Consider the following 72,089-nt stretch of genomic DNA (forward strand, 5'->3'; position numbering starts at 1 on the left):
AGTCACTCAGACATGCTCACAAAATCAAGGCATCCTCTGAAGATACATAGATGCATAATTTATACAGTCTTTTCACACATCACAGCTACAAAAGATTCTTTCCTAACTCATGTACAAATACATACATTATCAACCAGAATAGAAGTTTGCAGGAAATACATCACTTGCTTCTGAATTATCAAGAAAAAAATCCATTTTTATGTATAATGGACCTTCACATGGAGAGGGATCTATGCATCATTACTGTGCAGTCACACTTGTTAATGTCTCATGCACTTATTCTCATAGGCACAAGTCTAGAGGGTCACCACTTAACTGTCACCAGTGTCAACTGCTTCATCATAACAAGTTTCTAGTCTGCAGAATCACCTCTCATCCACGTCTGCTTCACTGTTTCACAAATATTTCACTGGTATGTTTCGAATGCTCACAGAAACAGATGAAGTCTCTTAGGAAGCACAAAATACAACACACTTTTTATGCTCATATAAATGCACTGCCCATGTCACAGATCATGTGTTCACAGCTTGAAAACCTTGTCCACAAAAATCTCACTAAGTTATTTACCAAAGACAGCAACCGCCACATATAGTACCACAGCTGTTTCCCCTGGGATGTTTCTCTTATCAGTTCTTTTATAATGAGATGTGAAATTAATCTTCCACACTCCACACTTTTAAAACACTTACAACATCCACAGACTGTGAATGGTGCATTAGAACACAACACACATTAGTGTTATTTCTGTGAACAAGGAGATACTGTTAATGCATACAATGACACGATGCAAAATATTCCCCAAACATCTTGACCTGCATAAAAGTGCAGATCATACAGAGCATAAACTATCATTGCATCTACATTTTATAACAAACTAATGAAAAAAGTAACACGCCATTCACACTTCCCATTCATTTCATAAATATACATGCACACCTCAATACAAAATATTTCCACTGAGAGCAACCTAACAACACATGCACAGACACATTCACCCGCACTGACAACACACGACCAATGCACTCTAGAACGAGCACACCACATGGCTGACTTTAGTGCCGACACAGCCTCTCGTGAGAAATAAACTAAATGGCCAACAAATTCCTTGATCACATATTAAAAAAATGATGGCAAAACAGTACTTGAGCTACAGTATTACAGATCTATGCAATGGGCTTAATGGTAAAAACTGGCTTTCATTGATGCATTCTCATAACCCTTACAGGATGTGAGAGTTAGCTATATTTTTTTTACTACTGCCAGACAATTCTATTAAACTTAGTACTGAATTCCTGTCCTCTTGGGGTTAAAAGCAGTCTTAAAATAAACTCTCATGGTACTTAAGAAATCCAAACCAATTTTTTCTTGCTTCACCAATATTTTTCTCAGGGGTAGCTTTCCATCCTCTACAGGTTACAAGCTCCTGTTTTCCAGCAATGGAATCCAAACAATGTCAATGGGAGAAAGCCAAGTTTAACATTAAACCCACTGAATGACTACCTGTAACCTCTATATATTTTTGGTTCTAATCACATCAGAAAAACTTGCCATATAACATGATCTGAAAGCAGGAGCACTGAGAACAACTGCCACAAGAGTTTTTGATCCATACTAACCAAATTTATGTTTCAATTTGGAAAAACTGTGAAAGCTCACTACAACCCCAGATCAAGTCAACGTCAAGGAGGTGAACTAATGCACCCAAATTATTTTAACAAAAGTAAGCAATTATATGTAAATTAAATACAAAATAACATTGTGTGGAATATTGTTCTGTATAACAATTACCCAAAACAAAGCTACTAATGTAATCTCTACATTTTAACTAGCCATTCAGGCTTATAGAATACAAAACCAACCATCTGCCTGTAAAATCTCTTCCTATTTACATACAATATTGCCATTGTGACATGGCAAGCCATCTTAATACTTGGAATTGTTTATGCTTTTGCTATTACAAATCCTCTATACATAATAAAAATACTCAAATGTACAATGATATAAAATAATAGCTATTGATAGACAGCTTGACTTGAATACAAATGTTACAGTGATAGGCAGGCTTATAATTACTCTACAAAAATTCATTTAAAGAAACCAAAACAATTATTCTAAGGTGGATGACAAACCACATAAAGGAATCGTAATACCTCGGGGCTGAACATAAATATTAAGTATATATCCTCGCATTTGACTTTGATGTACTCAGTTGTGTACCACTGAACCTGGACAAAACACTGGGCATTTCTGTACTGTCGTGGGCTTGGAGGATCCCTTAGCACCCCTTCTTGACAGCTTACTTTTAATACAGCATATCAATTCTCTCATGTATGATACTTACATAATTTATGTCACAATCAGACAGACATAAATGACATACAAGAAATTAGAGCAACTAGTTAGCATATACCTGACAGGTAGCTTCTGTTAAACGTGTTCAAGCCTTGTGTTGTGGGTAATGAAAAGCAACTGATTTGTAGGATCAAAGAGCATCAGTCACTGCAAATCTGACCTGCTCCATTCAACACTTCAAACATAGGTCAATGTGTGGAAGATTTGCAGTGTTGTGTAAGAAGTGGAAGTGGAAACTTGGTGTGATACAGAAAATTTATTACAAAGGGAGAGGTGCCAGAAAACCTCCTCAGTTCACGAGAACACAGCCCATTAACTGGAAAAAATCTTTCTACTAAACAGGATTGGCTACCATCATCCCAGTCAGCTGCAGCACAAGCATTTCACCTCACAGCATAAACCGTATATTTCAGTCACAGTAACATCCTCACTACTTCCTGACGAATTATCTGACAAAAAAAGCAATGTATTATATTGTTTCTCGTTACAATTTACATGGTAATTACTTCCAATTAAAGAAAAATTTTTTTCACTTTGATCAATTCCAAGGAGGTAATTCATACACCCAAGGAAAGACTTGCATTACAAAACATACACAGTTTTTGTGCTAAAAATGAAAATTAACTGCAATTCAAATTACCAATATAATGAATGCAAAGTTCCACTTAACCCCATTGCTACCATGAGGTTATTTTCATTTCAAAGCCAGCTACCACCAGACAAATACACCCAACTTAGGAAGAACCACTAATAATGAAGAGGTTTATTAGGAGTATATCTAACCTTTCCATCTGGAAAGACTTCCCAAAGATGGATAAATTCATCTGGAGACAGCCTAAATAAAGCATAGTTACATTTTGCAGTCAATAACATGCTCTGATTATGATGCTAGCCTGTAAAAACTTGCACCTAATAAAAAATAATATTACTCTTGGATATTCCAGCTCTCAATATCAGATGAATATATCTTTCTTCTTCTCAATACTAAATCAAATAAAAAGACAACATCAGGCTACAGGTTTCATATTCCCATATTACTAAAAATAACTATAACAACAAATACATTACTAGGAAGGACCAGCAATAAACATGAAAGAAAAAAATATATATAGCCTACATACCTCTTTTGATTGTGGATTTCAAGATATTACCTTCTAATGAAGACTGGATTTAAAAAAAAAAAAAAAAAAAAAAAAAAAAAAAAAAAAAAAAAAAAAAAAAAAATCAATTACTTCTATATTTTATCAACACAGCACTGCAAATTCATTTCAGTTCATGAAACCTTGCTAGCTGTTTGGACAAAAATTTACACAAAACTATTCATTTGGCAAAACAGTTGGGTTAGGGTGCAATAATTCAATTACTGACAAATTTAGCACAAGTATATAATATACTTCAGCTCATTGTAACAAACAAGACCAGACAATTGTCATTCAGAGGTAAAGGATTCTGAAAGTGTTAAGAAACTTATAAATTTTGATAATGTTGCTACTGGCTTACAGTAAACATCAGCATAGAAACAGTTGATAAAATGCAATGCAATACAAAGTTTTCATCATCCATAGTAAATGAGAGATTCTCATAAACCCAAATAAAACGATAATCAGTAAAGGTGGATGTAATGTGGTCAATTGCAAAGCACTGCCAGAGGCCAATGTGGTTCCAAAGTACATCCCCTTTGCCAGAAAATCATTACCCCACTAAACTACCAAATTAACACAAATTTTGTAACCAATTTGCAAGTCTTTCATTAATGTAGTTTCAAGTGATTTTATGACAAATATATAGCTATATATTTTTAAGGATGCTAAAGATATTTATATATGATATCCTCCTAGGAAATACCAATACACTTCATTGGTATAATTTTATATTACTAAACTATTATTATACTATTCACCAATATATTGACCAAATTCATGTAAAATCTGTCATTAGACTGACCTCAAGCAAAAAAGATTAATACAATATGGTTGAAGAAATGCTTTGTAATTTTGCAATGGTTGCATAAGCTAAACTGCATGGTAAATGGAATTTGAATTTTCCTGTCAAGAAGTTGAAATCATCTGATAAACAAGAAACATCTGCCTAAACAGTTCCTATATATAACGAAGATGTCAGGAGGGAAGCTAGTTATCACGATTCCTCATGGGACAAAATCTTACCATCTGCAAGATGACAAGTGTGGTCACCTCACAACTACTCTACCCATGAGGATCATGACCTTGGAATATTTAACTAATTCTTACTGATTTGAAACTTCAGCACTGACAAGAATGACAGAAAATAAAGAGCATGTAATGAGACAATTATTTTCTTGATATGGGTCACAATTCTGTATACTGTACATACATATCAGTTTCATTTATAATGCATACAATGTAGTTCACTGAAAATAAGGGTACTGCTGTATTTATTCTTTCTAGTATAAGGGATCTGCATTATCACTGCAAAAATGGTAATATTCGTAACACTTAAGCCATGTATGATACATGTCATATTTTGATGTGCAGGGCCTTCTAATACAGAGCTTGGATATTCATTTCATATGCACACTTGGGGTTTACAGGTTTCTAATGCTGTGAAGCTTTACTTCAGGATTATATAGTTCCTGTTAGAAGTTGAATCCTCCTTGAGGGGGAGCTCCCGCATCAGGGTTAAACTGGAACTGATGGCCAGATTCATCAACAGATGGGGCAACCTTGGAGTCCTCTTCCTCACCACCAAAGTAGTGCTCAATAATCTCAAATGCTTTTTGATAGATCTCAAGATTTTCATGGCTCTGAAGAAATTCAATCTTGTCTAAGCCTGCAAGAAAAAAAACACACATATTGTTGCTGTTATTGCTGCAACCCCAGGTTCATTTGGACTTGAACCAGTGCACCACAGGAAGCTGGCCACTTTGAACTGGGTGCTCCCTATGATCTTATGCTAAGGCTATGTTATAAGGCTGTGAGCTGTGATTGTGAGTGAACCAGATGGTGTTCTTTGTTGTGGGGGACTGCAATACAGTGTGGACTAAGTGACTGGTCTGAGAGTTTGTGTTCATACTGACACAGGAAAGGGTGATGGATACATCGTAGTCTGGCAAGGCGCCTTCGTGTCTCTTTGGTAAAGGTAGTTTCTGAGGAAAGGATGTCTGGTGCGGGTTCATGAAGGAGGTTTGGGATAGCTGGTGTATCATTATCATCATCATCATCATCATCTGGACCTCCTTAGACTGAAGGAGGAGGGATGTTACAGAGGCACTCTGTGTAGCTTTGCTAAGCTCTTCTCTCTCTCTCTCTTTGTAGTGTGGGATGGAGGATTAGTGCCCTTCCCTGTAAAACAATTAACTCTAAGCCCTTGGCCACCCCGTTTGGGATACATGGCGGCTGGCAATGAATGAATGAATGAATAATCTTTGTATAGTCCTCAACTAGGATTATCTTTGCTTCTTGATACAAGTGATCTGTTTTTGTGGTCTTAGTACATCCTGTTCCTATGCTTATGGCTTAGTTCAGTTTTGATTTCATGCTTGTGGAGGTTAAGGTGGTGGTCCAGCATGGACTTGGGTAATACACTTATAATTCCCCCCCCCCACACACACACACAAATTCATTCTGCTGTCTGATGGTTGTGTCTGTGAGTATTTTCAAAGATTCAAGTTTCCATGACATTTGTGCATTAATGTCATCTGTATGCTGAGTGACGGTCAAGCCTATATCCAAGGAAAGTCTATGAATTTTGATATTCCAATGGGAGTGATTGGTGTGTTTGAGATCTGTGTCTGTCTAGGGTGAAGAGGGTAATGGTTGATTTGGCTGGCAAAGCAGCTATTCTGTTGTCATTGCCAGTGTTCTAGTATGCATAGGTATTACTGGCCCAGGCCTCCTGTTTGCTGAGTTTTGAAGTGCTTCAAAGTTAATGCTACTGTATCAGAACAGGACAATACTGTTTTCTCAATAAAAAAGTATTAATGCTTGGCAAGCCATCATTTTTCAAATAAACAGATAAACAACACATAATTTTGTCGAAGCTGAATAGTTTTAATCTGTATCTATCATCCAATCCATCACTGTATCATCAGAAGCACACGGGCCCGAGGCTTGGCTACTCTGTGCAATCATTAAGACAAGTGACCAGCTGCTTCCTCCAAAGCAGCAATACATGAGCAAGAAACCCCAACCACCCCTTGGATGTGAAAACCTTATGGGTCACATCTGGTTTTAAGTGCCATATTTCACTAGATCACTAGGCACCTAAGAAACCGAAAGAGGGCAACAGGACTAATGCACTACTGTACATCTGTACACAGCATGAAAGTCCATCCTTCATGCATGCATCTGATAAATGTCCTACTAGGGGAAACAACTTTCAAGTGCAAATGGAGATTATCCTGTATATCAAAATTTTGCATACTTGGGGGTTTTATCCATCATCCACTCCTACATTGCCCCATGAGGAGCGTGGGAGCCCAGGGTGGGACAAGCTGGTCCAGACATTTAAGATGCAGCCTCATTCATCCCTGAGAGGCATAACGTGAGCAATAACCCCAACCACCCCTTGGATATAAACCTTCATCGGCTCAATCCCGTTGAAGCGCCACAATTACCCACTTAACCACCAGGTGCCATAATTTGGTTATATGGTTACCACCCACAGTAGTAAATGGTTTCCTGGTGTATAGGAAACCATTTGGCTTGTCACTCACTGTAAAGTCAATCATAGGCAGAAGGAACAGGGAAGAATGAAGGAATGAAAGATAATAGAGGAAGTGTAAAGTCACCCATAGGCAGAAGAATAAGGAAAGAATGAAGTAAAGAAAGACAGAAGCGGAAGGAAGGAAAGGCGGGAAGAGAGGAAAGGGCAGACACCCAAGAGCAGCACTACATCAAGTGAGTGGATGGTTAGTGTCTACAATGGGATGTTTTACATGATATCATTAAAGTACTCCAAACCACCTCCAAAAGAGATGATAATGCTGCCTACAGAAGAAACAGTAAATGAAGGAGTACCATTAGTTTTAACTGCCTTCTTCAGAGGAGAAGACCAAACCCCACATTACTTTAACACTACAAATCTAAACACTGAATAGCCAGCTACAGTAGAAGTCCGATTTTTCGGCATCCATGGGACCAGGCAAGTGCCGAAATATCAAAATTGCCGAATTATCGAAAACCCTACCCACTCAGTACCTTATATGTTTCGGTGAACACTATCATCATTACTCATATCATTACAAATGTGTTTGGAGAGAGTACTGTATACTGTTTGATACTGTACAATACTGTAATGAATACAGTACTATACAGTGGAAGCTCGATTATCCAGGCTCGGATTATCCAGCTTTCAGTATATCCGGGCCGTGACCCAATGGTTCAGTGGTATAGTAATTCATAGAATTATCCGTACGATAGCTCCGGTTTAAACAGGAAGCATCCAGTTTCTAGGGAGAGAGGCATGGATAAACCAAAGAGAGTCTTGCTCACCCTGCCCCCACCCACACCTCCTGCTCACAACTCGATCACAAGAGTGGTAGGATGGAGTTTGGTGAGGCAACTGTTACTCCTGACGTAGCCTAACCTTGCTTAACTACTTAATAATTTAACCTAACCTCACCTAACCTGGGCTCCAGTTGGGAAATTGGGAAACTAAATCCACTTTTGTGTACGATGAGTTTCATCCATTATGCCCGAAGCAATCGTAGGTACGGCTTAAAGAACGTGATAAAAGAGAAAATCTTTCAGCAAGAGAAGGTAATTTACTACCCTCAAAATAGAAAAACACAGAAAACAAACTGGAGGAATATGAAGTGAATTGGTGAGGTCTTTAGGCTGTATGCTTAGACGAAAAGTAATGGGTTTCCTAGTTTTAGGGAACGAAATGAAACAAGAATGTCTGCTAATCAGAAAAAAAAAAAAATACTCATCTCATGTGTTCTCGTAAGTTAGCATTGAGTTCTGCATTTTTCATTAGGTATCGCGCCTCCCAACACATTTCGGACCAACAGAGCATTGTTATTTCTTCCTCTTACATTTACTGTTCACTCTTTTGTTCGTTCTTAAGTGTACTGTATGTGTGAAAGAGAGAATTAATACAAACAATAATGCATTCCATTAACCCCATCATAGCTGTCAGCCTCGAACAATGCTTTACTGTACCGGTGTCAGGGATGTTGGGTTAGGAAGAGCTATAAAAAACTGCGAACAATTATGGGAAGGGAACGAAGGTCACTGGTATGTTTTCACGACCCTCCTCTACCATCTCAAACAGTCAGGCGGCCTGCCACTTCATCTCAGATGTTTTCGCCGATATGTTTAAATGCTAATGTAACATGCACCCTAATTATGAGCAAGTTTCTTCCAATATGCCGGAAACAAACGTAGGTAAGGCTTAAGGAACGTTATGATAATAAGAAAACAAACTAGAAAAATACAAAAACAAACTAGAGAATATGAATTGAATTGGTAAGGTTATTACGCTGTATGCTTGGACGAAAATTTAAGAGTTTCACAATTATAGGGGACGAAATGGAACAATTATGTTTACTAATAAGAAAAAATACTTTCATCTCAAGTGTTCTTGTAAGGTGGCATTCAGTTCCACATTCATTGTTCGATGTCGCTTCCCAACACATTTCGGACCGACAGAGCATAGTTATTTCTGCTCCTTACAGTTAAGTGTACATTTATTGCACATTCTTTTGTTCGTTCGTGTATGTGTGAAAGAGAGTATTGATACAAACAATAATGTATTCCATTAACCCCTTATGGCTGTTAGCCTTGAACAATGCTTTACTGTACCGGTGTCAGTAACGTTAAGTTAGGGAGAGCCATAAAAACTGCGAACAATTATGGGAAGGGAACCAAGGTCATTGGTATGTTTATACGACCCTACTCTACAATCCCAAACAGCTCGGCGGTCCTTTCATCCCAGATGTTTTCGCTGATATGTTTAAATGCTAAAGTAACATGCACCCTAACTTTATGTTTAAATTCTAATGTAACATGCCCCCTAATTTTCTTTCACGAATCATAACAAATCACAAGATGGGTTTAGGGAGGAGGGGAAAAAGCCAGGTGTACCAGACGAGTCTTTTCACATCTGTAAGAAAATGAAACTGACTTTATAACTTTGAAAAAATGGTTTCAAGGTCTGCCACGGGAGTACACAAATTTCTGAACTCACGAACATTGAGTATTTGAGGGGGGTAAACATACGCTTTGCTGTAAGCAGTAAAAGCACCTTACCAAATCAGTTCATCCTGATAGTCTGTTATATTTTTCTGATTATTTCTGGGTTGGTAAATAAACATTTCTTGTTAAATCTTTCCCCGCTGTTTTTATCTGTTCTGGTGTGACGACTCTGATTCGTTAACGTAATGGCAGAAGACACTGTTCTAATCTAAGTGTTTAAACCTGGCCTAACCTAACTTAACTGCACCTAATAATGTAACCTAACCTAATCTTCAGTTGGGAAGTTGGGAAACGAAGTCCACATTTGAGTATGATGAGTTTCGTCCATTGTGCTGGGAACAATCGTAGGTACAGCTTTAGAACGTGACGATACTAACAGGGAGGAAACCTTTCAATAAGAAAACGTGATTTACCGAACTGAATATAGTCTGAAAAATACTGAAACAGGCTGGAGGAATATACATTGAACTGGAAAGGTCTTTCTGGTACTTAAATGTACATTTACCGGTAAAAAAATCAGTCTAACAGTACAGTATTTGTGTTTCCGCCGGATTAATCGTGCTTTCGGATTAATCAGGCACCCCTTAACACCATATAGCCCGGATAATCGGGCTATCTCTGTACATGAATATGAAAAATAAAGAAATTAGTGAACATACTGTATATAAATGTAATGGTACAGTAGGCCTACAAGTTCACATGCACTTACCTAAACTTATAGTAGGTTCCTTATTTACATATGTACAATAGAAGGGGTTGATTGGAGTCTGCTACTGCTGGAAGAAGTCCCCAGCACACTCGAATAGTAATTTCAGAGGTATTTCGGTACGAAGTTCACAAAGCACACAGAAGAATCAAGAGAAGTCGGCAGCAGCACGGCAACAACTCGGAAGAATGGCGAAACAGATTCTCTTTCCCATGCTAGACTCACTACATGTTTGTCCTCTCTTTATGCTATAGGAGAAAGAGCTAGCCTCTGAGCTTCATGGCAGTGGTAGACTCGTTCCATCACTTTCACTATCTCACTCACTAAGGCGGGTAAAGGCGGGTAGCTAGCTGGCGAGCTTCATGGAGAATTTCAAGACTGACGAAAAAAATCGGAGAATCTGCCGAACGATCAGAGATTTTCGTAAATGGGACTATTTCTCAAAACTGCCGAAATGTCAGATTTGCCGGGGAATTGGATGCCGAAATATTGGACTTTTACTGTACTACAAAAACTAAACCCTAAATATCTATCTATCTATCTATATACCTAGGCTGCTTCCCCCAAGGAAAGGGAGGTAGCCGAGACAGGACGACTCACTCTCCATTTACTCATCCATTCAAACACATTCATTCGCATCTTAGCTCCAAAGGGGAGAACAGACAGATCCTCACCGCATCACACCGCACAAGGGTCAACTGTGCAATGCAATCAGTGACATCCGCAGCAGGGCCCGACAGCAGAACTGGTTTACCCCTGCCACATCATAACAGACCCATCCCCTTACCCGCACCTGACCTGACTAGCTGATCAGACCAAATGCGGGAGAATATCCCCTCAGGGCTGCGTCATCACTTATTCATTCACAATTTCTCTCCATTTATTTCTGTCACGCACAGCCACTCTTCCTTGCTCAACAGACATCCCTCTCGCATCCAGCGCTCTCTTCACACTGTCCATCCATCCTATTCGTGGTCTTCCTCTCAGCCTTACACCTCTCACATCAGATCTAGTTATCTTTTTCACCAATCACTCATTATCCATTCTCTCCATATGCCCAAACCATCGCAACACCCTCTGCTCAACTCTACCAGCCATCTCCCGAACAACTCCAGTTCTCCTTCGCACTTCATCATTTCGCACTCGATCCATATGTGTCACTCCACACATACTCCTCAGACATCTCATCTCGATACATTCAAACTTTTCCTCTCTGCTACACCCATATTTCATGTTTCAGCCCCATATAATGCAGTCGGTACCACAACACCCTCATACAGCCTTCTCTTTACATCCATTCTAAGCGAACGACATTTAAACACTTTTTTCATTCCTCCCAGCACCTTTCCTACTTCATTTATTCTAAACTTCACTTCTGCATCTATTCTTCCATCCACAGCAACATGTGACCCTAGATACTTAAAACAATCTACCTCCTCAAGCAACTCACCATTCAAAACTATATTCATCCCCCTACCATCTATCAACCTCGTACACTTCATCACTTTACTCTTATTCTCATTTACTTTCAATTTCCTCCTTTCACACACCCTTCCAAACTCCTCTACCAACTGTCTCAATCTCTCCTCTGAATCAGTCACCAGTACAGTATCATCTGCAAACAGCAGCTGCTTCAGATTCCACTCTCCTCCATCAACATTTACCAGACTCAGACCACCTAAAACTCTTGCATTCACCTCCCTTACAACACCATCCATGTAAATGTTAAACAACCAAGGCGACATCACACATCCCTGTCGCAGCCCCACTCTCACGGGAAACCAATCACTCACAGCATTTCCCACTCTTACACATGCTCTACTATTTACATAAAAACTTTTCACCCCTTTTAGTAACCTACCATCAAGTCCATACAATCTTAAAACAGTCCACAAAGCCTCCCTATCAATTCTATCATACGTTTTCTCTAAATCCATAAATGCCCAAAACACATCCTTGCCTTTCGCTAAATACTTTTCACACAATTGTCTCACAGCAAACACCTGATCAATGCATCCCCTCCCTCTCCTAAAGCCACACTGCTCATCACTAATCACTCCCTCTGTACCCTCTCTAACTCTCATAATTAACACTCTACCATACACTTTACCTACAACACTCAACAGACTTATACCCCTAAAGCTAGTACATTCATACTTATCACCCTTGCCTTTATACAACGGGACCACACAAGCACTTGCCCAGTCAATTGGCACCATACCTTTCTCAAAGCACACATTCAACAATCTTACTAACCAGTCAACAATAGTCACTCCACCACCCTTCAGGCATTCCACAGCACACCCATCCATACCTGCAGCTTTCCCTGTTTTCATCTCCTTTACTGCCGTCTCCACTTCCTCCTTCGTGATCAAAGAATCATTCAACTCTCCCAACACATTTATTCCTTGCACCCTTCTATCCGCCACAATCTCAGCCACCCTTTCCTCCTCAACATTTAACAATCTTTCAAAATACTCTGCCCATCTCTTCCTTACTGCATCCATCTCAATTAACATCCTTCCATCCTCTGCTTTTACTCGTTCTTCCTTCCCAGACTCTCCCTTTCGCACCCTTTTCACCTCCTTCCAAAACATTTTCTTATTCTGTTGAAAATTCTCTGTTAGCCGCCTACCCCACCTCTCATCTGCTGCCACTTTAGCATCACGCACAGCCCTTCTCGCTCTATTCCTCTTTTCCTTATACCTTTCATATGACATCTCATCCTTCCTCTGCAGCCACACTTCATATGCACGTCTCTTCTCAGCCACAGCCATACTTACTTCCTCGCACCACCATTCACTTCCTTTTCTTACACCACCACCCACACGTCTCACACCACACACCTCTTCTGCACGCCCCACCACAGCACTCTTAAACAACTGCCATTCCTCCTCCACGCTGCCATTTTCCCGATCTTTCACCGAATTCCACTCATCTTTCAATTTCTCCTGATACTCTATCTTTTTCTCTCTTTTATCCAACTCACTCACTTTCAAAACCTCCCTGCCACACCTAACCCTCCTAGCTACTGCAAAAACTAAACCCTAAATAGCTACTGCAAAATCTAAACTCTGAATAATATCAAATGTAAACTTTACCTTCCCTTAACTATCTACTATCATTAACTTCTGATGATGTAACTCCACAGTCAGATCCCTAAATAGTATGAGTCAAGACATTAGAACTTGTATTCTAAGTGGAAGTGGAAGTTTGGAACATTTCTTCCTTTGCAATACATTTTGCACATTATACTGCAGTATCATCATGTATGTTACAGATGTAAAATATGTCTCTGTTAAGAGTCAAACAGCATGGAAGAGAATAATTGTAGTACGCAATATAATTCAGTATCCTGCAGTATGTACTGATACAAAATGTCAACAAAAATAGCATACAAGATGAAACTGTAGCATTCAATTTAAATAACTAAGATAAACATGCTACAAACTTCCTATACCACATATGATATTACACAAAGAACCTAGAGATGATAAAAGTGTTGTATTCAACTAAGAATGGCATGCTACCAAGCCTGCTATGCTACTAAAGATATGGCACTATACTCTTTTTCATTCTAACTTGGCCCAGATCTCATCCTTTTACAACATATTTCACATAACTACTTGGTAAAAAAAAAAGTTGATGCTATGGTTCTACATCCTCTCCATAGCAATTTTTTGTGACTAGCATCACACTCGTGTTAATCTATAGGTACAACTTAGTATTCATGATGAAGAGATGGTTATTTTAGGCCAATCAGAGTAAAACGGAATACAGGAACAAGAAGATAATGATGACAGTTAATAAAATAAGCCTCACCATAGCACTCCTCCACCAAAACAGCATAAGGGTTGACTCCAAAGGTTGTTTTGGCCTCCTGTTCACCCAACTGCAGAATATTTTGGATGCCATTCAGAGCCACCTGGACAATCTTGGCATCCATCACCGTCAACAAGTCACACAGTGGAGAAATGCAACCCTGTGGAACGTAGGCAATCAAAATGCATCCTAACTTTGTGACGTACTGGTATTAATTCTAAGTATGTACCTCAACTAAAATTACCCTCAGTGTAATTGAAAGATCTCAAAACATACATTATACAATTCTCCATACCAAATCTTTCATACCGATACTACTGAGAACAGGAGGAAGCTCATGTTCCTACAGTGACATGAAATCCAAGTGGTCTTACATGTTCGACAAGGTATCTGATTTGTGCAGGAGTGCCTCCTGAAGTGGCATTGGTTATGGCCCAGGCTGCCTCTTTCCTCGTCTTGAACTCGGCCTTTCCTAGGATGTCTATCAGGACGGGGAATATGTTGGCTTCGATGACTGCTTGAATCTGATGGGGCAAATATTCAAGGACATAAGACTTTATTATTTCTTTAAAGCAAGTTTCTAACACATTAACTACTTCAATCCAGTGTCATATTTCAAATATCTTGTCATCACCTGATGACTGTGATCAAACTCAGACCAGACCTCTAATACTCGAGTAAAGGAGGAGTTGCAGGGTATACAGATATCTTATTTCTCCAGTTCAAAACATCACCCCAAAGCTGAATTAAATTACATTGAGGTTGCAACGTGACACTACACAACAAGAAGTGCCCAGAGAGTGAAACACCTGCATCCTACAACTGGTCTGAGGCTGAATCTTTTTTAACGTCCAGTGACCTTCTCCTTCAACCAACTGTTCTCAAACTCAAATTGCGTACTGTGCTTCAACCTTGCCTGACTCAACCCTTCCATCAAATTTGGTCAAAACTGAATAAAAGTGTTTAAGCTAACCTTGCACTTTCAACCACCACCTGAAACTTCTCTTTATCCATCCTTCACCTTCTATTTCAATTTGTTTTCAAGTCAATGTGACCCATATGTAGTGTGCAGCCACTTTTGTAATAATGTAATGAGAAAATAGTAGTAATAAACCTATCCAACTTTAAAAAGCAGTAAAGTAGTCTAATCACTTATCAATTTCAGCACTTTGGCCTAGGGTGGCTCTTACTTGCTTTGTTTTGTAGACTGATGTGCATTTACCACAGCCATCTCTTACCAATTTCTCTACCTCTACACAACCAGGTAGCCAGGTATCTTTCAGGGGTAAGAATATTGGAAATTTCACTAAAATATTTATAACCCTTGATTGTAATATACTGCTATGAACTGAAATGTTGTACCTTACCTGAGAACGGTTGCCCGCAGTTATGTTTGAAATTGTCCAACAAGCCTCCTTCCGAATCGACTCCTTTGGTGACGACAACAAGTGCAACAAACATGGCAAAGCTGAACAGTTGAGAATTACCTGTGCAATATGGAAGCATGTTAAGAGGGAATTATATGTAAAATTCAGTCTCAATTCCTTTTCACTTACATGTAAACAGATAATTCCTTCCCTGCATACAAGCTTTTAACAAGTGCCACGATAGTTTCCGAACATAACTATTTTAGTGCAGATATTACCTTATCACTGGAAAGATCAAAGACTTCAAAGAGATACTATGACAATTCTTACAAAGACCAAAATACTGGGAGTCAACTGAGCTTCCATATAATAGTTATGAAACACAGAGAGGTGAAGAGCTTCCTCCCTCTAGACCCATGTTATAGTGTGACCTATGACATCAATCATAATATTACTGGCAGTATACAAACTGTGGAAAAATCTAAATATTAAATACTGATGTGACCTACAGTATTCTATCATCAATACATTACTCTGGGGATAAGAAATGCATTCAGAATTCTGTTGCTGTCTTATATACAGTGTAATTCTGAATACCTGTGTTTGTACGTCATCTCCTGTAACAATATTTCCAACTGCTCTTAATGCTGCTGCCACAACACTGTGCTGGTTAAACCTGGATGAGAAAAAATATATATTATGCAGTATGAATAAATTACTGGACTTATAAACTAAGATTTTGGGGATAAAAAAATGTTTTATTCAAAATTCTAGTAAGTACTTTCTGTACTAATTAAATTTTCAGAGAAATGGAGGAAGGCACAACAGTAAGCTACCACTGAAGAAATGGTTAACTTTCACTCAAGAAAACTGCATACAAATTCACATGACATCTACTGCTGTTCTCTTTCCCACTGTCAGCAAAACTGCAGCGCCAATGACATTAACCCATTCATCCAATATATTGTATTACCACTCTGCTGGGAATCGAACCCAGGACTCTCATCCTCTTCAGGCCCACAGTGGGGGCGAAGAGACACTGGTTACAAGATTATGACAACGTGAGATAACTTTTAATTGGTTGTGGTGTAGTGAATTGCTGCCTGGCTCTCGCCTAAGAGTCCCGTGGTTGATTCCCGACATAATGGTAATACTGTATACTGGATGATTTTTCCTGTGTAAAGTACAGGTTTATCTCTTAACCCGTTCATTGCTGAAGTCTCTGCGGGTTTTTATACCTAGATTGCCAGGGGTCTGGGCAACAAAGTTGCCTAGAATGGCGGCCATTTTCAACTTTCTTTTTTTCCCATGAATAGACCTGAAAATTGGTCAAAATAAGCCTAGTGATACTAAAAGTGCTCACTTTGGCTGTCTTCCACCGGAAAACGGGTGTTTTGATCCAGCACACCCAGATTTGCATCAGATGGCTACTTTCAGCTACCACCAGTGGTTGATGTGGATAGATGGTCCATTTATATATGGAATGGGAGGATGCATGGAGTACTGTATTTGAAGAATGGAAACACACCTGGTTTACGTAATAAGACCACAGTGGAAACTATGATGATGGAAAGTTGAGGTTCCATGCTAAAAGTGTGAAGTGGTAGGTGGGGGCACTCACCATCCACTCACTCAATGTAGTGTTGCTTTCAGGTGTCTCCTCTCCTCCATCCTTCTTTCCTTCCATCCTCTTCTGTCTTTCTTTCCTTCATTCTTTCCTCGTCCTTCTGCCTACGGGTGACTTTACACTCCCTCTTCTGTCTTTCTTTCCTTCACTCTTTCCTCTTCTACCTGTGGATGACTCTACACTGAGTGACAAGCCAAATGGTTTCCTGTACACCAAGAAACCATTTACTATGCTGGGTGGTCACCATATAATCATATTTTGACGCCTGGTGGTTTAGTGGGTAATTACGGCACTCCAATCGGATTGAGCTGGTGAAGGTTTATATCCAAGGGGTGATTGGGGTTTATTGCTCACATAATGCCACTCAAGGATGAGTGAGGCTGGTCACTCTCATCTTAAATGTTTGGACCAACTTGCCTAGCCCCGGGCTCCTATGCTCTTCATGGGGCAACGATGGATTGGATGATGGGTGGATGGATGGATGGACTTTTTTTTTTATTATATTGGTACAAGGCACTAGAAACACTTGCATAAGGCACTATAAACACTCATGCTGCACACAATCACATTAGTTACAGTAAATCACATATTTTCCTTACATTATATGATTTTATGATTTAATTCTACTTTCTTACATTTACATATACAGTATTACTTTCACTATATTCTATTTATGCATTACTATCAGTTAGTTCATTACTTGGAAGTTCTCCAACTTCAACTGGAAGTCAGGAGCAAGCACAATATCTCTGGCAATGCAGCATGACCCAGATTTGCGTCAGACGGCTACTTTCAGGAACTGTCAGTGGCTCATGTAGACAGATACCAGTAGTCCATCTCGGTGTTGAGTAGGTGATGCATGGAGTATTTGTAGCATGGAAACGCAACCAGGTGTATGTAATATGGCCACAGTCAAAACTATGACAATGGGAAGTTGGGGTTCTGTGCTAATTTTACTTATTTTCACAATCATTTTTTTATTATTATATTGATATGAAGCATGGGAGGGGAGGAGGGGTGTCCGTCATCCCATTTCCTATCACACACTAAGGGCAGACTCATACAGTTTTGTGCACATGTGAGAAAAACCCTGTCTGTAAATATACAGACTCGGCAATTGGAGCCCCCACAAACTGGAAAAAGATGCCACCACTTGCCTGATAGCTTAATGTAAAATGCAAAAGTGTGGTCAACTTGAATTACCCTCTTTATACAATTTTTGTGTTACTTTACTGAGAATAGGATATTTATTGATTTATCTACATATAATACTGGAGAAAAAATGGCTTATCAAAATATAGTAGAAATGGAAGGTTGTCATTTGCATCTATCTCAGTTTAGAGACAGTCTACTTGCGATTAATATGTTACTTGAGTAGTGATCATTGTCATGTTTTTAGGTGTTGGATGTACAACTGTATGGAAAAATGGTAAGAGGGTATAACAAAATTGTATCTCATATAACAAATGAAGGAAAAATGGTACTTAAATAACTGAAGATCGTATTAACCCACTGAGCACATATGGAGGGGCTTTCTCATGGATAGCACCGCATAGTTTGTGCCTGCCGCCAGGGGCCCAGGGCAACGCTAATACACCACACCTGACGCCTGCGCCTTTTGAAATTAGCTGATGATTCCAGAAAATATAGTGTCATGGTCCATTGGGCAGCTAAAATATATGTTGAAAAATGGACTGCAGTAGAACTGAGACATTTCCTAACAGAAAGAGGAATACCATGCCTTTAAAAATTCGGGTCGCTGATCTCGGCCCATTGCGATTTTGGCTGTACAATTCTTATTATGAAGTGTATAATGGACAGAATCATGTCAGGATTTGCCAAAAGAAAGAATACAATCTTTGGAAACTGTATGATAAGCTTTCCCAACAACTGAGATTCATAACACTTGGTAAAAATGTGCTGAATGCAGGCACACACAATTAACTTTTATGACTTTTAGTTCTCTGTAACGAACTTTTCAGAGTAATTCTCATTTAGAGCACCAGTAAAATATCTAAGATGAATATAATACTGGTATAATACTTTATGCATGAGCAATAATCCCGAAACGAATTTTTTTAAAGGAAGGTACACCAGCTCTGGGCGGAGAGTGACCCCACACTATTTAGTGCCAGCAAACACTGGCAACTTTCAGAAGTTTGTGGAGGCTCTAATTTAGAGTACTACAAGTTAGTCTGTATATATATGGACTCAGCAATTTTGACACTATTGGTTTGTCCATATACACTGTACCCGGACACGCCACGGAACAGGTTCATAAGCAAAATGTAACCCTCTAATTTAAGGTCCACATCCACAATCATCACTTTTATCTATGAAACGACAAACTAATCAATAGAGTAAAAAAACACTTTTCTCTCACCAACAAGTATACCAAGGAAATCACTAAACTTTTCTTTCATTCATTTATTCATCATCTGATACTGTGTTGCCCCATGAGGAGCATTGGAACCCAGGGCTAGGCAAGCTGGTCCTGGCATTTAAGAAAGATCAGCCTCTCTCATCCCTGAGTGGTATTATGTGGGCAACAAATTCCAACCACCAGCTCAATCCCATTGGAGAACATTAATTGCCCCCTAAACCACCACGGGCCATAATTTGGTTATATGGTTACCACCCAGCATACTGTACTAAATAGTTTCTTGATGTACAGGAAACCAACTGGCTTGTCACTCAGTGTAGAGTCACCTGTAGACTAAAGGAAGAGGAAAGAATGAGGGAAAGAAAGACAGAAGAGGAAGGATGGAAAGAAGGAAGAAAGGAAAGGGCAGGCACCCGAGAGCAGCACTATGTACATCAAGTGAGTGGATGGTGAGTGCCCCTACCAACAACTTCTCTCTCACCTTCACAAAAACATAACTTCACTGAAAGAACTTACTCTATCCAATAACCTCCCTCACAGTAAAGTAGTATGTTGAAATAATCTTCAGTGTACTTATCACACTGTACTTACATTAAAAGTTCGACCAATCTACGACACACCCCAGCATCAATAACAGCCTGAATCTTTTCATTGGGTCCATCACTGAGGTAGCTGAGTGCCCAGCAAGCATCCGCCAACACATCAGCATCACTGTGAAAGAGTAGACGAGACAAGACCGGGAGGCATGGTGACACCCTTGCAAATTCTGGAGGAGGGTTCTTGCCACGACACAAGTTGCTTAGGGCCCAGACAGCATTACGGGTCATTGAAAGCCGCGTTGACTTACTCAGCAATCTGGAGAGGGACAATTACTATGAGTACATCATTCCACTACATTCCATTCCTACATACTTACCACAGTTTTACTTCTCTGTTCACTTCTGTTATACAGCTACCTATCTAAAATACGGATCAAGAATGTTAGTTTTTACTATACTGTACGTTTCTTTCTCCTCACTTACTCCTTTCTGTCAATATTCATTCTTCTTCCTAGCCATCTCAGAACACTTGTATAGACACTTGTAACAGTAAATTCTATTGTAAAGTTACATTCTGTTTAAAATTTCATACCAGCAGATAACTTACTGTAACAAGGGAAGGAGAATGTTTTCTGATAATACATAATCTCTACAGTCTGGTGAGTCCCCAGCAATGTTCCCCAGTGCCCACACTGCCTGTTCCTGCACATCTTCAAAGTCTGAACTCAAGAGTCTGATGAAGATAGGAACAGCACCAGCTTCTATCACAATCCGAGTCTGTGTGCTTGTGCCAGATGCAATGTTGGTTAAAGCCCAAGCGGCCTCAAACTGGAAAGCAAGAGCAAAATATGAAAATGAAAATCACCAACATTCTAATATAATCCCTTTCCAACATGCTGTAGCCTTCTTCTGCTACTCTAGGACAGCAGACAATCCACCTGCAATTTTTAATGCAATAACATAATATGCAGCTTCATTACTGGTACAAATTATTGATGTTTACATTTAAATTTGAAATTATTTTAGTGTTTCTAATATAACAAAAATGTGGTGACGAGTTGGTTATTTTATTCTGGCTGTGAACAAACAATCTTTTGCACGAAAGACAAACCCCTGACTTCTATAGGATTAATTTCAGTATGTTACATATTATCGTATATAATGACAAGACACAGTACAATTTTGTAACGTATACCGTACTGAATGACATACTGTACAGTATATATATGGTATCCAATGTCAACTAAATATCAAGTATAGTACCTGAAGGGTACAATGTCCATCTCTTTGGAGAAACTCGACGAATTTTGGAACAATGCCAGTCTGGATGACTTCATCAATCGGTGGGTTGGGTTCCCGGGAGAGCAACTTGCGGAACTTTTGTGTAGCATTAAGCTGAGCCTCAAGGTCATCACTGTAAAGCACCTGCACCATCTCTGATGTGATGAGGCTCCCTCCCACCACACTGCCTGGCTGACCACTCTCCTGGGTATGTCATGAAATATAAATCAATTACTGTTCTGTAACTTCATTACATATAGCTATACAGTAAATATGATAAAAGAGTAAGGTCAAAAAGTCTAGTCTAAAGATCTGAGGGACCAGTCTGGGTGACAGGCTTGTCCTGCAAGCATTAGTTTGATTTCCCAGGTGGTGGATGAAGAGATTATTATGTAATTCCATTAGGGATATAGGTCATTCACCTAGACTTTCACATTCACTAAACTGGCCTACAAATGGAGCTCGATATGGAACCGTCATTTACAGTTTGAATACACAGATTTCATCAAAGTCTCTAAATATAAGCAATGCTTTAGCTCCTCCAGAGGGGAATGCAAGGCATAAAACTACATCAGTGATGTTTTAAGCTCAGCAACTGACCTGGTTCATGGAGGACTCCACTGCCTCATCTTCCCCAAGTCCAGCCGCGAGATCATTTACGTTTCGACGTTTGGCCAACTGTTGTTCTCGTTTTTGCTTCCTCAACTGTACACCTTCTTCTTCTCTTCGTCTTCGCATCTCAGCAGAGTCTAGACCCTGGTTCTTGTAGCGGTACTTGTGCTGTGACGGCCCGGACATCTGATTCCAAAATGTACAAAAACTTCTAACAATACAGCACCTGTACAATCTTAACACTGCTAACTGTATTACCAAATTATTATTAGTATTCAGGTCAACTTCATCAATCCAGTGCCTTTTTTTTTTTTCCCCCTTACAGCTTAGGATAGACTTCTCAAACTTGAGAGGCCAGATATACAGATGCTCCACTAATTTACAAACTTTTGGATAAGAAACTTCTTTAAAAACATTTACTGGCTATTGTGTTATTTTGTCAATGCCATCTATCAAATATTGAATTCAGTATTTATCATGATTTTATGCCACAGGTATTTCAGTTTCTACCTGTATTCACCAATGACCTACAATACTTGGACTCAGTTTTAAGTGCTTATATACTTACAAACTATTCATGTTTGGAACCAACTCACAGAACCAATGTTCAAAAGTAATGAAGCAACTGTATTTTTCAATTACAGTACCTCTTCACTTCCAAGGACTCCCCCAGGCTGATTAAAATAATCTGAAGGTAGCATGGATAAAGCAAAAAATCAAGGGTGGCTCCACCATTAGAAATTCATGTGGCAGTATCTTACATAATGAGGGGACAGCTGCTACAGTCGCGGCGCACAACTCTGAGGTTGTCATTATTGTATCCCAGCAACTTACCCGTCAACTGTGCTTCCAATTTCGTGTAAGTAAGACCTCACTATAATGGACTAATTGGGGCCCAAACCATTCCAAAAAATGCGATTTTCTGATAAAAGCGAGATCCGGACTTCCCCCTGCTAATCTGGACTTTTTCCGACATATCAGACATTAGTCTGGATTGCATGAATGGTTTTTAAACTGTTCTGACTTCCAGTGTGGTATTGTACTGTGTTATAACTTCATTACATTAATCAAATGGTATGATATATATAATAATACCGTATTGCACACTGATAAACATGTCTTATTTACCTTATTGTGGTGAACATAGCTGAAGTGGTCAGGCAGTTCGGACTGCTTCTGGCTTTATCGGACTTTTTCTGATATACAGGAATTTAGTCCAGTAGCTCTTCAAGTCCGATAAAAGTGAATTCTGGTCTACTGAAGTCCATTATATCAAGGTTTTACTGTAATATGATACACCTGTGATTCATGTATAATATGTTTGTGTATAATAATATTCCTGTGTAATATATTTATGTATACTGTAATATGATTCATGTCTAATATGATATGAAATCAGAAGTACAGTTGATGAGTAGGTTGCCAGGGTACGATAATGACAACCTCAAAGTCATGCGCTGCGAGTATAGTGTGCAAATGGCTGTGGTTGTAGGAGCAGGAAATGAAAAATGCTGCAGGGTATGCTATATACTGTTCTGATAACAATGACAGCTATGTTCACAAAACACTAGATATCACTCAGTGGAATGGAAGATGAGTGTTATACTGTATATGGGCCATCTTGTACATCACTGAACAGAAGGGGTCAACCCTCAAGTATGAGAGGGCACTCCTATTTAGCATAAAATTATTAATTCATCATTCATTCATTGCCAGACGCCATGTATCCCAGACGGGGTGGCCAAGGGCTTAGAGTTAATTGTTTTACAGGGAGGGGCACTAATCCTCCACCAACCCCACTTGACACATAAGGATGCCAACAGCATCTGGTGTTCCCAGGCGGTCACCCATCCAAGTACTAACCAGACCCAACGTTGCAAATTATCTATTAGTAAAAATAATAAAACTAAAAAAAATTAACATGGTTGAGATTTTTAACCCGCAGGCTGCAGCAAGGGATCGTGCAGACATCTTCCGTGGTGCAGCAAAATGGCAATTTTGGTCACTCTTACAGATTTCTGTGAAATGTATACAACACAAGTGCCTAGGAAACTGGATCGTGCAGCTACCCATGGAATTTTTTAAAAACTGAAATTAGCATAGTTTTGGAGAATTGTCAGAAATTGTATTTCTGGCAGGAACATGAAAACTATGCTTACAGAGAGAGAGAGAGAGAGAGAGAGAGAATGCATATTAGAGCAGACAAGGCAGGCTGTAATCAGGCTTTTGCCGGTTTCCCCCCTTGCCAGCTCACTCCACATGCTGCTATATGAGTTTAGGGTGCTACTTTTACACCCATTATTTACCACCCTACTTCTGATCCATTACCTCCTACTGACCTTCCATCTGATTTTATGTTATTCTAAACAATTCTGACCCACAACGCTTTTCCTGGGGTGATAATATTGCGGAAAATGCGTTGCGAAGCGCTACTTTTGGGTCACTGTTGCTGATGCAACTTAGCAACTGGGCTCAAAACAGGGTGGGAATGAGAGCTACCAGTTAACCTAATACCCCATAATTTTGTCATGCTGATCCTTCTAGAACAGGGGTTCCCAACCTTTATTTACCCATTACCCCATTTTCCACACCTCCCTTCACTCATTACCCCTCATTGATTATGTTTCCACAATTGCATTTTAGCTGCTTAACATTTTGATGCCTAGATTTTAGTTTGAATGTAGGACTTAATTAAAGGTTAGGCTAAAACCAAGAGAGTTATTGCAAGGAGTAATTTATTTTTATTATTAACACTGATAACAAATAAACATGACTTTAAACATTCATCTCTCAATTTTAGTATAGGTCTGAAAGTCTATCATAACTGGTATGATTTTTAATTTTTTTTTTTTTTGTTACCTCCCCCATTACCCTTCACAAAAGACCAAATTACCCCACTTGGGGTAATTTACCCCAGGTTGGGAACCCCTGTTCTAGAACCTTTCTGGTGCGCTGTTGAAAATCTTGCTCAAAAGAGGTATGTTGCAGCTTTACGAGACACCCCCACATGAGGTATGTCACGGTCTATGGGTTAAACTCATTCAGTTCAATTGGACCTTTGTAGCGCTGAAAATAAGTCCTGTATCTGGACATAAAATAAATAAGAATAAAGTCCTCATACTGAAATGGTTTAGTGAATACTGTATCGTATCACACTGAGTGGTAAAGAGATAAATAAACTTTCCAGCACAAAGATGCTTTTCTATCTATCTATCTATTGCCAGACGCCTCAATCCCGTTTGGGGTGGCCACAAACAAATCGCCTCCATGTCGCCCTGTCCCCCACCATTTCACTGCCCTGCTCCCAACTCACACCCCCCTCTCTCATATACCTCTCCACCCCATCCCTCCATCTCATCCTCGGCCTCCCCCCCCCTCCCCCCCCTCCACCTCACTCACATACACTCTCTTCGTCAGTCTCTCACCCTCCATCCTCTCCACATGGCCAAACCACCTCAGTGTGTTCCTCATAACGCTTCCTATCACATCCACATCCACACCACAACGCTCCTTTATATCCTCATTCGTCAGCCTGTCTCTCCATGTGACTCCACAGGCTCCTCTTAAATAACTCATTTCCACTGCTCTCACTCTTGACTTGTGTCCTTCCAACAACGTCCAAGCTTCACTTCCATACGTTAGAGTTGGTATCACAATACTGTCATGTAGTAACTTTTTCACTTCCATGCTCACTTCCCTGTTTCTTATCAATGCTTTCAAAGAACCAGCAACCTTTCTTCCCTGCTGTACCCTTTCAAGCACGTCACCCTCCAAACTTCCATCCTTACTCATCACACTACCCAAGTACTTAAACATACTCACATTTTCCAATTCCTCACCATCCAACCTCGCTGTACATTCACCAACTTCAACTCTCTCAAAGACCATCACTTTACTGTTCCCTACATTCACCTTTAGATTCCGTTTCTCACACACTCTCCCAAACTCATCCACCAAGCCTTGCAGCTCCCCTTCGTCTTCACTCAACAACACAGTATCATCTGCAAACAACAGTACAGGGAGTTTCCAAACACTATCCTCTCTCACCAGGGCCACTCCAACATCCACTACCCTACCTTGTACCTCTTTATTACCCCATCCATGTACAGACTGAACAACCATGGAGACATGACACATCCCTGTTTCAACCCAACCTTCAAAGAGAAAAATTGGCTGGAAAATTTGATAGACAGTGGCAATATTTTAGGTAGCTATAAGATATGAGGGAAATTATTTACTTAGAAGAAAAGTGGAAAATAAATGGTAGCTAATGAAGAATACCAGCAGAATGATAATGGGGTTACTCAAAATGATGAGAATGGCAGGAAACTTTGAAAAAAAGTCATTGTGGGAATTACAATGAAAATTATGGGGTACTTCAAAAACAAGAAATAGGAGAAATATAAAGTCTGAAAATGTTCAGAAAGCAGAGGCAAAAGAAGGAGCAAAAGGCTAATATCTTTTTATTAACTATGGGCAAACACAGGGTACACAGTTTTTTTTTTTCTATGGGTTCCTCTCATCAATATCAACAACCTTTCCCAAACCATTTTCTCCAGAAAGTAGTACAGTAATGAAAGAGATGAATTCAAAAGGTTACAAGAGAATGTGGTTGTTAGGTTCAATCCAGTTTGGTTAGATGAAGTCCCCTCCCCCCCTTTTTAACAGATGATGTTAAATTAATGTTTTGGAGGGTTTAGGAGGTAAAGCCCCACTGGATTTAGAATATACCAGTATGTCATTAAGTCTGGATAAAACAAGATTTATTTTTACTGATTAATTTCATTTTAAGCATAATTTTCAATAGGAAATGCTTCTTTTACCTGCATATACCCCACCCACAAACCCACATACCCATTGGTCCCACCTGTCAATAATGGCAGGGGGGGGGGAGATAAAACAGGATACAATTAGAGGTACAGTAATTTCTGCATGAAAGAGAAGTAAAAACAGAATCATAAAAAAAATCAGAAAATCCCTTTTTACTATAATTTAAGAAACATTTGCCTAAAGGTAAAAATTTACCAAAGATTCTGGCTACGATAATAAACAAGTATCAATCATACTGTATAATGGTAGAAAAAATAATTGGAGCCTACACGACAGAACAAGACTTAATGGAGAAGTATGACTGCAACAATTGTACAAGTACAGTTATACCTCGATATAACGGACTTCAATAGACTGGAATTCGCTTTTATCAGAATCAAGGAGCTACTGGACTGTTCTCATACTGCATATCAGAAAAGGCCGAGAAAGCCAGAAGCAGTCCGGACTGCCTGACCACATCAGCTATGTTCACCACAATAAGGTAAATAAAAGACATGTTTATTAGCATACAGTACAGTACAGTATTATTATATATATTATACTGACTCATTCTTGTAGTGAATGTATAATACAGTACAATACTGCAATGGTAGTGAAAATAATTTAAAAACCACTGGTGCAATCCAAACTAATGTCTGATATATTGGAAAACGTCCAAGTTAGCAGGGGAAAGTCCAGATGTCACTTTTATTGGAATGGCTTGGGCCCCAATTAGTCTGTTCTAGTAAGGATTTACTCTAAGTTGAAAACAAGATTTAAAAAAAATAAAAATAACTAACTAACAGGCAAACTCTGGGAACGCAATTTCATGAGTTTTCTTTGGTTCCTCTGATCAACAGCAACTTTTTCATATAGCTACCATTTCATTTGAAACTTAGTAATGACACATATGTGGGAACTGAAAAATACAGACAAAATGTACACAGATGACTCGTCAGACCAGAGATAATTATGCCTCGCTTCCTAGTCTATCCCAAACCAGCACCCTCTCCTTAATATAAGTGGCTTTTTAGGGTTAGGTGTACTAGCAGTCCGATGGTTAATATCATGAAGGGGGGAGGGGGTCTGAGGTGGCATAGCCCCTCAGTTAGAAACCCCAACCCCTTTTTTTTATTCAAGAAATTCTGGAAATAAGTAATTTCAGAAAGACATGAGGGTCAAATGCTAGTTAACTGGATGCAAGTGCATGCATGCGCATGTGTGCACACACACACACATGAAAAGATAGAACAAAATAATATGCCATTTCCAGTGGAGTTCAGTTTGGTAGGAATGGTTTGTTGTTGTCATTGCTGATTAAGTTGCATCCAGTTGAGTCTCAATTGGTAGGTGTAACACACACACACACACACACACACACACACACACACACACACACACACACACACACACACACACACAGACGAAAGACTCGAAAAATTAAACCTACCAACATTACAGGAGAGAAGGAAAAGAAGAGACATGACTATGTTATATAAATGCATCACAGGAAAAGAGAAAACAGACATAAATGAGTAGAGTATATAACCTATGGGAAAGCAACATTAAGAGGGGACTGTAGAAAACCGTACAAAAAGAGAGGTGATAAAGATGTAAGGAAATTCAGTTTCCCAAATAGAGCAGTTGATCAGTGGCATGCACTACCAAATGAAATAGTGTGTGCCAAAGCAATTAATAAATTTAAGACATGTACGATAAAACATGGTTCAAAATATGGGACAGTACGAGCTTGACTCAATCCGGTAAAGATACAATTAGGTACGTACAATTAGGTATGGTAAGTACACACACACACACACACACAAAATCAGAACTGTTTCATTCACAAAACCTGTGTTTGCCTGAAAGTTAAAATTTACCAGAGTACACTGTACAAAGAAAATACATGTATATGCTTACTAATGAAAAAACTGAAGGAGTACCAGCAACAATTCATAAATTCTGCCAAATTAGAAACAAGACACTATATAGAAATACCATAAATAAAGACGAAACCAAGACTCAAACCAAAAGATGACATACTGGTGTATCATGGGAGTGCCACTGGAATAGTGGAACTCCCGAATTTCAACTGAACTAACTTTTCAGTTTTCTGGCTTTCAATTACTTCATCTCTCTCTCTCTCTCTACATATATATATATATATATATATATATATATATATACCTGTATATATCTATATATATACCAGTATATATATACAGTATAAATATATATAGATAGATAGATAGATATATACATATATATATTTATATATATGTATATATCTATATATATTCATATATACAGTATAACCTCACTATAACAGATTAATTGGAGCCCAAGCCATTCTGAAAAATGCGAAATTCCGATAAAAATGACATCCGGACTTCCCTCTGCTAACCCAGACTTTTTTTGCTTTATCAGACATTAGTCCAGATTGCATCAACGGTTTTTAAACTGTTTTCAATACCACTGCAGTACCATACTGTATTTTACATTCACTACAATAATCAAATGGTATAATATAAACTGCATAATAATACTGTACTCTACACAGATAAACATATCTTTTATTTACTTTATTGTGGAGAAAACAGCTGAAGTGGTCAGGCAGTCCAGACTACTACTGGCTTTATCAGACTTTTTCTGATTTTTCCGATATACACCTCTCCCCCACTATTCGACAGGGATGAGTTCCATAAAAAGTGGTTGAATAATGAACTGGTCGAATAATGAACCTACTTTTCCCATAAGACTGTCAAGAAATAGAAGGGTTAGGTTCCTGACCACCTTAATTATGAAAATAATTTTCAATAAAAACAGGAAAAAAAAAAAAAAAAAGTACAGTAAATATAAACGAAAGTGACACAGGAATCTGAGCTGTTTTCTTACAGACCTATGTTCTCAAGGAAAATTATTTTAGTACTACATACATCTTGGATGATAGACTTTTGATTTTCAATTAAAATATATATATATATATATATATATATATATATATATATATATATATATATATATATATATATATATATATATATATATATATATATATACTGGAAAACAAACAAAATATATATATATATATATATATATATATATATATATATATACTGGAAAACAAACAAAATATATATATATATATACATATATATATATATATTGGAAAACAAACAAAATATATATATATATATATATATATATATATATATATATTGGAAAACAAACAAAATATAACTAATTAGCAATATTAAAGAAAGCCGCCTAAACGTCTTCGATAGCATGTTTACTGCTGATCCCACTGACTGAACATGACATCACCACACCAAACTTAAAGTGTACTGGTATACAATTCAAAACCACAAACAGCAGTGGAAGCCTAACTGGAAGTGCTAAAACCTAACTGGGGGGCTTCACCCCCAGGATCCCTCAATGATTACAACCTACCTAACCTAGTGCAAACTAATATTTGCATTACGTAAAACTGGCATCAAAACAGTAACGCGCATTGAGCATTCATTAATCAGTGGCGCAATTGTCACCCAACCATGCGATGGCACAGCACTCACTCAGGTTGGTGAGCACATGACTGCACTTGACAGGGGTAACAGCAGGGGTCTTGGGCGGAGCCATGGTGGTGCTGTAGTATTCCATGTGGTCAAATAGAAATGCAGATGGATGAAGAGGTAACTCATCAGCAAGGCACAGTGCAGGAGACTGAGGCAGTTCAGCTGGTCTGCCTGGCAGCGTGTGGTCTGAATTGTTGAAATGGCGGGGATAACCATGTCGAACAATGAAAAAGGTATAGAGTTATAAATGTCAAATAACGATCAGTCGAAAAACGAGGGCCTGGTGTATAAGAAGTTAGTTCTGTAGTTCCTCAATTCCGAAAAGAGCGAATTCTGGTCAACTGAAGTGCGTCATATCAAGGTTTTACTGTGTATATATATATATATATATATATATATACATATATAGACAGATAGATAGATAGATATACTGTATTTATCATCATCCATTATAAGTCCACTGCTGAATCAAGGCCTCCCCCTATCTTCTCCATGAATTCCTTGACTGTGCCAATCTCTGCCATGTTTTCCCTGAAAATTTCTCTATCTCATTCCTCCACCACAGCCTTTCTCTGCTATACTTTCAATCTCATGGTGCCCAGTCAGTCGCCTCTTGCTCCAACGGTTATCCCTTATTCTTGTTCCATGGCCAGCCCACCTCCATTTCTGTTCTTTTATAACCTCTATAATGTCTTTGACTTTAGTCTGCTCTGTCATCTAAGCTGATCTATTCCTGTCTCTTAAAGATATTCCCATCTTTCACCTTTCCATTGCTCTCTGAGGACAAATTTGCTTATTTGCCATTGATTTTGTTAGTTTCCACATCTCACAACCATTCATCATAGCTGGAATTCCACATTCATTATATACTTTTCGTTTCATACAAATTGGTAAGCTACTTTTCATTGTCTCTATGTTTATTGAAAGTTTTCCATCCAACTGTAATGCATTTTTTTATTTCGCTATCATGGTCTTTCGCTATTGTTAGTATTTGCCCCAAGTAATTGTACGCTTCGACCTCTTCAAGTTTTCTTCGCTTACTCTGATGATGCTCTTTGGTTGTGTGGATTACACACACACATGTATATATATATACACACACACAGTGTATATATGTATGTACAGTATATAACTTTTTTCTTAAATATTCTGAGCCTTCCATCTTAGAAAAGTTACCTTAGAATTCCTTTTTTTTTTTTTCCCCACACTCCACTTTCCCCATTCATGTTAATAACCCTATATTTTCAATTACCTTAGCCCTCCTCACTTCTGCTAGTATACTGATATACAGTACCAGTAATGTATAAAGTCTGTGTCCTTCACCTTAAAACACAATTAGGATACGGTACCGTAACCTATCAATAACCAAAAGCATGAAAATTCTTGAAAAATAAACATCTTTTACAAATTTATGCAGCAAACAAAACCGGGACTTTACCAAATAATGTATCCAAATAGCATAACCTGGCAGCCAGTACCTTTAACGTTAGCTATCTGAAGCATGGTTCATCATAATTATGACGGGATATCGTTAATATGATGTACATTATATATCACTGCCACACACAAAAGAAAACGCATAAATTCCACAAATACGTAAAACTTCTCAAATGTTAACAGTCCTTTATGCATTAGTCAGGCTAATTCCAACGAAGTATTTGTGCAACACCCTCCATTCAACCTGTCAAAATTATCCCCGATCATCTAACCTCTCCACGTCCTCATACCCTCTCCGGAGTCAGTGGTAAGTACTACCCACATACTCAGGAAACAGCTACACAAATTTATTAATTATTCCACCCTTCTGGGTAATCCCCGTGGTAAAAGTGACATCTGCCTTGCCATAGCGACACAGCAATGGTCAAGGCCGGCCATTATGTTTGTCCTCCTGCTCAGTAAACCCTCCCCTCTAGAACCAAACCCTCCTTTTATATGGCCCCAACATTCTCCACCCAACAAGTCACTCACCTTGCTGGCTTTGCTTACTCGGGAACAAAACTTAATTAAGCTAAAATAATATAATTGTTTTTGTCTCTCACTCCAGGCAGTCTTGTGGAGCTGTCTTACTGGGGTTCACGAGTCTATGATTCCAATAATATTTCGTGTACTTCCAGGGAAAGCTTTAATGCATACCACAGCGTGAGTACGCTAATGATCATTATAACGCAACTTAAAAACTTCAATGAAAGGTTGGCTGATTTGATAATTTACAAAATTTCTCATAAGAGATTGCGAAGGTAGGCATCATTATTCATTTTAAAACATCTTGCAGTCACCAATGGTTTTTGATTTCTCAAAAAAGAGTTCAGTAGTCTCTGGAGGAGCTAACTAAGGCGCTTAGACCTCATACGATGCTCTTGCTTCTAGTTTCACGAACATGTTATCATGCTGTATATATTACTTTCCCTTGTGCAGACGATGAAGCAAAAGAAGCGGAATGTTTGAAAATTAATCGACGGACTGGCGTTTACTAGTAAGATTTTATTGTATGAAACTGACATCAGTCTTCTTTACAGACGATATTCAAAACATGAAACAAATTGAATTTAAATGTGTAAAAAAGCCATGGCTTGTAGAATGGAAGGATAAATACTTTGAGTTTGGGACTTCCAGCGTTGGTAATGAATAACAATTTAGGCCTATATGTCTATAATAAAGTAAGGCTGTGTATGTGGATTTACCTAATTGTATTATACAGGATCTGAGTGTTGTTTATTTCACGCGATCGGCAATAGACGTACAAACTAAATTCGTTTTGCATTAGGTCGGGGTAAGTCCAGGGAACGTAAGTAAAAAAAAAAAAAAAAAGAATACTATCGCGCGCGATGCAAAGGCGCGAATTTGTCGGAAATTGAGACAAGCGAAAGTAATTTTTTCGGTTTTTGGGTCAGAATTGGTCATTGTGGGCACAATAACGGTATGGAAACAAAGATAATGTTATTTGCAAACATTTTGTGATGGAAAAGCTATTAATTAGTCCCACAAATTTTCCTGGGCAAGCACTAGTACACACACACATACACACACACACACACATATATATATATATATATATATATATATATATATATATATATATGTATCTTGTGTGCGGTGTGTCGGGGAGAGCATGTGGATATTGCTGGCGAGTGTATGGAAGAGTTTTGTTATTTGGGAGACATGCTGTATGCTGGAGGTGGGGCAGGAGCTAGCTTTGTGACTAGAGTGAGGAGTGGTTGGAAGAAGTTCAGGGAGCTGTTGCCTCTCCTGATGCTGAAAGGGCTCTTCTTCCATGCTAATGGATCTTTGTAATGGAATGTTAATGGTGTATTGCTGTTTGATGATGAGACTTGGGCTGTAAAGGAAGAGGATATTTGCAGGCTCAAATGCACAGAAATGACAATGATTAGGTGGATGTGCAGTGTGTCCTTCAGTGCAAGGCCTGGGGGGGCCAGGTTTACGATGGAAGAGTTGAGAGGTAGAATGGGACTGAAGTGTTGCGATGAGGAGAGGTAGACTGAGATGGTTCGGGAATGTGGAGAGGATGGGGGATGATAATTGGGTGCAGAGAGTGAGAAGTGTTAGTGTTGGGGGTAGCTTAGTGATGGGACAAGGTCATAGAGAGTGACCTCAGGGTTAAGAGACTAAATAAGGAAGCTGCCAGAGATCGAGCAGCATGGAGAGCTGCCATTAGGTGACCAAGGCTGATGCATACAAGCATGTTGGAGCCTTCAAAAATGAAAATGGAAATATCTGTATTTCTAACCAGTCAGTGTCCTGGCAAGGTCACAATTAATTCTGAGGCATATAGAGAGCCATCCTAGTTTCATATGGTCATTATAGCTAGATCACTTTCACTCTTCCCTCCTCCCCCTCCTCATTTTGAGCCATAATCTCCATTCTCCAGCACCACCATCACTCTTGAGTAACCATTGTTTTTGCACTGCCATGATGTGATACATGTGCAGTATATGTTTTTTCATGTTTTTGTTCTAGTACATATGTAGGAATATTGCTGATGTGGAGTTGGGCCTGCTATGCCACAATGTACTGTTAAAAGGGCCATGGTGCATTGTTTGATTTCCATCAACTCTTCAGCCTCCATTCAACAGTGCCTACGGCTAGAGAGGACTCCTCATCTCATAAAAGCCGCACCACCACTGCTGCATATTTGTTCATACATGCCACTTTCTGGCCTTACTGTTTCCTTGTACACCACAACACAACTCTTTAACTGCCTGCCACTGTCTCTGTTCTGTACCTGAATGACCTCAAAAGTAGGTGATAACAAATATGTGTTCTCTAGGGTGCTGTAGTCTAACCTAGCAAGTTCTGTTATTCACTGGCAAAGACTCATTACCATATGATTAATTACCATATGATTATTGAATGTAGCTCACCTTCATTCAGGGTCCTCCTCACAAACATGTTTCACACATTGCCCAGTTTTCCAGTTACTTTTTTCTTCTGGTGTGATCTTTTACCTTGCAGTCCATTTTGCCCTATTTACACTGCATAACCCCAAATTATTCAAATTCTAGACACAGGGTAGACATAAAACATGTGAAGAGCATGTTATTGCTGTGATCTTGTGATTGCTGCCTGTCTTACATTTACAGTAATTACATTCACCATCAGTTTGATTTTTGTGCATTTCCTTCCAATTTGCCTACTGTATCTTGACAGTCTCTGCCAGCAGATGATCTGCATTACAGTATCAGCATAGCCTACAGATTACGTAGTAGCATACACTTATATTCATCATCATAATCATCATAAATCTAATTCCAACTTAAAAGATGGGGTTGGGTAGGAGTCAAAAACAAAGAACTACAAAAGTAGGCAAGCTATGAAACATTATACCCTGGGAAGTGGGCCTTATAATTATTCTCATTTCACTCAAGCTTTTGAAACACCAGAAAAACCATCTTTACATCTTTTATTTACTGCAGTTAGTTATTTGTGGTGGATGGAGGTGATGATCATTCATTCACTCAGTATAGTGCTACCTTCTGGTGGATTTACGCTGAGTTTGTTTTGTTTCGTTTCGTTCTTAAAGGCTCCAACATGCTTGCATGTGTCGGCTTTGGTTACCTAATGGCAACTCTCCATGCTGTACGATATCTGGCAGTTTCCCAGCTGCCAAATGCTTTTCTATTGATGTTGTTGTTGAGTAACCCCAGTCTATCTGGTCGAACTGACCCATCAACCGCAGGCAAGCAACTGCCCCTGCAGAGCCATCCCATGCAGTGAACTGATATTCTTTCACCACAGTGAGGAAACCATTCAGTACATTAGGCCTTAACATTATAGCCAACAAATAGACACTTGGTGATCTAGTGACTTAATGCACTCCAGTTGGATGTGGCCCATATAAGTATTAATCTGAGGAGTGGTTGGGGTTTATTGTTCATGTACTGTAATGAAGCTTGAGATGACCAGTTGATTATTTTCACCTTTAGTATCTGGATGGAGCAGCCTGGCCCTGAACCCCTGCCTTCCTAATGGAAAAATAAAGAATTAGATGGTGGATGGTTGGATTTTCCCTGATAGATGTGCCATACACATATGGGAGAAAGTCATTCTGCCAACTACTTGTATCAGGTTAAAAGGGGAAGCAAACCCATTTTGTGTACCAGTACTTTTCCATACATGCTTCGTTCACGTGGTTTGATTTTTCGACAGTTCCTTAGTTTTCTCAGCTTCAGTACTGTACCTCATCTTCTTTCACACTCATTTGTCAGGACTCTAAATTATCATAATATAATGCATAACAGATAGGAACATAAATGTGTAGTTTAAAGGGTGAATGAAAGTCAAGCTAGGTTTGGGATAGGAAATGTGTTGGCAGATTTCTGTGAGGAATGCCAGACTGCAATATGTCGCTGGAAACGCATCATACACGCAGACACACAGGCTTCTAGAACATTCTCACATACATCCAGTACACATGACACAATTTCTCCTATACAAGAAAGGAGGAATTGACAGGTAGAAGGGAGAGAGTGACGGGGGCGAGAGGTTGTCGAGAGATAGAGTAAGGCAGTCTGAGAGGTAGCTGGCGGGACTCTACTCTATACTTCACTCGTGTATGAGAGACTTTAGTTAATCTTTTCAAGAGAATAAGATTGTAAATAGTCCCATACTCATCTTTACCTCTCCTGTCATTGCATGACTAAGGAAACTAAGATTGTCTGCTTACAGACCTACTCACGTATAACTACAGCTCGTCCACGAGTACCGGTACAATATATGCATACGTATTCAACAAAACCCACTACAAGCAGCTTCGAAGTGACTAAACATTTACCAGATTCATTTACCTTCTTCTTAGCCTACCACACCATCCCCCACCATGAGACACACACAGATACCCTTTTCGCCACTGTCTCTGTATCCGTACTCTACTGAATATGACCATACCATACCATACCATCTATGTTCCTCATTCACAGACTTCTTTGTACTTCATATCTCATAAATCTCTGTGTTTCTTGTCCTATTCCCTCTGCAACTAAAATGCATTCATTTATCTCTTTTCTTTTGCCATTTCAATGGTCAGTGATCCTTTGGACTGTCTGCTTGCATCCCTCCATCACTGCAACAGGCACGTAGCACTCATATAACAACAAACTCTCATCCCTATTATGTCCAACTCTCTAATGCAAGAGTCAACCATTACTCTCAGTCTTTCATGTATGCAACATGTCAACTCTGGAACTGTCTACCTCCATCTGTATTTCCTACTGCCTGTGATCTCCAGTCTTTCAAAAGCAGTGTGTCCAGGCATCTCAAAATAAACGGATCTTGAATTTGGCTCTCTGTTATCTTGTTTTTTTTTTTTTTTTCTTAGAGAGATTAATTTGCAAGCCCCTGGCCTTTGGTTCCTTCTTCCTTATAGAAAAAAAAAAAAAACTTATTATTCCTGACTTTTCACACTTATGTTACAAAGCTTCACACTCATACATTACTGTGGGCACTGGAACACCTTCATGCAGTCCTACTGCAGTCTCCATACTCATCCTTGGTAGCATGGCTGATTAAGGTCTTGGGCTGGAATAGACCTGGCACTGACGTGCCACAGTTCATATCCAAATGGTGGTTGGAGGTTTTTCGTGTCGCCTAAATGCTGCCAAGGATGTAGGGTGGTTTCTCACAGCTTAAATGACCTGAACTACAGTAGTCTTGCCTCAAGCCCCCCTACTCCCCCAAAAGGATTGTTGTTGTTGTTGGATAACCCTGGGCTGTCTGACTGAGCAGACCCATCAACTGTAGGCAAGCAGCCACCCCTGCAGGGCTGTCCCATGCAGTGAAATGATGTTCCCTTCTGAAAGGCATGGGGAAGAGCATGGAGATCTGATTCCTGGATGGGTGCCTCAATTGTATCTTTTCATATATTTAACAGGGGCACCATAGCAGGCCTCACATCACCTTGTTATTTGTTTATATGGTTACCACCCAGCATTGTAAATGCATTCCTGAGTTAGTTTACAGGAAACCATTAGGCTTGTCACACAATGTAGAGTCACCTAAGGAAGAAGTAGACAGCACTACATCAAGTGAGTGGCTGATCACCATCACCACCTACCACTTTGTGAGGGATGTTTGTATAATGGGGCAATGGATCTGCCTGGTTATATCAGTGCTACAATGTGAAGTCATCCTTCTTCAGCACCGTGGTCACCATATTATATAGTAGGTAATCACGAATGGATGCGTTGTGGTCTAGCCACCTAGTGGGTTGAGATACTTCGATTAAATGTGACCCAAACAGGTTCAAATCCTACAGGTAGTTGACATTATTTGCTGACGTGATACCACTCATGGCAGAGTGACTGGTCCCTTCACCTTAAATGTCTGAACAGGGTAGCCTAGTCCCAGGACCCAGTGCTGCAGATGAGGCAACACACAACACAAGATTGGATGACAGGTAGATAGATAGATGTTGGTTCTAGTAAAACAGGCCTATCATCAGTTTTACCTGTACATGTATCTGTATTAGTCCATATTACAAGTAGGTTCACTGCAGGATTAGACCTCCTTGGAGTGAGAGTGATATCCAGAATGAACCCTTCCCCCTGCTGGCAAAGTGTGAATGGAGAAGGGTGTCTGTACAAAGAGTGATATTTGTGAAAGTTGAAACATTATAATGGATGAATTTGTGTGTGTTAGAGTCTGTTTATGTCACTTTTAAAAGTGCCAGTGTTACAAACACATGCAAGCATATGTAAGGGCATGCTGCTGGCACCCAGTTTTAATGTGAGCCATGGCTTTGGTTCAAACCCTAAACTTGGGATACTCACTTTGAGAGACTAGTACATTATTGATTGAGCCACTGTAAGTTCATCACTTGCTACCCATAAGTAATTACCTGTGCTGTATATCATTTTTCATATCCGCTGTTTCGTCATATTCATTTTTGAAGGCTCCAACATGCTTGCATGTGTCGGCCTTGGTCACCTAACGGCGGCTCTCCATGCTGCTTGATCTATGGCAGCCTCCCTGTTCAGTCTTTCAGCCCTGAGGTCACACTTAATGACCTTGTTCCACATCTTTTTCGGTCTACTCCTCGCAACCCCACCCCCAATATTAATGCTTCTCACCATCTGCACCCAGTTCTCATCCCCCATCCTCTCCACATGCCCAAACCACCTAAATCTACCTCTCCTCATCACAACACCAATACACCCCGGTCCCATCCTACCCCTCAACTTTCCATTGTAAACCCAGCCCCCCTAGGCCATGCATGCAGGGACACACTGCACATTCACCTAATCATTGTCATTTCTGTATGTTTGAGTCTGTGAATATCCTCACTGAAAATCAGCATAATTTTGTAGCCTACCTCTAATATAAGTACTTTCCCTAACTCTCACAAATGCTGCCCAGCAAAACAGAGTTGCTTCCCACACCCCTATGGCAAACTGTGCATGGCTACACTCACTCCACTTTGACAGTACCACTACCACCCCTAGATATCACTTTTGTTACATCCAGATTTACACTCAAACCCTTGCACCCTATTCCATCTCTTCACTTCCTAAATCTTTTCTCTGTCTCTCATTCTCTGCAATCAACATCAAGTCATCAGCATACAACATCTCTGGCTTCGAGCACACAGAGTAAAGAAACACAGAAAAGATGTTAAGGCCTTTTATTGCAGTCAGTTCGAGTCCATCCAAAGTATATTACACCAATAATAAATTAGTCCTGCTTCATAAGGAGAAGTTAATGACAACATACTGTAAAAAAACAAATGCTATTCATTACCTGACAGTTCTAAAACAAAACATCGCTGCTTTCCTCTGCATTACCACAGCAACAATATTATGCACTTGGCACATCTCACCTGCATAGGAACTTCATTTCATTAACAATCTAAAAGTTCAGTTAAACTTCTTCATACTGTTAAATACAATAAACTACTGGACGGCCCTTAACCGCTGGACTAAGTTAATCCCTTGTATCTATTAAAATAAATAAATAAATAATATGAAACATTAAATAATTTTTTTCCCTTTAAAATAAGAAACTTCTGTCCCTGAGAGAAAAGCAACGTGTTGCCTTCTACCAACTATACTTTGGATATCCTCCTGACAATATTAATGAAATATTGGCCCTAACATGTCTGGTAAGCATTGATGTACCCTGCTTTTTTTTTATAGAAAACTTTGCTTAATCAAAAATTCTAACTATTGATACCTGATCATATTTCAAATTAACAAATGCAATAGCAATATCAAAACAAAGCACCTTATAGAAGCTTTATATATCTTAAATCACAAAATCAAAAATCCTTTACGGCTACCTCTATTTCTTATCACCATCCTGTACAAGTTTCCCTCTCTCAACACCTTCAAGACCATCTACTCTCAGATAAATATATCAAACCAGCTTTGTTCTACAACTATAAGGCCGTATTTGCTACAGAATGGGAATGATTATATATATATACATATTACATATATATATATATATATATATATATATATATATATATATATATATATATATACATATATATATATACATATATATATATACATATATATATATACATATATATATATACATATATATATATACATATATATATACATATACATATATATATACTGCATATATAACTGACGACATACTTTACTATGAGCAATGTATAAATTTTAAGGTCACTTGGAAGTTAAGTCAAATCACTAAGTATACAACCAGTTAATACAACTATTTCCCTCCCCCAAAGAGCAACAATAAAATAATACATAATATATTAAGTTTTAAAACTATGTGGATGGTTGTAATGAAGCTCTTGATTTAAAAAAAAAAAAAAAAAAAAAAAAAAAAAAAAGTACAGGATGTATAAGAAAATTTTGAATCACTAAGTGGCCTGGCATCTATACAAGATACTATGATTAACATAATACATAACAATAATCATGTAGACAGCTTTCAACTAATGATAATAGGTTATTCATTCATACTTAATCTATACAGTTGTAGCAGACTGGAAGCATTCATTGTTAGTTTGATACAAAGTTAGGAAAATGTATTATGACAGTAAAAAAAGATTCAAGCATGGCATATGCATGCTGGACATTCTAAAAAACACTGACATACACAAGTGCCAGACCATCCTGAAATATTACCATAACTGTTGCTGGCAACAAGTGGCACATAGTTGCAGTGTGGCATTCCTGATGTGACACAGCATAACACCAGTTCCACCTCATCACATCCCACACCAGTTAACACCACAAGTGTACTTATCCTCTGTTTGGGGGGATGTTAGTGTTGCTTGGCAACTGGTAACATCACCCCTTCACATTACAGGGTCCACCACCTCACCCATATCTCTGACAAGTAACTGCCTTTCAGACCATACAAGCTTGGTACAGTGATTTACCAACACTTGACATACCATAAACTGTCGGAGACCAGGGTGAGGCAACATTTTTGTGCTTTCACAACTCAGTTGCTCCTTTTTATCTCCCCTATGGATTAAGTACAATTATGCCAACACTAAACACCTTAATTTCCCTGGAATGTTACATTTTGTCAATGGAAATCGCTGGATACCTGTATATGGCAACAAATTCAACAAAATATGCATGAAGCATGGAAGATTACACCTAAGTATTTTTTGCTAATAATTAAATAAAAATGTCAATCTCCAATAAAAACATTTCCAATGACAAACAAAACTCTTTCAAAACAATTATATCTAATAACCGTAGTTGTTGGCAATATGTAAATCAACTAAACCAATTATATAAAATATATTTTAGAAAGAATCAGCTTTAACATCCCAGTCCATGTAATTAAGTCAACATAATCAATTCATATTCCCCTACCCTCCCCCCTTGTTTATCCTATAATTTACAGTTCGGCATCTACTTAGTTCATATAGATTCTCATCCTTCTATCCCTCATTTCTAAATATATGGTCTGGATCAACATGACCAGGTGCTACTGCAGTTGTGGCCTTCATTTAGTAGCATCCTCCTCTCCATCAACAGAATCGTCAGCATTCTGGGAGTCATCACTGCCAGCCGCAATCGAGCCACGTTTCATGCCAAAGAATTCCATCCGGGAACTTAGGCCGCCGCCACCACGCCTGGTTAGAGAGTAGGTACATGTATTAGATAGTCTGGTTAAGGAAACAGGGTACTGAAGATATGTAGCTGCCATTATATACTCTTATGCTTATTATCTAGAACAACTTTGTACATTATTATACAACAGCTACAAGAGCTTTTACTTAAAGCATTATTACAAGAACAAACAGATTTTCTGTTCATAAAAGATAAAAGGGAAAGCTGGCAAGGATGGATACAGCAAATATCAAGAGGACTGATACAATAAAGCAACAACATTTAATCCCATATTCAAACAAGGTAACTGCTAATCCACAGAAATTAAAGCAAGCTGCTGGGCATGCAATTAAACAATAATGTGGTGGCTACAGGTTTATTATGTATGAAAGCTTTCTGTTGTGTAGGATGTTACTGCTAATAGCCACAGTTACCTTTACACTATGTGCAATAGGTGTACTGTAAGATAATTTTCTACCATGCTAATAACCACGTAATCACTAACATTTGACTTTTCCGTGAGGAGTATCTGCAAGGGGATGGAAATTTTCAGAAAGTAATATTTTAATGCACACCCTTATTAACCAGCCATTTGGTAGTTCATATTACTTTCAGTCAAACCACAATAACTGCCATGCAGAATAAGGCAACATAATTATTTACTAACTACTCAATAACCTACAAATGTAAATAAATGAGGGTTAATTCACCGGTTAGATGAAATCATTTAGTGTTAAACTATAGGGAAAAATTAACATTTCCAAACTAATATAATCACACACACACACACACCACTGCCACTACTCTGGAAAATAACCACAAAGACACAAACTTCTCGTCTTCACTGCTACTCAAATCCTGTGACAGATCGATCACATTTGATGTCGAGGCATTCTTCATTAACTTGCACAGTCCTCGGTTTGTACGCTTTGTGATTTGATTTAAGACCTTTTCAGCTTCAGCTTGGCTACAGCAGCCACAAAACAAAAAGATACATTAGCTCATCACAATAAGTTGAAGCTATAATAGCTAAGCTTAAAATTTTCTAGCATCCTGCCAACTAGTCACCCTAACAGTCTAAATTCTAATCTAAATTCTCATGCCCATACCATTATAATTTCATCACCTACCATATTTTATGCAGCACATAATGTTACAACTCACTGAATAAGTAGGCAAAAGAAAGCAATGTATAGCAATTATTTATATTAAAAAAAGAAAAAAAGAAAAAAAAAAAAAAAGAGCAGGACTAGACACTGGCAAACTATGTTCAAGTACTCAAGAGTAAAGCGTCGGGCCTCATTCGAGTGGGCCCTTAGTCATCCTGGGCCTCTCGCTTTATAGTGGTGGTGGTGATGGAGCGGCGACTACTCAGGACGTGACTACTCATTTTACTACTGCTGCAACACACAGGCGACTTGTCAGACCCAGTACAGTAACAAGAAAATCCTACAGTGGCACTGTTCCCGAACTAGCTTCTCTATGTATGGAGTGATCCTATTCTAGTCTAACCTTGCAGTTCTCTCTCACATGAACAGTAAAAATAAAAAAGCATTACTGGTATTGTCCCCCCCCCCCCTTTTTTTCCCTCTATGCAGAGGAAAGATAAAGGCACATGAGAGGACTCAGAGTTATTGTGTGTGTGTCGTAAAATCATTTGGATAAAGGGAACATTCAGACTGTTACCACGGCTGAGGTGTCAAGTGCTGTTAACCTTCCTGTCATTAAAGTTACAATCTATAAAGATATAAATAGCAATGCTGTAAATGCCAATAAATTAGCCTGATACTGAACAAATGTTAGTGAATCAATGTGAGGAAACAGTGAATCAATATGAAGAAACACAATAGTACTTAACAAGTTGTTACTTCAGTAATAATGGTGCCAGACAGGTAGCCTGATTTATTTACAGTTTTTGGTTTAAAAAAAAAAAAAAAGTGGTGTTGGTAGGTCCAGCTTTAAAGCATGTTGTGAAAATGGTTGGCTGTATCTAGATGACCAGCTACCTTGTACAGGTATTGCAGTCATAGCACTGGGTGAGGAGGACGACTATGAGTCATCAAATAAACTTCCCTGGAGGCAGGGCAACCTGCAGCTCAAGGATTGGCTTAAGATGGATAAGTGGCAAAAACAAGGTCAAGAAGTATAGATGCATTTCTGCTTGCATGCTTAGTGGAAGCCACATGATATGAATTAACAGTCTCATCAGAACCAAAAGAGGGAAAATTCTGGCTGTTCTGGGGGATAAGACTGTGTGTGTAAACCACAGAACTACTGTACAGTACTTGAAAGTTAGCCTAAGACTGAAATATAGCAACAAACAGCTGATTAAAAAAGGCAGCCTTGTCCATGTACAGTATATCCTGTGGCACAACATGACCACATGACACACAGTCGTGGGAAGAGAAGCAAACAGGGAAGAGAAGCAAACAGGGAGGAGGAGGATGAACATACAGCTCTGAAACCTCTACAACATAAATAACAATGCCTAAAAAATATGTGGTGATACTTGCCAGAAAGGCCCATGTGAGCTGACCTTTTATGGCACAAAATGGCTTTTATATCAAATGTCCTAAGAAAGGCAAGATAAGGAAAATAAAGTATATAAGGTATGAAGTGAAGTTAATCACACTCAGCAGCACACAAAGATCAACTGCATATAAAAATACACAAACACTTTAGTCCTTCTAAGAATGAAGGATAAAGCAAGTACAAGTCCAGTATAAATACACGACTAGGAAATCATTTTTGCCAAATGGCAAGCACAAAAAGCAGTGTTTGATTGAAGGCCTGCCAGAAGCATAAATGCATGGTGCATATCATGGATGCACCTACTCTGCCTATCAGGAAATATACACTGAAACTTAGTTCGAGATTTCAATTTTTAAAGCATTTTAAATTATTGTACTTGAAAGTTTTTAGCATCATCTGCCATCAATGCTACTCCAACAATAGGTATATTCCCAACTTCTGCCAAATGACAGCAGATAATTCTTAGCTTAGCTGGTCCAAGTCCTTGCTGGTGCCAAAAGAGGTGGCAAACAATCTCTATAAGCTTACGTTTAGCTCAGTCTAGTGACAAGCTTCACTGCTTAACTCTTACTATCTCCAGCCAATTATATTCAATTGCTGAACACCTCTTACAGTGAAAAGGTACTGTAAATGATAAATGACCACAGTACAGTGGGCTCGCACAGTACGTGAGTGGATTGGCAGTCCTGCTCCTCGCACACTTTGAAATCGCGCACCGTGAATACATAATCTTAAGGGAATATTACCTATGGGCGGTACCTCCTCATACCTTGACATTTTTTTACCCTTAAGAGACATAATGAAGGGAAAATTTTTCAGACATACATATACTACAGATAACAAAAATATGGTCAGTCACTTTAACAACAGCAGATGAGGTCTGATGGACTTAAATAACAGGGGTTCCGAGGTGCGGCAACACTTACAGTGCCGCACCCCCCGCTGCACCGACACTTCCATCCTCAGACTCCTCCTGAGCCCCTTCCCCACGAGCCTTTAACTCAGTCATTTCGGCAAAAAAAAAACTCGAAGTCCAATGCTGACACAACTTACATTACATTCTCTTCTTCTTCTACAGGAACAGGATCAGATGATGTAGCTGGTTCCTCACTTTCACTTTCTTGAGGCTGCCTTGTGTAACTTGTTATGAGCATCTGCCTCCTCCTGTTAATTTCTTGCCTGTGCCTGTCTGTATAGACGCGGAAGGCTTTGCTGATACTTACAAGAATCTCCTCTGTTCTTTGGTGGCTGATTTCGTGTTCCTTCACTTCTTTGAGCTTACCCATGGCAGCAAGATCTTGCTTATCCTTGACACAGTTCTGTGCTGCCCTCCATCACACTAGGCTCCTCAACTTGACTCTGCCTGGCCTCCGGCTCTGTGTCAGCTTCGTCAATCCGTTGCAACACTTCCTGGGGAGGCTGTTCCTCAGTAGCAGTGTGCATTTCTCGTATGTCTGCCAACGTATCATCCTCGAAACCTGGTACAGCTTGTGCTGCTGTCAGTGTTGCTGCCTCAGCCTCGACCAGTGGTTGAATGGCCATCCTGTGGTTCATGCATAGGTGAGGCACGAGCAGTCACCACGCGTGGTTCACCGTTGCAGGTGTCATCTTGTCCCAGGCTTGCTGGAAGAAATCAACTGTGTCCTTTACTGAGAAACAACACCAGAAAGCCTTGACAGATATGTCAGCTGAGGTGGGCAGGGATACAGCTACTGGCAGAGATGGTAAGGGATCAGCTACCACATCCATATCTGCGTTGCGGTCTACTTCTAGGGCGTGAAGTTCCACTCGTGTCAGCCTTCCTACGTAGGTAGTCGTACACCTGTTGGTGGTAAAAGTTTCACAGTGGTGATCAGTTCTTGATCCAGTGGCTGCATGAGTGACATCGTCCTAGGCAGCAGAAACACAACACTACAATCCTTATGCAGATCTTCAGGGTAGAGAGAATGACTTGGTGCATTATTGAGCACAAGGAGCATCTTGAAAGGGATGCCAAGTTCCCAACACTTGGCCCTGGCATCAGGGATGCAGTGCTTTGTCAGCCACTCTGACATGATGTTGCCAGTCATCCAACCATTAGCAGACTTGTACCCATACACGCCACTTGCGTCCATCTTCGTGAGGTTTTTGTAGCACCTAGGGTATGAAGCTGTGTGTACAACAACTGGCCTCATCTTGTGGCTCCCAGACAGGTTTACAGTCAACATTATCATCATCATTTGTCAAGCTTGCGACCAAGGGCTTGCTTGTGTTTCTTAGTGATGTAAGTCAATTTGGGAATGGCTTTGTAGTATAACGCCGTTTCGTCGATGCTGTAGATCTGGTCCTTGATGTACTGTTCTTCTTCAATAAGTGCTCTAAATATCGCAGGATACTCTCTCGCGGCTGGCTTGTCGGCAGAGGCACATTCACCTGACAGTTTGATGTGCTGGCGTTCCTTGAGTTTTAAAAAACGGTGCAGCCATCCTACAGATGCCTTGCGAGATGCTGCCTTGCAAAAGAGCTGGGCTTGGTCCCGAATATATCAACAGTTGAGTGGTACACCTTCCTTCTTCTTCTTCCTCATAATGAAGGTGGCAAGATATCATTCCACGAGAATGATCGCATGATTACCCACATGGAAATGGCCGTCAAGCTCAGATGCACCATACGTCTTCGCAAGTGCCCTGATGGCATCACGGTTTTTCCATATAGTCCTCACTGTAGATTCAGCCAGGCCCATGGCTTTGCTGACAACGGAGTTCCCTTGCCCCTCCTTTCCCTTGATGATCTCCAACTTGGTCATGTGCGTAAGAAGTTTCTTCACTCGCGGGGCTGGAGGCATGGTGTTGAGAAGGTGCAAACCAGGATGGAGAGAGAGAGAGGGGGGGGGGAGGCCACTCGTAGTACACAACAGGCTAACCTGAGAAAGCGTACCCTCACTGTGCAAGAGTCTTGGCTGTAATGGTGTGACCCCCCCCCCCCCATACTCCATGCTGCACAGTGGAATGCCTGGGATCTTCTGCGCATCTACATCACAACTGACGTCATGATGGATGCATTGTGCAGGGGTGGGGGTTGCATACTCAGGGAAAATGGAATTTTTGTGCCACTCCTTGCCTTTGCCTCGCGTATTGTGGGCTAAACTCGTGCAATCAAGGATTTCTGGTTATTATTTCTGGTCACACGTACTATGCGATTCACGTACTGTGAACTCGCATGCTGTGCGAGCCCACTGTACCTAACCTCTCCAATCCCATATGGTTCTCCAAAGCATGGTAAAGTATGGAGATGGCAAGAATAAAATGAAAACGATATCAGATCAGAGGGTTAATATATACTGTATACTTTCAAGCCATGAAAACATAAAGGTAATAAGTTTTCATCCCTTCTGTACAATGACAGTGTACAGTGTTTTATTCATGTTATCTCTAGATTGTTTTATTCAGCTCATGAAACTCTGAACTGAAAGGGTTGGATGTCCTCTTTATTAACCCCTTCATTGCAAAGGCACTTTGAAAGTTTAACTGTTTGGAAAAGGCAAGAATAATATCACTAGAGCCACTGGGCTAAGAAAACCAAGCCAAGAGTAGCAGACAATATGAATGCAACCTGTCCACCAGCACCACATACCTTCCTCAAACCCAACATGGCAACTGACACCCACATATAACATTGCAATGCAAGAATTACATGCTTACAGGACATATTCTAAATGGCACTGTAACCTTCAAAACATCTTATATATGATTTATTATCCGTATTACACCTTGATATTATCATCATCATCATCATCATCATCTTCCAGACCTCCTTTTCCGCCCTAGGGCAGGGTGAGGAGTAGAAACGTCCAGACAGCCAAATTTGCCCAATCCAATGGGCCACACTTCCATTCACTCACCATTCAAGCCCCCAGAATCCTGGCTCTATCTCATACACCAAAAACATTCACCAAGTTCTGTAGCTTCACATAAATGTAACCGACAGAGTCAATCTGGAAGCTGTCACATTAAAAAGGGTGCCAAATCCCTGGTTATGTGCTTCTCTGCAAAAAACTCATCCAGCCAGCTCAGTCTCTTGTCAGTCACTTAGCCTCACCAACTTCCATACCTCTCTTCCTCACACATTCATCCACTATATCCCTCCACTTTCTTCTTGGCCTACCTTGCCTCCACCCTCCTTCAAGTTTGCTCAGATATACCTTTTTCACCACTCTATTGTCATCCATTCTCTCCACATGACCAAACCATCTCAGAACACTTTTCTCAGTTCTGGTGTCCACAGACTTCCTCACTCTGCATCTTTCATGAATCACATTATTCTGTGTCCTATCCACTCTCTGTATTTCACGAACATTCCTCAGCAGTCCCATCTCCACTGCTCTTACTCTTGACTTTACATTTTCATGCCACACCATAATCTCACATCTGTATGTTAAAGCTGGCACTAACACTCCTTGATGTAAGCCTCGTGTAGCTGCAACACTCAAGCCTCTGTTTTTTACCAAGGCCTTCATAGCACCAGCTATCATCCTTCCTTGTGTCACCCTACTTTCACTTTTTTGGCACATTTTCCTCTCTTTTCTTTCACTATACCCAGGTATTTGAACACTATCATCAATTCCAGTCTCTCTCCATTCACTGTAACATCACACTGGGAGTCACCTTCTCTCTCAGTAACCATCACTTTACTCTTTTCTACATTTACTCTCAAGGCACGACCTCACAGAGAATTACAAAGCTCTGCACTAGTCTACCCAGCTCTTGTCTGGTATTTGCAAGTAGCACCCCATCCATATATATACTGTGTATATATATATATATATATATATACATATATATATATCCACCCATCATCCAATCCTACGTTGCCCCATGAGAAGCGCAGGAGCCCGGGGCTAGGAAAGTTGGTCCTGGCATTTAAGATGAAAGTGACCAGCCTCACTCATCCCTGAGTGGCATTACGTGAGCAATAAACCCCAACCACCCCTTGGATATAAACCTTCACAGGCTCAATCCGACTGGAGCACCTTTATTACCCACTAAACCACCAGGAGCCAAAATTTGGTTATATGGTTACCACCCAGCATAGTAAATGGTTTCCTGGTGTACAGGAAACTATTTGGCTTGTCACTCAGTGTAGAGTCACCCACAGGCAGAAGGAAGAGGAAAGAATGTAGGAAAGAAGACACAAGAGGGAGTGTAAAGTCACCCGCAGGCAAAAGAAAGAGGAAAGAATGAAGGAAAGAAAGACAGAAGAGGATGGATGGAAAGAAGGATGGAGGAGAGGAAAGGGCAGACACCCGAGAGCAGCACTACATCAAGTGAGTGGATGGTGAGTGCTTCCATATATATATATATATATATATATACCGAACAACCATTCTGAAATAAGTTGCCAAAAATAAGTTTATGTATGTATAGTACATGGATGAACTGGACTGAAATACTGTCAAGTCTAATCATAATTATCACCATCCTAATCCAATTCTCAAAGTTCACATAACATGGGTACACTAATCACAATAATTAAAGTGTTAGCACAGAATATTTTTGGAAAATAAATAAGTTGCATACAAAGGAAAAGGAGAGAGAGAAGTATGTGGTAACCATAGGGGTATTTGCCTACTTAGTGTGACTGGAAAAATATATGGTGGAATACTCATTGATAGGGTTAGGCTTATGACAGAGGACCTAGTTGGAGAAGAACAAAGGGGATTTAGGAAGGGAAAAGGGTGTGTAGATCAGATATTTGTTCTAAGATGTTTAGTGGAGAAGTATCTAGAGAAGGGAAAGAAAGTGTATGCTGCCTTCATGGACTTGGAGAAAGCTTATGACAGAACAGATAGACAAGGTATGTGGAAGGTATTAAGAATACATGGAGTGGAGGGGAAATTGTCGAGTGCTGTGAAGAGTACGTACAAAGGAGCTAGGGCTACAGTGCAAGTGGATGGTGAGCTGAGTTCTTTGATCTCAGTTTAATATATACATGGATGGGGTTGTAAAGGAGGTGCAAGGTAGGGCAGTGGATGTGGGGGTGGTTCTAATGAATGAGGGTGAGATTTGGAAGATTCCAGTGTTGCTGTTTGCTGATGATACAGTATTGCCGAGTGAAGATGAATGGGAGTTGCAAGGTTTGGTGAATGAATTTAGGACAGTGTGTTGGAAGAGGAATCTGAAAGTTAATGTAAACAAGAGTAAAGTTATGCTTTTTGAGAGGAATGAAGTCACAGAGTGTACAGTGAGGTTGGATGGTGAGGATATGGAGAATGTGAGTGCATTCAAGTACTTGGGTAGTGTGATGAGTAAGGATGGAACTTTGGGGGATGAAGTGCATGAAAGGGTACAGCAGGAAAGGAAGGTTGTTAGTTCACTGAAAGCAGTGATGAGAAATAGGGAGGTGAGTATGGAAGTTAAGAAGTCACTGCATGATAGTATTGTGATCCCTACCCTGACGTATGGAAGCGAGGCGTGGACCTTGCAAGAGGGGAACAAGTCAAAAGTGACAGCTGTGGAAATGAGCTACTTGAGAGGAGCATGTGGAGTGACATGGAGGGACAGGCTGACGTATGAAGAAGTGAAGGAACGTTGTGGGGTGGATGTGGATGTGGCTGAGAAGATTAGGAGAAATACACTGAGGTGGTTTGGACATGTGGAGAGAATGAAGAATAAATGACAGACTAAGAGGGTGTATGTAGGTGAGGTGGAGGGAGGGAGAGGGAAGGGTAGACTGAGGATGAGGTGGAGGGATGGAGTTGAGAGGTGTATGAGGGAGGGGGGAGTGAGTTGAGAGGAGAATAGTCAAATGGTGGGTGACAGAGTGACTTGGAGCCGTTTTGTCTGCGGCCACCCTTTGCGGGATTAGGGCGTCGGGCAATAAATAGATAGATGAAAGTGCAAGTGAGTTTTACAATAATTACTGTTGCAACCCTCTCTGAAAATAAGCAATTCAGTTAAAAGCCTACACAAAGAACACTTGATAAGCCCCCCACACACACACACACACACACAAAAAAAAAAAAAAAAAACGTGATAAGAGAACGACCTGAAGACTGTTTTTCTGTATCTAAAGTTGCTCTGGCAATGGACTGTACCTGAGCTTGGTCTTGAGTGAGGAAATCTCCCGGTTCTGTGCCTCCTGAGACTCAAGCATGTCTTCAACCTCCCGCTGGGCCTTACGACGCTGCATTTTCTCCTTGGAAAGCTCATCCTCAGTCTCCTCCATGGTCCGCTTCAGCTGTTTCACTCGTGCATTTGACTGGAAAAGAATTGGTAAAGTATTATTTAGTAACTCTAATCTTCTACTCTTAACCCATTAACTGCTCATGGTGGTTTTTTGGAGGTGTCCGTAGGGCGCAGACATAGGGGTAAAAATGAAATTTCCGAAAGGCCAAATTTTGTCTTAAGAATTGAGAGAACACATGCCAAAGTATATAGTTATGAAATATTAGCTCAATATTTACCTTGGTAAAGCCATGGATGAACATTGAAGTGTCTGATTCCCTATTGGAATGTACTGTATGGTTTTCGTTTTCTTTTTCAGCCTCAGTTTTGAAGGCTCAAACATGCTTTCATGGGTCGGCCTTGGTCACCATGGCACTATATTCGAAATTCACCTGAGCAGCCAGGGCTGTATTGAGCAGTCGCACTCAGAACAGCCCAGGCTGTATAGAGCAGTTAACGGGTTAAAGGTCTGGACTACAATAGCCCAATCTTAGGCACCATCACCTTCAGGGGTAATAGGGAGTAAGTGCTAAGAGACAAATCATAAGTTATTACAAATGTGGGTTCAAGAAACCTGGTGGAGTATCCGGCTATTTTATGACCTATTACTGACCTTATCAAGCTGCTCCTTATACTGGTCAGCATGGCGGCGCTCATCCTCCACCTGCATTACCAGTTCCTTCAGCTTCTTCTCCAGTTTGCGGTTGGCCTTGGCCTGGCCCAAACGATCACGTGCCTCAACTTCCAGCTGTTCCTCGAGATTTGCCACCTGTACCAGTTCATGTACATGTGATTTAATAGAGTAAAGACTTTGAGTTATATATATAATGAAAACATGCAGAAAAGATAATGCATATATAAGAAAGCAAAGTAAACAGGTTAAAGAAGATAGGAAACAAAAGGGATGGATCTCTCTCTGTTTTCTCTCTGGAAAGAAACATGTTTTACCAGGTTTCCAGCCTTTAGTGCTTCCTTTTCACAATAAAAAAATAATTTAACTTTATCTGTACTGGTCCACTCATTACACTATAGCAACTGCTACCCTTCCCCCCCCCATGTTATCTAAGAGCTTTGACAAGCAAAAAATAAATTAGGATTTGTTATAATATCTGCTTAATTTATATCTATAGATTTATTGATACCTGTACTGTACATCCTACCTCATCCAGCTGCCAGATACAAGTATCCTCCAAGCACTTCACTTTTTATTCTTTTCTTGCTCCTCTCACATGATATAATTCAGCTTGGAAGAGATCTTTGTAACAGGAGAGATTTGATACAAACTTCACTAACTTATTCAATACAGGATCTTCTTTAACTAAAACTGTCTGGTGGTAGCAAGTATAAATTGTACAATAGCATCATCATACTGAAGGGTTAATTACCTGAACACTACAAAGTTAAAGTTACTGACCTTTGACTCGAGGGCAGTAATTGTTGCTTTCGTCTTGCTTCTGATCTCTGACTCGAGCTCTGACAACTTCGCCTTGAGTTCCTTGTTCTGGCGCTCCAACATTGATCGTTGTCCCTCCAATTTGACCACAGATGACTTCTCTGTGTTGTAGTCGGTCTGTAGTTGCTCCATCGTCAGCTGGTTCTTGCGCATCTTGTCCATTAGAACCTAAGATGAACAAACAAACACTTGGTTAGGACAGTTTCTTCAATATGATGTAAAATATTCATCATGACCATCCTGCTTTGAATAAAGAGAAATTATGGGTGGTATGAAACTCATTTAACATGCTTTTGCTTAACACTTTTTTCACTGTAAAGTTATTGATCAACATAAACAACCTTTTTACAAAACAGACCACTATTCATCATTACGCAATTTCGATGTGCAGTGGAAGGTCAGGGTTCATACAACCTGCCAGCATCGCTGAATATTGTACAGTACGATATTACTTTAAGGCAAGATTTAATCCATACAGATACTCCACCCCATCATTGTGGGAGAGGCAGACCAGGGTTGAGGAATTACAAACCTGTAACCTTGAATGTAATTTTTTAATGGTAGATGCTCTTTCTTGCTGAAAATTATCACAAAAATGACTTCCATTTCACAGATTACTTTTTCAGGAACATATCTACTGTATTAAGTGGAGATATTTTTGTGTTTCAGTGATACATCAAAGACAAAAATTACCACTGTACTGTACACAAAAATGACAAACTTTGTACATGGGATTATCTGGCTATTATTTAATTGTTATAGTACAAAAACAAGCCAGTTCAGTATGATTATAATGAATTAACTGCATATCATTTAAATGAATAATGGGTTTTACTTGTACTGCAAAACTATGTCAGCATCAGTTCTATCTATTGCCAGACGCCATAATCCCATACGGGATGGCCATTTGACTCCAAGTTATTTGTTTTACAGGGAGGGGCGCTAACCCTCCACCAATCCACTTGTTGACACGTAGGGAGCATGTATGGTTTGGTTATATGGTTACCACCCAGCGTTGTAAATGGTTTCTTGGTTTACAGGAAACCATTTGGCTTGTCACTCAATGTAAAGCCACCTGTAATGGAAAGAAAAACAATATGAAGTGACAGGAAAGATGGGAGAAATAGGAAGAGAGGAGGGCAGGCACAGAAAAAGAATGATAAAGGCTAAGGAGGAAGTAGGCAGCACTACATCGAGTGAGTGGATGATGGTCGCCACCACCTACCACTACAGTTCACTACAATATTTCCATAACAAGGCAGGCTTCATTTCACTTTGTTTTGTTTTCAAAGGCCCCAACATGCTTGCATGCGTCAGCTTTGGTCACCTAATGGCAGCTCTCTATGTTGCTCGACCTTTGGCAGCTTCTTTGAATCAAAATCTACATTGTTACCAACCTCTACATTGCTCTGTTCCTCCTCCAGCTCTTCTTCCAGGCTAGAGATGCGGGCTTCTAGTCTCTTCTTTTCATCAGCGCTAAGTGTGGCCTTGGAGGTGTACTGACTAAGCTCCTCCTGCAGTTCGTCACGCTCCGTTTCCGCATTCTGGAATATAATCTTTGTCACTTTTACATACTATGGTCTATACCATAAACTGTTAATCAGAAACTGCACCCAATTTCAAAACTATAAATCTGAGAATACTTCACAGTACTGGCACATACACCCCCGCACTATTTACGAAAAATATATAAAAAATGGACAAAAATAAGAGTGCTTGCCTTGCGTGCTCTTTCAGCTGCTGTGAGGTCCTCCTGATATTGCAGCAGTTCTGTCTCCATCACCTTTATCTTCCTCTCCAGCTCCTTGTACTGGGCAGACATTTCTTCACGTGAGGCTCTGCTCTCTTCTGCCTCACGCTGGTACTCCTTAAGTTGGGCTCCTGCTCGTTTCAGCTGTTTCAGGGCATCATCCTTGACCTTGCTGTTCATCTCCAGTTGACCTTCCATGTCCTTCAGGTCACCCTCCAGCTTTTTGCGTGCAGTGACAGCTGCAGTTCGCTGTTTACGTTCCTCCTCCAGCTCTGCCTCCAATTCACGCAGCTGCTTCAAGAGCCCACGACGTTTCTCCTCACCTTGCTCTTCCCTAGCATTTAGGTCACGCTCAAACTGTGCTTTCATGGCTTGCATGTTCACCTCCAGTCGTAGCTTGGCATCCTCAGTAAGCTGCAACTCATCCTCAAGCTCCTCAATCTGAAAATCGATGGCTTAAAATAAACTAAAGCATAAGAGACCAAAGTGCCCACTCTAATTGTGTTTGTTTTTTTGAAGCACAGTTTACATTCCTAAAAGCCATTTACAAATTCACGGACCCACCTGAGTCTTCTGCTCAGCCAGCTGGGACTCCAGGGCACGCTTGGCCTTTTCTAACTCATGAACATTCTTGTCTGCAGTACCTCTGGTTGACACAAGGTCATCCAACTCTATCTGTAGTCGCTTTTTCCCAGTCTCAAGGTCTTCAATGCGGTCCATATACTCTTCCAAAGTTCTGTAAGCCGCAAATTAATAAAGACACAATTAAAATGAAACAATGAACCATGAAACTCAATTACAGTATTGCCATAATCTACAGCTGATACATCCATCCAACATCTAAAGCTCTGTTGCCCCATGAGGAGCATAAGAGCCCGGGGCTAGGTAAGTTGGTCCTGACATTTAAGGGCACGTTCACACGTGTACTCGAACATGTGTTGGCAACACAGCTGGCAACATGTTCGGGAACATGTTTGCAGCCGTATTTGGACAGATGTATGCAAACATGTTTCAGTACAGCTTTGAACACCAGCAGCAGAGGTGATGGGATAAGTGTGTCCATACCAGGCAGCTAAGACTTCATCATGATGTTGCCAACATGATCTGGATGCTGCTGTTCCCAACATGTTTGCAGCGTGTTCGTTACTGTTGCTTACATGTTGCCAACATTTGCTTAAGCACACGTGTGGATGCGCCCTAAGATTAGAGTGACCAGCCCCACTCATCCTTGAGTGGCATTATGTGAGCAATAAACCCCAACCACTCCTTGGATATGAGCTGACACAGGCTCAATCTGGTTGGAGTGCCTTAATTACCCACTAAACTACCAGGTGCCATAGTTTGGTTATATGGTTACCACCCAGCACTGTAAATGGTTTCCTGGTGTAAGGGACACCATTTGGCTTGTCACTCACTGTAGAGTCACCCACAGGAAAGAATGACATAAGAGGAAGGAGGGAAAGAAGGAAGGAAGAGAGGAAAAGGCAGCCACGTGAGAGCATCATTATTTCGAGTGAGTGGATGGGGAGTGTCCCCACCTACCACCAAAATACTTGACTCCAAATAACAAACCTGTTCAAAGAAAGGATCTTGGTTTCCTTCTCCCTGGCCTCACGCTCAGCATTTTCCTTCTCCTGCTGGCAGCGCTCATAATTGCTCTTTTCCTCACTGAGCAACTTGTCAAAGTTACGCTGCTTCTTCTCAAGCTCGACTACTTTGGCACGGTTGGTATCGATGTCCACCTGAGCATCCTCCAGCTCTGCCTGTAACTTGCGCTTGCTCTTTTCCAGCTTCTCATTGGCAGCCTCCAGTTCCGCCAGACGAGCACGCAGTTCCTCCAGCTCCTTCATCTGCCTCTTGCGAGTCTCCTCTAGCTGCTGAGCATTGCTGGACTCTTCATCAGCCTTCTTTTTGGCTTCGCTGAGCTGGACCTGCAGTGTGGCTACTTGCTTTTCAAGGTTGCGTTTGCTGCTCTCCTCCTCCTCTAAGGCTTCTTGCAAGTGATCTTTCTCTTGCTCAAGGGCACGCACACGGGAGTTCAAATTCAGCTTCTGCCGGGTCTCCTCCTCCAGTAGCCCCTGAGTTTCCTGAAGATGACCTTCAAGATTCTTCAGCTGGTTGTTGGCAGACAAAGCCTTTGAGTCAGCTTCTTCCATAGCAATAGTGGCAGCATTCAGTTCCTGTTCTAATCTCGTCAAGCGTTCCTGAATGTCTGACTTGCTGCGTTCTGATTCAGATATTTTCATCTGCAAGTCTGAGATGATTGCTTCACACTGCTTCCTCTTCTTCTCACTGTCTTGTTTACTTTGGGCCAGGCTCTTCAGCTCATTTGCCAGATCTGCATTTTCAGCTTCAAGCTGATTCTTTGCTTTGTCTAATCCACTTTTGTTTTTCTTGAGCTGATCTATCTCCACATTCAAATTCTCTATAGCATGAGCATGTTTCTGACGCAGCTCTGCAATTTGTTGTTCATGAATGACCTGATCATCTTCCAAGCTCTTTTTCAGAGAGGCAAGTTCTTCCTCTCGCTTACTGCGTAGCTCCTGCTGTGCTGCTGTTGTATCCAAGGAGTCCAACAACTCATTTTTCAGGGCCTCCAGTTCCTCATTCAGGTCTCTCTTTTGTTTCTCAGCCTTAGCTCTCTGGTTTCTCTCTGCTTCCAGGTCCTCCTGCAATTCATTGAGCTGTGACTCAACCTCCCGCATACTTTTCTGCAGCTGGGACTTGGCCGCCACCTCATCATCCACTCTCATCATGGCTTGTGCTAGCTCCTCCTCCCTTTTGGCCAACTGAATCTGCACTTCATGGATCTGGTTCTTCTTCTCATTGATCTGTTCCTTAAGATCATTGAGATCTGTCTCGCATTTCCTTTTTGCACGCTCAAGCTCTGACCTGCCTTGCTGTTCTTTCTTAATCCTGTCCTCCAGGTCTGTGATCATTGACTCATGTTTTGCCTTGAGTTTCATCAGATGTTTGGATTTTTCTTCTTCCTCTGCCAAGGTGCTTGTAACTTCTGATGATCTTTCTTCCATTAATTTCTTCTCCTTCAATAACTTTTGGTTCGAATCTTCCGTGAGTGCAAAATCTTCCTCTAACTTTTTAATTTTGGCATCACACTGAACTTTTTCTAGCTGCAGTTTCTGACGTGCAGCTTCCTCCTCCTCTAGCTGTTCTTCTAGATCCTGAATTTGCAGCTGCAGTTTCTTTTTCTCATTTGTAAGGCCACCTGTGCGTTCTTCCTCCTCCTCAAGCCTTGTCTCCATATCGTGTAAAATATCTTCTAGTTCTTGCTTTCTTGCTAACAAACGTGCCCTCATTTCCTCTGCTTCAGCACAAAGTTCAGTTTCTGCTTGTAGCTGTTCTGCCAGAACATTCTTTTCTTGCAAGGCCTGTTGGAATTTGGTTTCCATATCCTGATTGGTTTTCTTCTGTACTTCAAGGACACTCTGAATCATCCTGAGCTCTTCTTCTTTCTGTGTTAGCTTCTCCTCCTGTTTGGTAACCTGAAGAAGTGGTTTCACTTTGGTGTATAAACGCCACCACTGCCAGTTGCGCAATTTGAGGTATGCTGCACAGTTGCGCTGAATGATCCTGATGGCATTCAGCTGCTGAAGCCGTTTCTGATAATTCTTACGAGCCAGCATACCACGACAGTAGGCCTGGAACTGAACAATCAGGTCTGTCATCTTGATGTCACGCTCCTCCTCCAAGGAAGCCAATACTCCAGCCCTCAGGAAGATCTTGCTCTGTCCGATACGGTACAGGTTAGGTTCCAGTTCCAGGGCCTGGATCATCATCTCACAGGCCTTCTTTCCATCCATGAAGCCCTTGGGAATGACATTTGGAGTAAGAAGCTCATAGCGCTGACGGAACTCCTGGAAGGGGATGCGGTTGGGGAAACCTTGACGACAGATCCTGATGCCTTCCAGGACACCATTACATCTGTGGAGCGAAGTCAATAGAAATTATAATTATAATTATCTCTTCTTTCCATGTACTTATCACAAATGAAAGCACTATGAAGGTTCTCCCTCATATTCTATTTCAACAACAATGTCAAAAAAAAAAAAAATAATAATAATAATAATATTTAAAAATAATAATACTCTAATAATCTTTCCTGGTTTTGTAGTTTGCAATTTGATCTGGATTTCTTCCTCCTGCACTGAAGTTCACCTCAGCTATGTCTTGTCTCAGTTACTATAAGTACCTCTCATTTTTTATTACTTCAGATATTGATAAAAATTCACTGTATACTGAATTATACATTGTTATTCTGAACCTATATTAAAAATTTTCAGAAAGCTAAAAAAATTAAGGTTCTAGTTTAATGATACTAATAATAATAATAAAACATTCTTTGCATTTTTTAAAAATTCTGTAACAGACCACCCCTAATGGGATTATGGCATCTGGCAACAGACAGATAGATAGACAGACTTCTGTTGTGTGTACAAACCTGAGCTGATCAAGGACGAGACCAGCATCGATCTTGCCGGCACGCTTTTCATGGTTAGGAATGATACAGCGGACAAAGTTGGGGTTGGTGTTCCTCAGTGTCATCATAAGCTTGGTTAGCTGCTCCTTGTACAGCTGGCTTACTGTGCGGAACATTCCCTTCCGGGTTCGTGCACCAAACTGACTGTCTCCCATGGCCTGCTGTGCCATTCCTACGATCTCAGCTGCAAACCATTTATGCCATAATTAATATCCTATCATAATCATCCTAACCTTATTTCCCACAAACATACGAGGGTAGCACTGAAGTATTAAATAATAACTTGGCACCACAACAACTGTTAAAAAACAAGGGGGAGGGGAGGAGGGAGCCCTCAGAAATAAGAAAAGGAGAGTATAAAAAAAATGATTAGTAAATATGTCCAGTGACATATGCAACATGCCATTACCCTGATAATACATGATTAATGGCCATGTGCTTCTTGGAAAAGAATTAATCCAACCAACTCAACCCAATGATGATTCCTTAGTCCCATCAACTTCCATACTTTGCTCTCTTACACACACACACTCCCTTTACCACATCTATCCACGTTCTTGGCCTAAAATGCCACTTTCACCATCCAGTAAACGGTACATTCAGTTTCCTAAAAATCAGTAAGACCACACCATCTAAGCACTTATACCCTATTAACATCTGACATCCTTGCTACAAATCTTTTATGAATATTATTATTTCTTACCCTATGCATTCTATACACTTCCCACACATTTCTCAATAATCCCACATCTGCTAAGAAAAATGCACTCACCATCCTTCCATATCTGCACAATGAATGGGTCCTGTGATGTCTGTAGTAAAGAGACAATGTTCTCATTGAGGGGATCCATGTTTTTCATAAGCCACTGGTGACCAGAATAGTCCACCTTCCCAGCATAATGCACGATGGCAAAGTCAGCCTTGTCCCTGAACTCAGACTTGCAGTACTTGGGGTGAACTGAGTGGGAGGTGTTCAGCTTGTCAATAAAGGTCTTGTCTGTGGCCTTGGGGAACCAACATTCTTCATCTAGCAATGCCAAGATTCCCATTGGCTGTGGGTAAACAAAAGGTAAATTGTAGTGTACAGCATAATCACCATCCCCCAAACCCAATCACACATGCATGGAGTGCAGAAACCTCATGAAAGTTCTCAGATCTCTTTTGGAACACAAGTTTGGAAAAATACAGAACCTCCAAGCACACTCTCCTCCCCATTCGACTGTGTTCCGGAGGAGGTGCTGTAAGAGGTTCTTTTTAACATTCCAACAACAACAGGAAGGAGACATGCTGTAACCCATAATACACACTTTAGCTGCCTTTCACACCAAGCAGAGAATACATAGGTAAATTTCTCTCCTATTCTCAGGAAGTCAAGCAAGAGAAGGAATACACAGCTGACATCCTTCACAGTGATTTCTAAGTAAAATGCATTAGTTCTTACTGTTAACATTCAAACTGTGTAAACATCCACACAGTAACTATCTACTGTATGTACACAGACCAGAATTTTCCCACCTAAACTTTAATTATCTCATTTTTCCACTGTCATTCTATATATCATACAGCATTTCATTTTAGCTACTGCAGGCTACTTCCAGATTATTTTTTCAGCTTGAAAGAGACCTCCCACAGTGAGGCAGCTGGGGACCCTTACCTTCTCAATAAGGTCAATAGTGGGCTGCAGGTCGAGGCCAAAATCAATAAACTTCCACTCGATGCCTTCACGTTGATACTCTTCCTGCTCCAGGATGAACATGGTGTGGTTGAAGAGCTGCTGAAGCTTCTCATTGGTGTAGTTGATGCACAGCTGCTCAAAGCTGGATGGTGGGTAAGCCACAATGGCGTTTGTGTCCAAAATAAAATTGCAGCACAATACACATGTTTCTCAGATTTTGTCAACAAGTGTTTCAAATAAAAAACAGAGTAAGTACAAATTTCTTGGTTTAAAAAAAAAAAAAAAAAAAAAAAAAAAAAAAAAAAAAGTTGAGCCTTATTAATGACAACAGTTTCTGAAGCCATCACACTACCAACCTGTTCATGGCAAAGATTTCAAAACCAGCAATATCGAGGATGCCGATGAATGAGGCTCCCTGGCGCTTGGTGCGGTCAAGTGAGCGATTGATCCTCATAACAATCCACTTGAACAGCCTCTCATATAGTGCCTTGGCAATGGCTTCCACTGCAAATTCACACTGGAGAGAAAAAATAATGTTAGCATCCTAGCACTAACACCAAACTTTTGGCATATGTACAATAAAACTTTCATTGATTTACAAAAGCAGGAAAGTTCAGAGTCAAATAAATGGACCACTTTCAGTCTACACTTGGTTTATAGCAGTTCATAAAAAATCCTTCATACCACAAAGACAAAGAGACCAATCTGGCACACTGGAATTTTAACTCCTAATGTGACATGTGTCTTCTATGTATAAAAATTAAACTGACAGTTCAAATTACTGTTTCAGTAATCATGATACAGTACCTATGACAGTTGTCATGTGGACATTTACATATAATTAGCTGTTGTTGTTGTTGTTGCTTAACTCAGGTCTTTATGACAGGGCAGATCTGTCTATCATGGGTAATCAACAGCTACTTTGGGGCTATCCTACAGGGCACAGTACAATACATACACCCTGTAGGGAGGGATCCAGTGTCCCCTTGTGGCAAACAGTGCCTTACCAGGATCTGTCCCATGGCATGGTGCAGGAAAATATAAAACCAGTCAAGACAATGAGCTCCTAGTACAAGATCTCCATTGGCCTAGACAGACAAACGTAAGAATTTTCAGCTTCAACACATTACAAAGGATATCAAGAGGAATATCTGAGCGAATTTCAAGAAAGGAGGAGGAGAGGTAGGCCAAGGAGAAGGTGGAAAAATATGATGGATGAGTGTGTGAGGAAGAGGGCACTGGAAGTTGGTGAGGCTAGGGGACTGACAAGAGATCGAGCTGGCTGGATGAATGTTGTGAGACGAAGTGCATGATCAGGGATTTGGCACCCCTTTTTAATGTGACAGTGTTTGGACTAACTCAATTGGATGCGTTAATGTGAAGCTACAGAATGTGGTGAGAGCTTTCAGCATATCAGATACAGCCAGGAATCTTGGGGCTTAAATGATGAGTGAATGGAAGTGTGGCCCATTGAACTGGGCAAACTCAGGCTGTCTGGACATTGCCATTCCTCACCCTGCCCTAGGGTGGGAAAGGAAATCTGGATGATGATTGATGATGATGGATGGTGGATGGATGATGATGGATGGTGGATGGATGATGATGATGATGATGGCGATGATGATACAAGAGTTCATTCTGACTAACACCCTGCAAACATACCAATACTAATCCCACTAGGGAAGCCCTAGTAACCAAAGGGTAAATTAAAGAACCATACCTGCTCTTTGTTCTGTGCCTTTGTGACAGTTTCTCTGCCGACCTTGATTCGAGGCTTCAAGAACCCACGCACCATCTCAGTCACATTCAGTCCTAGCAAGTGTGCCACCTGTAGAAATAACAGATACATGTAAAAGACAGTCCTATATTCCTCTTTAAGGTGTAGAATCCCAAAGTCAAGCTACTATACAGTAGTCCAAGGCATTAAGTGTAGAGCATCTGCCACTCCCCTGAAGGTATCACACCCTTGAAAATTCCCAGCTGCCTTCAAGAGGAAGAAACATTATCACTGGTCATTGCACACCACAGAACATTACACAGACATTATTCTCATCGTCATTAGCCTTTTTTTTTCCCACTCTACTGGGGGATGAAGGCTTCACCCAACAAACACACGTCTATCATTCAAAGAATGATACGTTTCCTTTATAAAAATCTACCCACTAAGTACAGTACACTGCCCTCCTAGTCACATTATATTATTATTATTATTATTATTATTAATTATAATACTCATTATCATCATCATCCAGATGATGATGATGATTATCTATCTGACCATCATTATTACTATTATTATTATTATCATTATCATCATCACTATTATTACCTCTATAGTAACTACCAAACACCTAGTTAATAAAGTTTCAATGCTCCCAATGAAACTTATCTGCCAGTTTCCCCTTTATTTACAGCACAAATCATATAAAAAATACTAACATTTCGGAAAACACCGCTGCTGTATAACCTGTTGTATAAAAAATCATACCGGTATCTACTCTGATAAACATACTGCAGTGCAATACTATCAAAACTACATCCATCCATCATCCAATCTTGTATTGCCCCACAAGAAGCGTAAGAGCCCAGGGCTACACAAGTTGGTCCTGACATTTATGATGCGAGTGACCAGCCTCACTCATCCCTAAATGGCATTATGTGAGCAATAAACCTCAACCACCCCTTGGATATAAACCTGCACAGGCTCAATCCGACTGAAGTGCCTTAATTACCCACTAATCCACCAGGCTCCATAATTTGGTTATATGGTTACCACCCAGCACAGCAAATAGTTTCCTGGTGTATAGGAAACCATTTGGCTTGTCACTCAGTGTAGTCAATCATCCTCTGAATTAAGGTCATTTCACAAAATTACTTTTGTACATACTGTACATACATACACCACCTACTGTGTTGCCCCATGAGAAGTGTAGGAGCCCGAAGCTAGGCAAGGTGGTCCTGACATTTATGAGTGACCAGCCTCACTCATCCCTGAGTGGAATTACATGAGCAGTTAACTCCAACCACCCCTTGGATATAAACCAACACAGGCTCAATCTAGTTGGAGCACCTTAATTACCCACTAAACCACCAGATGCCACAGTTTGGTTATGTGGTCACCCCCCAGCATAGTAAATGGTTTCCTGTACAGGAAATCATTTGGCTTGTCACTCAGCGTAGAGCCACCCACTGATGGAAGGAAACAGAAAGAAAGAAGGACATAAAGAGAAGGGAAGGAAAAAAGGAAGGAAGAGAGGAAAGGGCAGCTAGACGAGAGCAGCACTACACTGAGTGAGTGAATGGTGAGTACCCCACCTACCACTATATTACTTTTGTACAAAACAAATATTTATGAAGTAGCATCAATAGGACACTCTTTATCAGAAGCAAGCAACAAATTAATACAGTACAAGTCCAATTATTCGGTATCTATGGGACCAGGTCGATGTCGAGTACTGTAATCAGATTTGCTGAATAATCGAAAAACCTACCCACTCAGTACCTTCTATGTATTGGTGAACACTGTCATCACTAAGTATTGTATATTATTACAAATGTGTTTGGAGAGAGTACTATATACTGTATGATACTGTACAATACTGTAATCAATACAGTACTATACCTGAACCTGAAAAAATATAGGAAATAGTGAACATATACTGTACAAGTTTAATGACACAGTAGGCCTACAAGGCACAGACAACACTTCCTGGACTGCCGAGATGATACAGAATATTACCTACCCACTTGGTACCTTATATGTATTAGTGACCACTGTCATCACTACTTATATTATTACAAATGTGTTAGGAGAGAGTACTGTATACAGCAGAACATTATAAGAGCTGAACTCATAAGTGATGACTTCACTAATTTGCAACTTCCTAAAAAAAGAAAAAAATTGTCCGAAGAAAGCAGTAAAATAAACTGGAGGAATATGAAAAGAACTGGTAAGGTCTTTCTGCTGAAAGATGAACGTATATTTGTCGCTCACTCTTTTTTCCATTTTTGTGTTTATAAGTGAGAGGGTATTGATGCAAACAATAATGTATTCCACTAACCCCTTAATAATTCCCGGTGTTGAACAACCATTTACAGTACTGGTGTCAGTGACGTTGAATTAGTGCACGTTATAAAGAATTGTGAACAATTATGGGAAGGGAACGAAGGTCACTGGTATGTTTACACGATTCAACGCTACCATCCCAAGCAATCAGGCGGTCACAATCTCAGATGTTTTTATTCACATGGCACATGCAACGTAATTTTATCAGTTCTTCCATGAATCACAGCAATTCATAGGATGGGTTTACGAAGCTCAAAAACACATTGCTAGGTGCTCCAGATGATTCTCTTCACATCTTTAAGAAAAATACATTGATTTTAGGAGCTCTTAAAAATCGTTCTGGGGCTGGCCAGGGGTGCACGCATATTTCTGAACCCACAGCCACTGAGGGTTTAAGACGTTAAGTCATACCTACGATTGTTTCCGATGCAATGGAAGAAATTTATTCTAGGGACTCAAAGATGGATTTCATTTCCCAATATCCCAACTGTAGGTTAGGTTGGGCTTAGTTAAATTATTAGGCAGAGTTAAACTAGGTCAAGTCAGGTGTAGCTAAACACTTACAACAGACCCTTCCGCCATTATGCTGACGAATCAAACCAGAGTTGTCACAGCTGAACAGCTAAGAACATGGAAACAGATTTAACAAGAAACTGTTATTTATGGTTAATGCATTACAGTGCCAGTGGTTCACACACCAAGCAATTACCGGTAAATGTCATTTTCATGAAGGCGTCAAGATTAACGCAAGGTTTGGAATGTAACCCTCGTTAATGGGGAGGCAGGAAGGGGGTACTGTACCATAAGATATTGTATAATACTGTAATCAATACAATACTGTACATGAGTCTGAAAAATGTAGCAATTAGTGAACATATACAAGTGCAATGACAGAGTAGCCCTAAAAGTCACAGATAACACTTTCTGGACTTTCGTGACAAATCGGAATATCTGCCAATCAAAAAGTTTCGGAAATGGAACTATTTCTCAAAAACTGCCGAAATATTGGCTCTTCTGAATAATCCGCTGCCGAATAATTGGACTTTTACTAAGGTGAGAAGCAGCTGATAGTAAACACACCAACTGCCAATAAAACTAACAACAAAGGTACAGAACTTATATTTAAATGCTATTTCTTAGGAAAATGAAGCATAAATATGTAGTTTTTCCACTGAAACAGTTTAACATCATGAAAAAAATCCTTCAAAAAAATACAAGCACAGTTTCATGCTACAACTGACCTGCTGAGCCACAGTGTTGTCAGGAAGGGTGGCCTGGTCAGAATTTCGTTCTTGCTTAAACTGCATGTTGCCAAACATCAGAACTGCAGACACGGTCTTGAAGATGGCTGCAACACAATTTATTATGAGTACCATACAGTAAAACCAAAGGAGAAAATACATGTCAAAATTAGCATCAAGCAGAATGAATCCTGAATTATATTGTATAGCATTGTACTTATACACATACACCACAAATACAACATGTCCTCATTATATACTGTCTTGTTTATCAATTTATTTTTGCTGGTTTACTGGTACAGTATAATGCTTTAATATAGGTCCTAATTCACAAAGGTCAGAGAAATGTGGTAAAAACTGATCAAACATCAAACATCTCTAGAATCAAACTACACTTACGAAGGTCAATTTAAAGTATTGTATCTCTACTTAACCCACGGATTGCGAGCCACAGCTCAGGCTGAGAAGTGTCACGGTGTGAGCCACAGCTCAGGCTGTGCTAACCTTCCAGCGGCCATACATCACTGCTAACTATTCCACCCCTACACAACCTTACTCATGGCGCTACACAAAGTTGGAGAGAGAGGGAGATTTTTTTTCACCAGATGGCCCTGGATGTTTAAGATTTATAATAATAAATAAATTTTTAAAAAATATATTTTTCACTACTCCACCCCTACGCAAACTTACGCATGGTGCTATGCAAAGACGGAGAGAGATTTTTTTTTTTCACCAGATGATGCCCTGAAAGTTTATCTTCAAGTTTATAATAAACATCCATCCATCTTCCAATCCTTTGTCGATCCATAAGGAGAGTAGGAACCCAGGGCTAGGAAAGTTGGTCCTGACATTTAAGATGAGAGTAACCAGTCTCACTCATCCCTGAGTGGAATTATGTAAGCAATAAACCCCAACCACCCCTTGGATATAAACCTACACAGGCTCAATCCAACTGGAGCATTTTAATTACTCACTAAACCACCAGGCACAATATTTTGGTTATATGGCTACCACCCAGCATAGTAAATGGTTTCCTGGTGTACAGGAAACCATTTAGCTAGTCACTCAGTGTAGTGTCACCCATTAAAAAAAAAAAAAAATAAAAAAAAATAAAAAAATAAAGGTAGTTGCGCAACCCACAGGATAAAGTCAGATGCCTTAATCCTTTAAGGGATGGCCACACACAAACTGATTTAAATATCAACTAGTCCAATTTATGTAGGTTTCTGCAATACTGTACATGTACCAAAAACTACAAAATACTGTATGACAGCACACTGTAACTGAGACACATTATGTGGGAATGTTGAAATGACTTACCATTGATATCCTCAGTGTTCATACCCATGATCTGCATGGCCTTCACGGTGGCCTGGAACTCTTGAACTTCATCCATCCCTGGCACTGCGATCTTCCCCTGGGTTAGGAAGATGTAGTGCTTCGGGTCCTCCAGAATGAAGTCCTCTGCAATACAATATACACACCACACTCAATCCACTGATGACTAAATTGTATCTTAACACTCGTCTCTAATGCTGTAATATTTTTATTCTAGTGAGCCAGCTGAAATACTAATACTATTAATAATAATAATCATTCATTCATTTATCATCCAATCCTACGTTGTTCCATGAGGAGTGTAGCAGCCCGGGGCTAGGCAAGCTGGTCCTGATACTTAAGGCGAGAGCAACAAGCCTCACTCATCCCTGAGTGGCATTACGTGAGCAATAAACCCCAACTACCCCTTGGATATAAACCTACACAGGCTCAGTCCAACCAGAGCGCCTTAATTACCCACCAAACCACCTGGTGCCGTAATTTGGTTATATGGTTACCATCCACCATAGTAAATGGTTTCCTGGTGAACAGGAAACCATTTAGCTTGTCACTCAGTGTAGAGTTGCCCATAAGCGGAAGGAAGGGGAAAGAATGAAGGAAAGAAAGACAGAAGTCATCCATAGGCAGAAGGAAGTGGAAAGAATAAAGAAACAACAGAAGAGGTAGGAAGGATGAGAGGAAAGGGCAGACACCCAAAGAAGCACTACACTGAGTGAGTGGATGGTGAGTGCCCCACCTACCACCAAAAAATCTATAATAATAATAATAATAATAATAAAATAAAAATGAAATATAGGTGTATAGTACAATATAGCACATTTCCTTGAACAAAGAAGCAAGAACTGATAAAACTTATCAGCTACAGCACACACTATTAAAAGAATAAAAACTCTGCATATTATACTTCGCTGCTGAGGGGTGGCTCCTGCCAGCAGTTGGTAGAAAATGTGGAATGTGCGTTCGTCTCGAGTCTGCCTGATGGCGCGGGACTTTTCCAATAGGTACGTCTCAATGTTGGCACCAGCGATGTAGCCAGAGTTATCAAAGTTGATGCGGATGAATTTACCCTGAAAATGGTACATGTGTTATTAGAATTCTAGCTATGGCTCTGCACAAATTACAGTAATTACATTACCGCACTCTACCTCTTAGCACATAAGAAGATGAGAATACATTACTTAAGATAGTTATTGGTACCGGATCAAAAATTGTCTATACCTGTACCAGCTCTAATATGTCACTGAAGTTAATGTGCTAAGTTGTGGTACACTGTGCTAATATGCAAATTGTACAATGACTAAACTATTCATTACTTACAAATCTTGAAGAGTTGTCATTTTTCACAGTTTTGGCATTACCAAAGGCTTCAAGGATAGGGTTTGCTTGCAACAGCTGAGCCTCCAGTTCTCCCTGAAATGGTACTTAGAATTAAAAGAAATGCTCACATAATACAAGCAAAAAACTGACAAGTCAACACTGCTTGTACTGAGGCCAACATGAAGATGTTTGATATCAATGGTCACATATATCAAAGGTTCTCCTTTGTAAGAAACTGATTCATCTTAATAAATTAACACAACACAGTACTGGTAAGTATTAAGGTGAAATAAACTTTAACTGTGATCAAGTTCATATCCATAAATAATTCACACAATGGGGCACAACACTATTAACAAGTGCTCAAAAACCTGTACTCAACATAAGAGCAACAAAGATTTAGCAACTTTTCATTTTACAGGAAGCTGAAAAATCTTTATGGACATGAGTACTGTACTACCAAACCCCAAAAATAACCCAACAAATTCAGTACTTTACTAATATCCACAACATAACTGAGAAGAAAAAGGACATGAGCATATTTAGCTTATCTACAATTTTACAACACCCAACACAACTTCTACTCTGTTTATACCCACTGAAAGTAAATTTATATATTCATCACACAGTTTTAGTCATCAGCTCCACAAAGAAAGCTGATTAATAAGGTGCATAAATAGGCTGAGCCAACAAAAACACCATACACCAACAATTAGTGAACAGACACCATAAAAAATTAGTAAATAAATAAATCACTCCTGCTTTATCAAGAGTATGTCTATCCAACAATAATAAATACATTAAAAATACATTAAGAACTTACTGATCATGGTGAATGTTGCTGATTATATATATATATATATATATATATATATATATATATATATATATATATATATATATATATATATATATAAAGTTCCACATGAACAACTTACTACTCTTGCAGTAAACTCATGTAGCAAAACATCATATTTCAAGTCAGTGAAAAATTTCTGAAACAACTGCAATTTCACTACATTTACATTCTACCATGGAGGTGAAAATTACAAATACTCTTAACCATCTCCAATCCAGTTTTCATGACTCAAAACCCTTCAGATCAAGTTTTACCCATCAGTTCAAAAACAAAAACAAATACCATACCTTAAATAATTGTACAGTAGGTAAGGAATAATGCTTGTTCACCTATACTAAAAATTTTGACACACACAGTCTCTAATATTACAGAAAGAGCAATGAACCTCGGCAACAGACGTCATTAGTCAATATGCTGAGGGACCTTATAGCAGTCATCTGTACTCCGAGAAAAAAATATATGGTTCTGGAGTGGAGAGGTTTCACTGTATTGGACGCACTGGTTGACAGATAATGAAGATGCTGTAGTCATGCTCGTGAATGCTGTACAAAGTGGTTGCATGAATAAGTGCTGGTAATGGCAGTGGGTTTGATGAGATGTTGGGTTATAATTTAAGTGGCTTTGGATACCTCATAACACCTCTTCCTTAAATATTTATTCTGCACATTGCACATCAATATCTTTTAGTTATTAATGTAAACTGTGTCTGTACAGTATTAAACCAAAATAAATAACACAGTGACTGAAGAGGGGATATAAAGACTCCAATGCCACTGATAATATAATCCATAATGCCAGTCAATAATTCCTTCACAGATATGGCTTTCCAAACTAATAAAGCCCCTTCAATATGATGTCAATTTAAATTACAGATAACTATGGTTACCACCATGTGATATAACTAAGCAGTGGTAACTGCTGCTAGTAAACGGGTTAATGGGGTGTGATCCCTTTCATCATAGTATTTGTTGCCTCTCTTTACTAGAATAAAATTATATGGCAATAATCCTTAAAAAAAAAAAAATCAAACTGAAAGGAGTTCAAAGGATTTCAAGCTACCTGATCACTAAATTTTACTTAATTATCCCCTTCACCTCCAGATGGCTCTCCGTAACTGCATAATAGGCTGGTAGTGGCAAATTACAAAATACATCACTGTACCGATGGTTTTCAGTGTTTATAGGGATCTCATTTTACGTTCTGGCATGCTTTGAGAAAGGCATAAAGGAACTCTTGACCAAGGGTGAACAATAAGTAGTAGTGGTTGCAGGTACTGAACTGAATGGTGGTAATTACTGTCTCTGCAGAACTGGCAGTAACAGAATGAGGTCTAGTAATTGTGGTAGGAACTGGAATGGTGATAGGAACTAGAATGATGGCAGGAACTGGAATGAAGATAGGTTCAGGAATGGTTGTACCCTGTTACGAGAAGATATCTGGTGCATTATTGGTGGTACCCATTTTACTGGATGAGATCTGGTATTGGTGGTTTATTCTGGAAATGTGGTTGGTAGTAGAATAGTGGTTGCCAGTAACAGGGTGTGATCTGGTAATGATGGCAGATATTGCAGTAGTGGTGGTGGTGGTGGCAGCAGGCCCAGTACCCGCAGTGGTGGTGGCAGTTGTAATATAAGGGCTCGTGTAGATGGTATGACACCAGCTGTGGCAGTGGGTGTTGAATGTGGTGGTGGAGGTGCAGGAGTAGCTGTAGTAGTGGGGATGGTGGGGGTGCAGTAGTGGCATAACAGTGGTAGTTGTGGTATAACTGCAGCAGTGTCATGCAGGTGTGAGATTTATTCACACCTCTTCCTAAGCTGCTGATTTTGCCTATTACATAATATCTTAGGTTAGTGATGCATACTGTTAATAATAAAACATAACTGACCAGATACGGTAATAATGAGGTGCAACAGGCAAAATAAACCACTACACAAGAGGTGCAGCGACGTCTCATATGCCACCAAGAATACTGTTAATTTTCATGTCTGGCTATATACAAGGCTGTTACACTACTTACAGCAACAGCACATCCTACACAATATCAATACGAATGTACAAACTTACACTGTAAGAGAAATCTTTCAACAGACAGTCAATGCTACCAAGAAAACAAATACTCTGGAAACCAAACAAAACGAGCACTACTATACGTATTATACAGTAAGTCCTCGTTTTAAATAGCCAAATTATTATTATTATTCCCTACATAGCAACAAGTGGGTTGGTGGAGGGTTAGTGCCCCTCCCTGTAAAACAACTCAGAGACAAATGGCCACACCTTAGGGAATTATGACATCTGACTAGATAGATAGATAGACAGATTATTGCATGTATTATCATCGTTATT

The 72,089-nt window shown here is 39.9% G+C and overlaps 2 protein-coding genes across 5 annotated transcripts in view; both read right to left on the reverse strand.

Annotated features, from left to right (window-relative positions):
- Nucleotides 1-4,476: 4,476 nt before the first annotated feature.
- On the reverse strand, nucleotides 4,477-32,295 carry Kap-alpha1 (karyopherin alpha1). The gene is made up of 10 exons (XM_080282883.1): nucleotides 32,217-32,295; nucleotides 21,856-22,053; nucleotides 21,238-21,459; nucleotides 20,582-20,802; nucleotides 20,027-20,290; nucleotides 16,023-16,101; nucleotides 15,426-15,545; nucleotides 14,433-14,582; nucleotides 14,059-14,218; nucleotides 4,477-5,160 (listed from the first exon to the last, which is right to left on the reverse strand). The coding sequence occupies exons 2-10, from the start codon at nucleotides 22,051-22,053 to the stop codon at nucleotides 4,967-4,969; spliced, it is 1,608 nt and encodes a 535-aa protein (XP_080139009.1). The 5' UTR covers nucleotides 32,217-32,295; the 3' UTR covers nucleotides 4,477-4,966.
- Nucleotides 32,296-39,366: 7,071 nt separating this feature from the next.
- The window catches only part of zip (myosin heavy chain 10), a 242,341-nt gene continuing 209,618 nt past the window's right edge, over nucleotides 39,367-72,089 (reverse strand). For 2 of the 4 annotated variants that reach the window (XM_080282928.1, XM_080282927.1), the window contains 18 exons: nucleotides 68,885-68,977; nucleotides 68,472-68,634; nucleotides 67,550-67,693; nucleotides 66,230-66,336; nucleotides 62,643-62,750; nucleotides 61,279-61,439; nucleotides 60,902-61,064; nucleotides 60,020-60,299; nucleotides 59,209-59,431; nucleotides 56,322-58,691; nucleotides 55,314-55,485; nucleotides 54,720-55,190; nucleotides 54,397-54,543; nucleotides 52,961-53,167; nucleotides 52,160-52,315; nucleotides 51,417-51,580; nucleotides 42,645-42,779; nucleotides 39,367-41,835 (listed from right to left, as the gene is read on the reverse strand). In XM_080282928.1, coding sequence (XP_080139054.1) covers nucleotides 41,706-41,835; nucleotides 42,645-42,779; nucleotides 51,417-51,580; nucleotides 52,160-52,315; nucleotides 52,961-53,167; nucleotides 54,397-54,543; nucleotides 54,720-55,190; nucleotides 55,314-55,485; nucleotides 56,322-58,691; nucleotides 59,209-59,431; nucleotides 60,020-60,299; nucleotides 60,902-61,064; nucleotides 61,279-61,439; nucleotides 62,643-62,750; nucleotides 66,230-66,336; nucleotides 67,550-67,693; nucleotides 68,472-68,634; nucleotides 68,885-68,977 — 5,394 coding nt within the window. In that variant the 3' untranslated portion in view covers nucleotides 39,367-41,705. Of the gene's footprint in view, nucleotides 41,836-42,317; nucleotides 42,342-42,644; nucleotides 42,780-51,416; nucleotides 51,581-52,159; nucleotides 52,316-52,960; nucleotides 53,168-54,396; nucleotides 54,544-54,719; nucleotides 55,191-55,313; nucleotides 55,486-56,321; nucleotides 58,692-59,208; nucleotides 59,432-60,019; nucleotides 60,300-60,901; nucleotides 61,065-61,278; nucleotides 61,440-62,642; nucleotides 62,751-66,229; nucleotides 66,337-67,549; nucleotides 67,694-68,471; nucleotides 68,635-68,884; nucleotides 68,978-72,089 lie in introns of all 4 variants that reach the window. The other 2 variants (XM_080282929.1, XM_080282931.1) reach the window with 2 other exon arrangements.

Source organism: Coenobita brevimanus, chromosome 95, assembly GCF_032717465.1.
Source record: "Coenobita brevimanus isolate Jiangsu-jjx chromosome 95, ASM3271746v2, whole genome shotgun sequence".
NCBI lineage: Eukaryota > Metazoa > Arthropoda > Malacostraca > Decapoda > Coenobitidae > Coenobita > Coenobita brevimanus.

Excerpts from the sequence above, each read along its gene's own strand:
- Kap-alpha1 (XM_080282883.1), bottom strand. The coding sequence starts at position 22,053 with ATGTCCGGGCCGTCACAGCACAAGTACCGCTACAAGAACCAGGGTCTA. Across the intron at positions 20,803-21,237 it reads ATGGACATTGTACCCTTCAG|TTTGAGGCCGCTTGGGCTTT; the intron begins GTACTATACTTG and ends CTTGCTTTCCAG. Across the intron at positions 20,291-20,581 it reads ATTCTCCTTCCCTTGTTACA|ATTGCTGAGTAAGTCAACGC; the intron begins GTAAGTTATCTG and ends GTCCCTCTCCAG.